General features: G+C 41.6%; 1 long non-coding RNA gene across 1 annotated transcript; it reads left to right on the forward strand.

Moving 5' to 3' along the window:
- The first annotated feature begins 20,086 nt into the window (after positions 1 to 20,086).
- Positions 20,087 to 37,559, forward strand: 9530026F06Rik (RIKEN cDNA 9530026F06 gene). The gene is made up of 5 exons (NR_040483.1): positions 20,087 to 20,211; positions 20,665 to 20,823; positions 21,651 to 21,884; positions 35,763 to 35,862; positions 37,286 to 37,559. It is a non-coding gene; the product is annotated as an RIKEN cDNA 9530026F06 gene (long non-coding RNA).
- Positions 37,560 to 72,089: the final 34,530 nt, after the last annotated feature.

Consider the following 72,089-nt stretch of genomic DNA (forward strand, 5'->3'; position numbering starts at 1 on the left):
CCTGCCTCAGCATTCTGGTCCTCACACAGGGATGCTCAATTACTCACTATTGATCAGCAATCGCATTGCAGGGACTAGAATGGCAGCATCAATTCATTCCATCCTATTGAGTTTCGGCCAATAACAATTGATATCTGGCATGTGTTTCCCAGAGACATTTGTCTGCCATCAGGGAGTTGATTAACAGGTTGGCAGTTTGCATGTTTGTAGAAAGAGGAGGGAAAGTGTAAATTCCACTTAAGAATCTGTTCTTATACCTGATGTGGAAGAAAGGGCAGCTGTCACCCCTCTGATATGAGTCTTGTAGCCACAATCAGCTGTTTGCCCCACTAACCTGTTCACATCCAACACTGTTCTGCCCTTATTTTTTATTGATAGTCATGTGAATAATTAAAGTCCGACTACATGAAACACACATAAATCATCTTCAGTGGGCTCGTAATAGACCTGGGCTCAGCTATTGCTCACAGCATAAATTAAGGCCAAAATATGCACGATATAAACTAGGCATGGCATTGCCCCCTGCAGAATTCATAGTGACCTCCTTGTCACTCAAAAACCTGCCACTTTCAAGGCAAGCAAGCAAAGAATGCTCCCCCGCCCCCACCCCAGCTGCCCCCACCCCCTGCCCCCGCCCCAGGCCCCAGGCCCCAGGTCCCAGCCATGATAAGGATCACTATATCTGCCTTCACTTCACCTCTACCATTGACGTTCCATAGGCAGATGACATGCTATTTGTTTTGAAAATCCCACTTGCTTCATTTGGCCATTCCTGCTGCGGCCTTAGCATTTGTTCTGTGCGTACTTTTCAGAAGCTCGGGCAGCACAGTCCAGAGCTATTAACCTCTCTTGCTAATGTCATCCATCATGCGCTTGGCACGTGGGCTTTTGCTAGACAAACCTAACAACATCTGCCACACACTCTGCAACTTCCCTTTGATGCCTCACACTTTATTTTCACCTTCATCTCCGTGTGCTGGTGAGGTGGATGGCTGATCTCATTCACGTGCCAGAGAACTGGGAATATGCCATTTTCCCACAGGGCAGTGTGCCTGGCGAGAAATCGGGGCAAGCGCTAGTTGGGAGCTGGCGGGGATTCCTGTTGCCAGCATCCAATGGCCACTGAAGCGTTCTGCCAGCAAATCTCCTTGATTCAGTGGACACTGCACCTGAGAAACTACTCACTCGTGTACTCATGAGCAGCTGGCACATTAAAGGCATCTATCTTTGGGGAAAAAAATCATTTTATTTAGAAAATAAGCGACACATTTTGTGCTGGGATGCAGGGGTTATTATACAGCAGCTCAACAATACCTGAAGCTCTGCTCTTTGTTCGGCTAAACGTCCTTCTTCTACACTCCCCCAGGAAGCCCTACCTTATTTCCGCATCACTGTATTCCTGAATCCCAGCCCTGGCCTGGCTTCAGTGCTGTTCAATAGTGACTTCCAGACACATGAGTCACATCACACAACCACTCTGATGACATGTTCAGGGGCTTGGTCCTTCTGTGGGTGTTAGAGGCTGCATCTGTTTCCTTAAGGGCAAACCTTTCTTTCTGCCAATGCCGTTAGGGCTTTTAGAGCCACAATCTAAGAGAAAAATTGAAGGTGCTGGAATAGCCGTCAGAACTGTTATTCTGTTAGTCACCTTGTAAAAACTTAAACTTGTCCTCAGGCTTTTGTTGTGGGAAGTGAAGACTACTCAGAGGAGATAAATAAAATATGTCCACTTTCATGAAAGTTTCCCGAATAATGAAGAATGCATTTAAAAACTACAAGGCATCCAGAGCTACTTAAATGATCAAGGAAAATGAGCCTTTAGACCTCAAAGTAACTCCACTCTTATTTTTTCAATGAGCATCATAACCTGTGAGTTTTTCTTTTAAAGGAAAGCAATGTCTGTGTTGCTCATAAGCTCCTGTATCCGTATTGCAATTTGCTTGGGACATACATATACTACATATTTGGTTGGGACATATAGTAAAGTTTCCTTAGGGCACTCTCCATCTTAAAGAGTCCTTGGATTCCTGGTGGTGGTGTAAAAGGGGAACCCGAGGTAGCTGATTGAGTCAACATGAATATGATCCTAATTTGGAATAGCTTCCAAATATTTGTTAATAAAGAGAGACCCACAGTAGGCATACGAGACATAGGCAGCAAAACATACATGGCGTGAGGCTGCGGTGAGGAGGTTTGGTTCGTAAGTGAGGTGGGGAGAAGACAGCACTGACCTCCAAGACGTCAGTACAGTCGTTTCTCTTCTGTTGTGATTCCTTCCTCACATATACTAATCCACGGATTTGAAGGGGAGCAATCCACTGACATCCAACCTTTTGGGAGAATCCACCACCACCACCACTCCTCCCCCCCAATTCCTGAATGAGGCATTTCGTTTGTGAAGTAAGGTAAGTACCAGGTCTTTCTCAGCAAAACGATTCTCACAAAAGGACAATTAATTGCGGCAATGTAGATTAAGGTCACTGATCACAAATCTAGTCAGGTGCCCTCAGTGTTTAGCCATGTCCCTTCCCATCGAGAAAAACAACAGGAGAGGAGTCTAAGATTTCCAGGACAGCAGAAGCATTCAGAACATTTCAGTACTGAACCCACTAAACTATTATGAATGAAATGAAGTAGTGGTTTCATAGGGCTCTGCATCAAAGACACAAAAAGAGCAGTATTAATTAATTTATTAATTTACTAATTCATGTATTTATTTATATAGTCTCATGTATCTAGTCAAGGATCATGACAAGGATTCCTGTCTCCATCTCTGTCTGTACTTCTAAGTTCTAGAAATACAATCAAGCACCTCTTTCCCCTGGTTTATGTGGTAGTGGGGATCAAGGCCAGGGTTCTGTGCATGCTAGGCAAGTGAGCCATGGAGCTACATCACCCAACCATTCACTTTTTAAAATAAAGTTCACCATTCTACAAACATTTGTTGAGTGTATTCTATGGGGCTCTTGACGTCTCACTCCATTCTGGGAAAATGGAATCGGAACCCGTGTTGTTCAGAGTGTGACAGAGTGACACAGACAAGCCAGTTGTAGAAAGCCATGGGAATATGTTTAAAAGGTGCCTGTGCAGTACATGAGGGGATTTTCAGACTCTACTTGGTATACATCGCAGAAGATTTTTTTTTGATAAAGCAAATTCAAATTTTAATAGTATTCACTATGAAAAATATTTATATAAACATAGTAATCACAAAATGGCAGTATTTCAAATATTTAAAATTTTAGAATAGAAAAGTTTTAAAGACAGTATCACATTTAAATGAAATCAAATACTATGATGAAGATATTAAAATTCATGTTTTTAAGAATATTTAAAAGTAAGTGCTACTATAGAGAATGAACATAAGACCTCTTTGGTCAAATAAATGAATAAGTAGTATGAAATTAACTAATTTTCTTTTTTCTTGAGTCTTTTATTTTATAAATAATCTATGATGAGATACTGCCTAGATCTAGATTTCCTTTTTTTTTTAGGTATTTATTTCATTTACATTTCCAATGCTATCCCAAAAGTCCCCCACATTCTCCCCACCCACTCCCCCACCCACCCACTCCCCCACCCACCCACTCCCCCACCCACCCACTCCCCCACCCACCCACTCCAATTTCTTGGCCCTGGCATTCCCCTGTACTGAGGCATATAAAGTTTGCACCACCAATGGGCCTCTCTTGCCACTGATGGCCGACTAGACCATCTTCTGCTACATATGCAGCTAGAGACACGAGCTCCCGGGGATACTGGTTAGTTCATATTGTTGTTCCACCTATAGGGTTGCAGATCCCTCCAGCTCCTTGGGTACTTTCTCTAGCTCCTCCATTTGGGGGCCCTGTTAGATCTAGATTTCTTTTTTTTTTTTCCATTTTTTATTAGGTATTTAGCTCATTTACATTTCCAATGCTATATCAAAAGTCCCCCATATCCACCCACCCCCACTCCCCTGCCCACCCACGCCCCCTTTTTGGCCCTGGTGTTCCCCTGTACTGGGTCATATAAAGTTTGCAAGTCCAATGGGCCTCTCTTTCTAGTGATGGCCGACTAGGCCATCTTTTGATATATATGCAGCTAGAGTCAAGAGCTCCGGGGTACTGGTTAGTTCATAATGTTGTTCCACCTATAGGGTTGCAGATCCCTTTAGCTCCTTGGCTACTTTCTCTAGCTCCTCTATTGGGAGCCCTATGATCCATCCATTAGCTGACTGTGAGCATCCACTTCTGTGTTTGCTAGGCCCCGGCATAGTCTCACAAGAGACAGCTACATCTGGGTCCTTTCAATAAAATCTTGCTAGTGTATGCAATGGTGTCAGCGTTTGGATGCTGATTATGGGGTGGATCCCTGGATATGGCAGTCTCTACATGGTCCAACCTTTCATCTCAGCTCCAAACTTTGTCTCTGTAACTCCTTCCATGGGTGTTTTGTTCCCAAATCTAAGGAGGGGCATAGTGTCCACACTTCAGTCTTCATTCTTCTTGAGTTTCATGTGTTTAGCAAATTATATCTTATATCTTGGGTATCCTAGGTTTGGGGCTAATATCCACTTATCAGTGAGTACATATTGTGTGAGTTTCTTTGTGAATGTGTTACCTCACTCAGGATGATGCCCTCCAGGTCCATCCATTTGGCTAGGAATTTCATAAATTCATTCTTTTTAATAGCTGAGTAGTACTCCATTGTGTAGATGTACCACATTTTCTGTATCCATTCCTCTGTTGAGGGACATCTGGGTTCTTTCCAGCTTCTCACTATTATAAATAAGGCTGCTATGAACATAGTGGAGCATGTGTCCTTCTTACCAGTTGGGGCATCTCCTGGATATATGCCCAGGAGAGGTATTGCTGGATCCTCCGGTAGTACTATGTCCAATTTTCTGAGGAACCGCCAGACTGATTTCCAGAGTGGTTGTACAAGCCTGCACTCCCACCAACAATGGAGGAGTGTTCCTCTTTCTCCACATCCACGCCAGCATCTGCTGTCACCTGAATTTTTGATCTTAGCCATTCTGACTGGTGTGAGGTGGAATCTCAGGGTTGTTTTGATTTGCATTTCCCTGATGATTAAGGATGTTGAACATTTTTTCAGGTGTTTCTCTGCCATTCGGTATTTCTCAGGTGAGAATTCTTTGTTCAGTTCTGAGACCCATTTTTTAACGGGGTTATTTGATTTTCTGAAGTCCACCTTCTTGAGTTCTTTATATATGTTGGATATTAGTCCCCTATCTGATTTAGGATAGGTAAAGATCCTTTCCCAATCTGTTGGTGGTCTTTTTGTCTTATTGACGGTGTCTTTTGCCTTGCAGAAACTTTGGAGTTTCATTAGGTCCCATTTGTCAATCCTCGATCTTACAGCACAAGCCATTGCTGTTCTGTTCAGGAATTTTTCCCCTGTGCCCATATCTTCAAGGCTTTTCCCCACTTTCTCCTCTATAAGTTTCAGTGTCTCTGGTTTTATGTGAAGTTCCTTGATCCACTTAGATTTGACCTTAGTACAAGGAGATAAGTATGGATCGATTCACATTCTTCTACACGATAACAACCAGTTGTGCCAGCACCAATTGTTGAAAATGCTGTCTTTCTTCCACTGGATGGTTTTAGCTCCCTTGTCGAAGATCAAATGACCATACGTGTGTGGGTTCATTTCTGGGTCTTCAATTCTATTCCATTGGTCTACTTGTCTGTCTCTATACCAGTACCATGCAGTTTTTATCACAATTGCTCTGTAGTAAAGCTTTAGGTCTGGCATGGTGATTCCGCCAGAAGTTCTTTTATCCTTGAGAAGACTTTTTGCTATCCTAGGTTTTTTGTTATTCCAGACAAATTTGCAAATTGCTCGTTCCAATTCGTTGAAGAATTGAGTTGGAATTTTGATGGGGATTGCATTGAATCTGTAGATTGCTTTTGGCAAGATAGCCATTTTTACAATGTTGATCCTGCCAATCCATGAGCATGGGAGATCTTTCCATCTTCTGAGATCTTCCTTAATTTCTTTCTTCAGAGATTTGAAGTTTTTATCATACAGATCTTTCACTTCCTTAGTTAGAGTCACGCCAAGATATTTTATATTATTTGTGACTATTGAGAAGGGTGTTGTTTCCCTAATTTCTTTCTCAGCCTGTTTATTCTTTGTATAGAGAAAGGCCATTGACTTGTTTGAGTTAATTTTATATCCAGCTACTTCACTGAAGCTGTTTATCAGGTTTAGGAGTTCTCTGGTGGAATTTTTAGGGTCACTTATATATACTATCATATCATCTGCAAAAAGTGATATTTTGACTTCCTCTTTTCCAATTTGTATCCCCTTGATCTCCTTTTGTTGTCGAATTGCTCTGGCTAATACTTCAAGTACTATGTTGAAAAGGTAGGGAGAAAGTGGGCAGCCTTGTCTAGTCCCTGATGTTAGTGGGATTGCTTCCAGCTTCTCTCCATTTACTTTGATGTTGGCTACTGGTTTGCTGTAGATTGCTTTTATCATGTTTAGGTATGGGCCTTGAATTCCTGATCTTTCCAAAACTTTTATCATGAATGGGTGTTGGATCTTGTCAAATGCTTTTTCTGCATCTAACGAGATGATCATGTGGTTTTTGTCTTTGAGTTTGTTTATATAATGGATTACATTGATGGATTTTCGTATATTAAACCATCCCTGCATCCCTGGAATAAAACCTACTTGGTCAGGATGGATGATTGCTTTAATGTGTTCTTGGATTCGGTTAGCAAGAATTTTATTGAGGATTTTTGCATCGATATTCATAAGAGAAATTGGTCTGAAGTTCTCTATCTTTGTTGGGTCTTTCTGTGGTTTAGGTATCAGAGTAATAGTGGCTTCATAAAATGAGTTGGGTAGAGTACCTTCTACTTCTATTTTGTGAAATAGTTTGTGCAGAACTGGAATTAGATCTTCTTTGAAGGTCTGATAGAACTCTGCACTAAACCCATCTGGTCCTGGGCTTTTTTTGGTTGGGAGACTATTAATAACTGCTTCTATTTCTTTAGGTGATATGGGACTGTTTAGATGGTCAACTTGATCCTGATTCAACTTTGGTACCTGGTATCTGTCCAGAAATTTGTCCATTTCGTCCAGGTTTTCCAGTTTTGTTGAGTATAGCCTTTTGTAGAAGGATCTGATGGTGTTTTGGATTTCTTCAGGATCTGTTGTTATGTCTCCCTTTTCATTTCTGATTTTGTTAATTAGGATTTTGTCCCTGTGCCCTTTAGTGAGTCTAGCTAAGGGTTTATCTATCTTGTTGATTTTCTCAAAGAACCAACTCCTCGTTTGGTTAATTCTTTGAATAGTTCTTCTTGTTTCCACTTGGTTGATTTCACCCCTGAGTTTGATTATTTCCTGCCGTCTACTCCTCTTGGGTGAATTTGCTTCCTTTTTTTCTAGGGCTTTTAGATGTGTTGTCAAGCTGCTAGTATGTGCTGTCTCCCGTTTCTTCTTGGAGGCACTCAGAGCTATGAGTTTCCCTCTTAGAAATGCTTTCATTGTGTCCCATAGGTTTGGGTACGTTGTGGCTTCATTTTCATTAAACTCTAAAAAGTCTTTAATTTCTTTCTTTATTCCTTCCTTGACCAAGGTATCATTGAGAAGAGTGTTATTCAGTTTCCACGTGAATGTTGGCTTTCCATTATTTATGTTGTTATTGAAGATCAGTCTTAGGCCATGGTGGTCTGATAGGATACATGGGACAATTTCAATATTTTTGTATCTATTGAGGCCTGTTTTGTGACCAATTATATGGTCAATTTTGGAGAAGGTCCCGTGAGGTGCTGAGAAGAAGGTATATCCTTTTGTTTTAGGATAAAATGTTCTGTAGATATCTGTCAGGTCCATTTGTTTCATAACTTCTGTTAGTTTCACTGTGTCCCTGTTTAGTTTCTGTTTCCACGATCTGTCCTTTGAAGAAAGTGGTGTGTTGAAGTCTCCCACTATTATTGTGTGAGGTGCAATGTATGCTTTGAGCTTTACTAAAGTGTCTCTAATGAATGTGGCTGCCCTTGCATTTGGTGCGTAGATATTCAGAATTGAAAGTTCCTCTTGGAGGATTTTACCTTTGATGAGTATGAAGTGTCCCTCCTTGTCTTTTTTGATAACTTTGGGTTGGAAGTCGATTTTATCCGATATTAAAATGGCTACTCCAGCTTGTTTCTTCAGTCCATTTGCTTGGAAAATTGTTTTCCAGCCTTTCACTCTGAGGTAGTGTCTGTCTTTTTCCCTGAGATGGGTTTCCTGTAAGCAGCAGAATGTTGGGTCCTGTTTGTGTAGCCAGTCTGTTAGTCTATGTCTTTTTATTGGGGAATTGAGTCCATTGATATTAAGAGATATTAAGGAAAAGTAATTGTTGCTTCCTTTTATTTTTGTTGTTAGAGTTGGCATTCTGTTCTTGTGGCTGTCTTCTTTTAGGTTTGTTGAATGATTACTTTCTTGGTTGTTCTAGGGCGTGATTTCCGTCCTTGTATTGCTTCTTTTCTGTTATTATCCTTTGAAGGGCTGGATTCTTGGGAAGATATTGTGTGAATTTGTTTTTGTAGTGGAATACTTTGGTTTCTCCATCTACGGAAATTGAGAGTTTGGCCGGGTATAGTAGCCTGGGCTGGCATTTGTGTTCTCTTAGTGTCTGTATAACATCTGTCCAGGCTCTTCTGGCTTTCATAGTCTCTGGTGAAAAGTCTGGTGTAATTCTGATAGGCCTTCCTTTATATGTTACTTGACCTTTCTCCCTTACTGCTTTTAATATTCTATCTTTATTTAGTGCATTTGTTGTTCTGATTATTATGTGTCGGGAGGAATTTCTTTTCTGGTCTAGTCTATTTGGAGTTCTGTAGGCTTCTTGTATGATCATGGGCATCTCTTTTTTTATGTTTGGGAAGTTTTCTTCTATTATTTTGTTGAAGATATTAGCTGGCCCTTTAAGTTGAAAATCTTCATTCTCATCAATTCCTATTATCCGTAGGTTTGGTCTTCTCATTGTGTCCTGGATTACTTGGATGTTTTGAGTTAGGATCCCTTTTGCATTTTGTATTTTCTTTGACTGTTGTGTCGATATTCTCTATGGAATCTTCTGCACCTGAGATTCTCTCTTCCATTTCTTGTATTCTGTTGCTGATGCTCGCATCTATGGTTCCAGATCTCTTTCCTAGGGTTTCTATCTCCAGCGTTGCCTCGCTTTGGGTTTTCTTTATTGTGTATACTTCCCCTTTTAGTTCTAGTATGGTTTTGTTCATTTCCATCACCTGTTTGGATGTGTTTTCCTGTTTTTCTTTAATGATTTCTACCTGTTTGGCTGTGTTTTCCTGCTTTTCTTTAAGGGCCTGTAACTCTTTAGCAGTGCTCTCCTGTAATTCTTTAAGTGACTTATGAAAGTCCTTCTTGATGTCCTCTATCATCATCATGAGAAATGTTTTTAAATCTGGGTCTAGATTTTCGGTTGTGTTGGGGTGCCCAGGACTAGGTGGGGTGGGAGTGCTGCGTTCTGATGATGGTGAGTGGTCTTGATTTCTGTTAGTAGGATTCTTACGTTTGCCTTTCGCCATCTGGTAATCTCTGAAGCTAGCTGTTTTAGTTGTCACTGTTAAGAGCTTGTTCTTCAGGTGACTCTGTTAGCCTCTATAAGCAGACCTGGAGGGTAGCACTCTCCTTAGTTTCAGTGGGCAGAGTATTCTCTGCAGGCAAGCTCTCTTCTTGCAGGGCAGGTACCCAGATATCTGGTGTTCGAACCAGACTCCTGGCAGAAGTTGTGTTCCACTCACTAGAGGTCTTAGGATCTCGTGTGGAATCCTGTGTGGGCCCTTGCGGGTGTCAGGCGACTCCGCTGGCAAGGTAGCCCGGGGCTCGAGTGGAGCGGAAGGGGTTTGTGCCCCAGATCAAGCCCAGGTAGCCTGCTTCCCTATGTACCGCAGTCTCAGGTTCCCCATGATTGGATTGGGGCAGGCGCTATGTTCCACTCACCAGAGGTCTTAGGATCCCGTGAGGAGTCCCGTGTGGGCCCTTGCGGGTGTTGGGCAAGGCTCTGCTGGCAAGGTAGCCCGGGGCTCGAGTCGAGTGGAAGGGACTTGTGCCCCAGATCAGGCCCGGGTAGCCTGCTTCCCTATGTACCGCAGTCTCAGGTTCCGCGCGATTGGATTGGGGCAGGTGCTGTGTTCCACTCACCAGAGGTCTTAGGATCCCGTGGGGAGTCCCGTGTGGGCCCTTGTGGGTGTTGGGCAAGACTCTGCTGGCAAGGTAGCCCGGGGCTGGAGTCGAGCGGAAGGGACTTGTGCCCCAGATCAGGCCCGGGTAGCCTGCTTCCCAGAAGATGTTTTTAAAGAGAGAGCAGTGTGTTGTGACCTGCCATTAAAGCTCATGTATGATGGTAAAATGGTCCATGAGGTCTGTCTCTCATCTGTCAATGCAGACTGCTGGTCTTTCTGAATTCGTTCCCCATCTCCTGCGATCCATCCGAGCATAGGCCCATGAGAAAGGCATTGAGTTATCATGTGACTCTTGCTCTCCTCTCCACCCAAGCCCTCTCCAGCCTTGAGACCACTATGTCTGTGGGCCTCCCTGCTGGTTCTGCTATGTCCTGTACATCCGTCTGCCAACTAAGCACATCTCATTCTTCTGTGGCTTCCTACTGTATGCTCCTATCCCTCCATGGGCCATGTCTCCTCACTTCTACTCTAGTGTTCTCCAACTTTGGTGACACTTAAGTGACATTCTTGTGCCATAGGTTATTAACTGGAAAGGACTTTTCAAAAAAAAAAATCTAACACATAGTTTCCTTTATTAAAGAGCTCCAACACTAGGCACAACCCCAGACTAGAATTGCCTCCACCTCAGCAGGGGCAAACTTCTAAGCCTGCCTCTGTCACTCTTCAGGCAGACCTCTCTACAAAGACTTAACCTGGTCTTTTGGCAAATGTTTCTAGGGAAGGCTTCCCACACCTGCTCACCAACGCTTCACGGTTTTTTCAGTCTGATGAAGGAAGATTGTGTTCAAGCTGAGATACCTCACCATGAATGATAATTGGGAAATTATATCACATTGGGAATTCTTTGAGAAGCACGATTAAATCATTACACCTAGAAAGAAAAGGCCTCGTGTGTTAAGATTTTTAGTCGCAAGAGATAGGAAAGCCAATCTAAAATAGTTTATGGGCTTTTTCACCCACTTTTTTGTTTTTGTGATTGTTGAGACAGGTTCTTTACTATCTCACTACTAATTCAAGCATGCTTCTAACTCAAATTTCTCAGTGCTGGGATTAGTGGCACACACAACCACATCTGTCCTCAAAATAGATTGTTTTTTAATAGGAAAATTCCTGGTTTGTTTAGTTAAATAGACAAAAGATTCATGTCATACCAAGTTTGTTCCATCACTTAGACACTGAGTCCAGTTTCATCTGCTATCTCTCTCTTCCTCTTTTTTTTATTTGATATTTTTATTAGTGCATATTAATTATACAAAGTCATGGGTTTCTTCTGGTACTTCATATACTTTGATCAAAATTTTTTCTTTTGTTTCATTAGTGTATTTTCTTGGATCTAGTAACTTGTCGATTGATGCCAGGGTGACTGGTAGCATATCTTGGTAATGAAATAATGTTTGTTTAGAGCCACTTGGAAGGAGAAAGGGAAAATTAACAACTCTTCCCCAAAAGCCTCTGCATCTCAGTTGGCCCTGGTCACTTCACTGAGTACTTCACTGAGTACACTGTACTACACTGAGTACTTCACTGAGTCGTCCTGATGGGGAAAGAAGATTTTAGGATGAACTTTTGATTCCACTCTTTAGATGAGGGCACACAACCAACTAACTCTACCAGAATCTCAGAGCTGAAAGTGGATAAAAGAGCTTTTCTGGGGTAAATTAGGACATTGATTTTATGGAAAAGGAGGAAAAGCTAGAAGCTAAGTGATCAAATTTCACACACACACAAAAATACTCCAGAGTATAGGGTTATAACATGTGCTTAGCATTCTTGAGACTATGGTGGTCCAATCTCTGCACCCCAAACTAATACATAATATCATGCACAGTGCATGTTTCTAAAATATTACAGGTTTATCAGTGCAAAGGCAATCTAACAATGTAGAATAGAGTTATCTTCACTACTGGGAGAGTTGGATAGGTCTTAGCCTTTAGATTCCGTACTCAATGAAAGGTACATGTGCTTGTGAAAATAGGGGAGGCCAGATGTGCAGATCTGCCCGGGTTTCTAGATATCTAGAAAGAGGCCCAACAATTACCTATCCTACAATGAATGTAGGAAGTCTAATGTCACTTAGTTCAATCAGATAACAGCTTAGATAAGAACCAGCTATAAATCAATCAAATTCTACCAGACAAAAGTTAGAAAAAATGCATGCATATATATTGTATATTTTGCATTGTATATTGTGCATTGTGTATTTTATATTTTATATTTATTATATATTCTATATTGCATTATATATTACACATTATTCATCATATATTATACAATACATCACAATTATGTAATATATATAATCACAGGAGATTGTTTATATGATCTGCAAGATAACCAAGGTGGGGAAATAAAGAATTGGATAAGAAAGGACAAGGATATTTTAATATATAAAAACAAAGACTATGCATAGCAAAAGAACTAAGAAATAAAACCACAGGAAAACATTTGAAACATATTCAAAAGATATCCCTATAGCATGTAAACAATTCTTAAAAATAGTTGAGATTAGTCAAAGAATCCATCAGGGGGGAAATTGATAAGGTTTAATTCCCAGCTCTGCAAAAGGGTAAAATTGAATTATCTAAAGAATTTTTAAAAAGAAAACTCTAGATAAGAGATAACAAATAAAGAAATAATTTAAGAACAAATCTAGACTGGCAATTGTTTAAATGCTCAAAAAAAAAAAATGTGCCTTAGTTAGGGTTTCATTGCTGTGAAGAGATACCATGACCAAAGCAACTCTTATGAAAAAAACCATTTATTTGGGGCTGACTTACAGGTTCAAAGGTTCATTCTATTATTATCAAGGTGGGAAGCATGGCAGCATCCAGGCAGGCATGGTGCTGGGGAAGTTGAGACTTCTACATCTTATTCCAAAGGCAGATAGGAAAAGACTGGCTCTCACATAATTAGGAAGAGGGTCTCATTTCCCACCCCCACAGTGACACATTTCCTCCTACCAGGTCACACCTACTCCGACAAGGCCATCCCTCCTAATAGTGCCACTCCCTGGGACAAGCATATTCAAACCACCACAGAATAATACCGATGGGCGGGTGAGGCAGCTGAGTGGGTGAAGTGCTTGTTACACAAGTATGAAGACCTGAGTGCCAACCCCATTATCCACCTCAAAAAAGCCAAACCCAGCAGATCTATCCAGTCTAGCTCCATATTTACTAAGAGACCTGGTCTCAAGAAAGACAAGGAACAACTGAAGAAGACATCTGAAGTTGACCTCTGGCCTCTACATGCACTCCCACACACTTGCGCACCCCTCCATCCACGCACACACACAGTAACATGAGATGCTGTTTTATTATCACTAGAAATGCAAATTGTAAGAGTGGATCACACTCAGTGGTGGTGACAGAGAGAAAAAGTACTCACACACTCCATGGGAGAAGTGCTTGTTTGTTTGTTTCAAAGGAAGGTTGGGGGAGGGGGAGAAGGGAAAAATTGGAAGAAAAGAGAAATTAAACATACTTCACTTTTCAATTTAGCCATTCTACTCTTGAAGTGTTGTCTCATAAAAATAAAGACATTATCTATGAAGATATTTATGTATGCATCTGTCTCACTGGTCACAGTGATGACAATAACAGTGAACTTGGGAAACAAAGTAAGTGGCATGGGCCAGACAGAGGTTTCAGAGGATAAAAGTGTTAGACACCCAGTCTGATGGCCTGAGTTTGATCCCTAGAACCCAAGTAGTGGAAAGAGAGACCTAGTCCCTGCACATTTTCTTCTTACCACCACGTATATGTTATAGTGTTTGCATACACACATACACTAAAATGAGTGTCTATCAATAAGAAATTAGCCAAAATCACATGGCTAATTTCAAATACTCATAACACACAGCTTTATCCAACCAATAAAAAGAATGTCTGAGAGCTCTATCTCCTGGAGTGACCCTTACCATTTATTCGCTCAATCAATAATGCTCGTTATTATTGTCATATAATACACACCCCATCTGTGTATTAATTTACCTATTAGTAACACAGCACTCACTGTGAGGGTAAAAGTGTATAGGGTTCATGAATAAATTCATAACCAAATTATAACAATATAATTATGCAAATGATTGCAATATGTCATGGCATGTATGCTGCATAGTAATGCATGCTTTGTTGTCTGTTTGTTTTTGAGATGTGACTGAGTTGGCTTGGAGTGCATAACCCTTCTTATTTTGCCTCAGAGGGCTGGAATTATAGATAGGGCCGCCACACCTAACAGTACATGCTTAGTGGAGACAAGAGAAGGAATCTATGCAAACATCTGGACAGGGAAATAATTCTGTCCGTGAAACTGTGGAAACAGAACAGAAAGGGCTGTGAGGGTTTCAAACGATGAAGGAAAGTTTGCAGATGTAACACGAAGAAGGAGGAGGAAGAGAAGGAGGGGGAGGGGGAGGGGGAGGAAGAAGAGAAAGCAAGAACAGTCTGTGCAGAGTGAAGAGTCACAGGATATCAGGAGCATTTGGAAAAGAGGAAAACGCCCACAAAATGCTGTTTGCAGGGAAAAGCATGGAGGGAGAAGTCAGACTGTTGACAGATCCAGTCACCTGCTGGGAGTTTGGAAACCACTTTGAAGGTATCAACGTGACAGAAAATCTCTCATTGGCAAAGAAATACAGTCAGATGTAGTTTTTAGGGAAAGAACATGGGCACCAAGATGCAGATCGACTTTATGTCAAATGTCAGTTCCAATTGATTGGTCATGAGAACTGACGGGCAGCGTGGAGGAAGACTGTGTGGTCACCTACTTGTAGGTTTGGCAGTTAAGGTGTCATGGTCAATTAACAGTGTCTACTATGAAAAAGGAAGAGAGGAAATCGTGCTAACTTGGCCCTGTGTCTCCTACGACCGCAGCTACTTCAGATCTGTAGAGGACGGACCACACAGGTAAGCCCACAATCAGGCACACAGGCACAGAACAGGACAGTCTTCACTGGCATCCCAGAGGGAGAGGGAGGTACCAGAGTCACAGCACAATGCGGAGGAGATCAGTGAGATGGGCCCAGTGGATGTGATCCAGGCACTAAGGGCATCTCTGGCAGGCAAGTGGGTTTCAGATGAGGATTACAGTATTATAACACTGGAACCGACCTGACTTGGCTTCTCTTCTGGAAGCACCTTGAAGAGGGAGAGATGACTCAGCTGTTCTGGAGGCTGCCAGGGCACAGTCAGCATTTCTTGCCACCAAAGCACTGTCTGGTGTCTGTAGCTACGCGTGCTTACTCGGACATTTCTTATGATTTATTCTCCAGAGTCGGTCCCGGAAGTGGAAAGAGCCAAAAACAGGAAGCACAACCCCTCTAACCGGGGTCCAAAGGCCAGGAAGGAATGTGGGCCCTGACACACAGCAGCAGTCCAGTCTGTGTTCCCATTATGTCAGCAGTGTTTACCCTCCTAGGCGCTTCCTGCAACCTGGAGCGCCTCTAGATCTCTTTCCCAGCAGAGGAAATGACTATCTCTAGGAAGTCATCTCTTTCCCCTCCACACACCCAAAAATGGAAAAGCTGTTGAACTTTCACTAAAAATACCAGTACGATCTAAAAATAATATCCATCAGCTCTGTCTTTGCTCCAGGAAATCCTCACTAGAACACCTCTTACATCATCAGTGGCCCTTGTCAAAGGAGCCTCTTGGAGCCACTCCCCGCGGCTGTCATCCTAGTTAAAGTCCACTCTGAAATGAATCCCCATGTTCCTTCCCCACTAATGAGATTGAGAGTAACTGTTGATCAGGACTGAATCAAATAAGCGCTTTCCCAAGGGACAGATGGTCCCCCAAAGTCTTCCGCAAGCACCCACACCCAAGAGCTTGTTTCTTTCCTGTCTGTCTGGCTTCCTCTAAGCTCATTACCGTTTCGGTGTCATTTTCCAGAACAGGAAAGAGAGTGCAGGAGGTGTCCTTTAGAAGCTCGGGTGGACGGACACAGCGGCTGACCTGTAGCTATTTGTTAGGGAACCACTGACAGACACTTCAAGTGTTTGTTTCTGCCCCTTTCTCTACTGCTGGCTCATGGGGGCACTCATTGGTCTGGCTGGCTAGGGTCAAAAATTCAAAGCTAAAAGTTGGCCTTTGGCTAGGTGGTAGAGGTAATTGGGGGAGGGAGGATCCTGTGGGCTAGCCTATGTAATACGGCCTCAGAGAGAAAATGTCTACACTCCAGCCTTAATGAGAGCGATGGAGAAAATACAAACAATAATGAACCCAGTTTCTAACCTGTGTGTTAGAGAATGTTTCCCTAACCATTGGGATGAGTTATCAGTTTTACTCTCCAAATAAGGGTGCAGATGGGTCTCAAATAAGGACCCTTATCCAAGGAAAATTAGTATAGTGTAGGTTTAAATTCTGCTGTTATTGTGTTGAGCTATCTAATGCTGAAGGACTCACATGGACTCTCTAATAAGATTCCTGTCTCTCATCTGTGAAACCACTATCAGTATGGTTATTAAAGATTTTAAAATGCACAACGCCTGTAAACAGGCCATTCTCCATATATGTCTCTGCCAATTATTTTTCAGTGCCAGTGATTGAACCAGGGCCTCATGAGATGAATAAGCACTCTACAGCTGAACTACATCCACAGTCCTTGTTTGTTTGTTTGTTTGTTTGTTTGTTTGTTTAAAACAATATCTTAGTTGTGTAGACAAGGCTGGCCTACCATCATGATTCTTCTGCCTCCACAACTTGAATGCTGGGACTGTAAGCATGTACCACTATGACCAGCTCTGTCTCCTTTACCAAGAGCCTGTCCATGTCTCTAGCATTCCTCTAGTATCAGAAAGTCCACAGACAAGATGTCAACAAGATGTAAAGTAGAGGAGCAGGGCTGGAGAGATGGCTCAGCGGTTAAGAGCACTGACTGCTCTTCCAAAGGTCCTGAGTTCAAGCCCCAGCAACCACATGGTGGCTCACAACCATCTGTAATGGGATCTGATGCCCCTCTTCTGGTGTGTCTGAAGACAGCTGCAGTGTAGTCATAGACATGAAATAAATTTTAAAAAGAAAAAGAAAAGTATGGAGGGGCATAAATCGAATACCAAGAATGGATTTTTAGTGGTTTGAGGGACAGCCATGGAAGGTTCATAGATGACACTGACTAAGAAATGTGTGGTCTAAAGTGACCTATCTGTGCTACCCTTCAGTCTCATCTCTGGAGAGCCCTGAAAAAGAAGGAATCCTGTACACAGGATCACCTAGAATTCAGGCACATGAGCCATGCTGGGTTAGATAGTTTCTAGCCTCACCGTCTGCTCCATCACCATCTCAGCTAGGACCCCAGGAAGGGATCAAAGATTAGGAAGGTCACAAGTTGACTCTATCAACAACTTCCCAGGCAAAGGAATTCTGACACCAAGAGACCAAGAACAGTGGGGTTTGGTGGTGTTCTTTCTAAAGGAGTGACAGAAGGAAATTAGAAGTAGCAGGAAGGATGCTTAGGAGACTAGCAGATGGAGTCAGAATGAGCATGGGGACAGAGGCATTGCTTTCTCTTTACTCCAGAGCCAAGACAAAGATCCCATGACAGACAGCAACACACCTACACACACACACACTCACTCACACACACACACACACACACACACGCACACACGCACGCACGCACGCACGCAGACAGACAGACAGACAGACAGACAGACAGATAGAGATATAATGACAAAACATTATATTTCCTGGCACATATGTATAGCAACATTGCAACCTGTATATTATTGAATGTTTATTTCTCACACGGAGCAGCTGAGGTTTTCATCTAAGTCAAAGAGATGGGAAATTAGATCTGTACCTATGGGAGTGCTGACAGGAGCCCAAAGTGACACAGAGCAAAGCAAGGCTGAGGTCGTGCTGGGGTTAGTTTTCGGTATTGGCTTTGTGTACAGTTGGTAATGCTCCAAGGAGGCTTAGAGTGAGGCCAGGAACACACAGACAAAGTCAACAAAACCACTAAACTTTAAAATGATTCGATAAGGAGCAAAACAGAAAGGAAGAAAAAGTCAAAGCAGCCCATTGGATGACATGAAAAATAGGGCGGGGCGTGGGGGGCATGAGGGGTGGAGCATGAGGGAGTGGTATATCATAGGGTGAGGATTGGGAGTCACCAAGACACAAATACCCTTAGTTTCTGCTCCAAGGCAAGTTCACACCTCCTGGGAGCCAAAAGAAACTCCCAGGAAGCCCTGAGGGACATCTGAGAGATGATGATAGATGGTCACAGATATTAATTGGAATGTCACTCCCTTAAGAGCAGGGGTTTGGGTGTGAAAACTCTGTTCAGTACAAAGTAGCCTCTCAAACTCCATTTGTTGAACAAATCCCCTCAGCTGATAACGTCACCCAGTCATCCCTTAGCAGAGTAAGCTTTGGACACACTGTGAGACACGGATGTGTACTGTTCAAATTAATCTTCATTCTAGACTCACTGTTAATATCTTCATTTCTAACATTTGAGGGAATTAAACCCAAGTATTAGATATTAGATTCTGCCTCACAGATTCTAGTAAATTCCAACAATACTGCAAATTATTATTGCTTCATGCACACAGTGGCTTGGTGCTAGTTTTAAAGCTGGGCAGGCAGTCAGAGCTTTTATGTTGAGCCAGGGGCAAGCCGAGGGATTGCTCTCGGTTTTTTGTTTTGGTCTGTTTTTTTATTTTTTTTTTTTGGTTTGGCTTTCAGCGTGATGACAGAAAGGACCCGCTAGGGGGCAGTGTGTGCACAGGTTTCAGCCAAGCAAGCCCAGCGGTTTATGGCCGCTCAGGTAATCCTGAAGGCAACAGGGAGATCCAAGAGTCTTGAGAAACAAAATTCACTATATGAAGTTATTCTTTAGGTGGAGCAGAATAAAGCAGCCCGAAAAGACTGCACAGGAGAAGAAAAGCTAGTGACACAGCAAAAAACTGGGGGATGGTTATTTTAAAGGTTTCACCGCACCGGAGCGCTTACGGCTTGATACAGGAATTATTCGGTATTCTCCTTAATGATTGCTAAAGGGCTTTTAATATTTTTATTTATTACCTTTGACATTTCATGTTTCTGAAATCCATGCAGAGCCGTGATTCATTTTTCTTGTCTATTGTAGGTAGCAGTTAGAATTCAATTAAAGTTAACCACTTTTAATTGGGCAATGATAGCTGATGTTGCATTATTGAGTGCTTCAATGTTCTGAGGGGTTTACTTACATTTTCTTTTCTTCGCTAATGCTCCTGGATAAGGAGACTTTTATTAGTTGTATTTATTCCCACTGGAGATGTGGAGAGATGGTGTTGATACTCACTCCAACATCCCAAGCCTCAAGGTCTAGACCAGAAGCCATTTCTCTTAACTATTTTGCCGTTTTCCCCTAGAGTGCACAGCTTCTCACACCTCTTGTTAAAATGTAGATGCTGATTCATGGATGTGGGTGGAGACTGAGAGTCTGCAACGTAGGCCAGTTTGCAGGTGACTGCAGTGCTGCTGCGTTTTCCATGGGCCTCATTTTTAAAAAGTGAGCACCTGTGTCGAGGTGAAAGGTGCAGGCGTATACAGATGTGCATGATCTAATCCCTACACTCAGATACAGATGTGCATGATCTAATCCCTACACTCAGACAGCCTGTGAGTAGGAGAGATGAAGAAGGCACATGTCCAGGACCACAGAGTAACAAACAGAACAATTCCATTGATATGAGAACAGGACTTGCTGACAGGGGGTGAAATGGACCCCAAAGCTTTGAAGGGTGCCTGCGGAATGAGCAAGACCTAACTCACAAAGCATGACCAGCAAGCCTAGTGCAGACACGGGTCTTGCAAGGGTTGTTCAAAAGGACAGGGAACTGAAGGAGGGAGGGGCGAGGAAGGGAGGTCGGAATGCAAGTCACTCCTGGAATTAAGAAACACTGTCTAGAGGACGCTCAGAATGGACAGCACCCAGCTGCTCAGGAAACCTCAGTGCGGGGTGAGATGAACCAGGAAATAGATGGCGGTAGAGGCGGTGTTGACAGAGCACAGAGGAGGTAATCTGAATAAAAAGAACCTGTTTAACCCAAGTTCTGGGATAGGACAGTACCATGCACACTAGAGGAAGAGTGCCTAGACCTGTTTTCCCATCTGTCCATAGAGAAGCTATGCTGCAGCCATGGTTCAGAGCAATGCGGCTCTCTCTCCATCGTAACATATCATGAGTGCCGCAGCAGAGGAGACTCCAACTCCGAATTCTGTTTTCATTAGGGCTGGGCTGGAGCTAGGAATTTATGTCTATCTTCTCATGTTTATTTGGTTGATAGGTATGCGCAGGCAACACTGAGATCTATCACTCGGGAGCCACGGTTCTCAAGTGAGCAGCCTCGACCGACCGGGAGGCAGCTTTAGCATCGGTGGGAACTGATGGGAAATGCAAATCTTGGTCGGGTTCCCAGACTCATAGAGTCAGAAACTCAGGGTGAGGCTCAGAATCTCTGTTTTAACAGACCCTTTGGTGATTCTCAGGCAAGTCCAAGTTTGAGCACTGGTGTATTCTCAGGCCTTCCAACTCCAAGTGTGGTCTAGCTTGGGACTTATTACATTAGCAGAGTCTGGGACCCGGCACCTCGCAGCTACTGAATCAGAAGCGCGGGTCAAGAGACCAGGTGAGGAACGTGTGTGTTAAGGTAGGGAAGCACACTGAATCCCAGGGAGGACAATTTAAGGTTCTAGAGTGGGAATATAACATCATGGCAAGAAAACGTGGAAGACAGAGTTTGAGCCGGAGAGAAGGACATGGACCCAAACGCATATAAATCATCTTGGTCCTGCAGGACTTACTAAAAGAAACCCCACAGAGGAAGTCTGCTTGTTAGCATCACTCCCCAGACCTTCCTCCCGAATGCTTCCCTTCTAGACCCCAACAGAGAGCTGCCAGGCCTGGGGTGGAAGTCTGCATTGCAGAGCGCAGGGCTCCCTTAGTAGTGGACTTCTGCCAGCCATCGATCCAAGATTAAGATCTCCCTCTGCAATACAACTGCACTCAGGCCCCGGCTCCAGCTTGTAGAATATTTTTGATAATAAGAAAGCCTAAATGAAGCATCCCTTCAAAGGCCTTCACCATTAATTTGGCACAAGGAAAAAAGCCAGCACATTAGAGCAGGTTTTCCAGTCACCCTGCCTGTGTTGTAGAACCTCTGAATAGACATCCATAATGAAATTACTCAGAATGGAATTCATTACCTGACTTAAGATTTATTGCTTTTTAACTAGAAATATAAGGCTCCGCACACTCTGCTCCCGGAGTTGGCTGTGCGAACGGTCCATTCCTTCTCTCCAGTTTGAGTTCGGGGGAAACCCAGCAGAGGAAATGCTAATCGGGTGCAGGGGTTGTGGGCAGAAGAATGGGCTGAACAATGCGGCTTCATTAGGACTGGCACATTGGAACCCCAGGACTCTGGTGCTCAGTTCTGCTTCCACAATCTCACCACAGGGACCACGGGCCAGTCACCTCCCAACTAGCATAATTGGAAAGACTCTAAGAGGCCCCGAAGTGCTGAAGTGCTGTAAATTGGCAGCGTTCGGTTCTGATGAACATTAAAGGGAGTGCGTGGTTAATTCCTCCGCTCATGCTGATCCCACAGTCTTCCCACTGGGGGCTTTTGGCTTGGAGCATCGTGGCGCCATTTGTTCTGCCTGGATTCTCCACCAGGCCTGAGACCTCAAGGTGAGTTAATAGGCTCGGCTTCTCCACACTTTATTTTAATCTGTATTTACCATCATCATAGTTATTTTAACAAACCCCGGGTGCAAGGCACGCCATAGAGCACTGCACAATGCAGATAAGAGCAGCCCGGCCCAGGCCCCGTGGCGGAGGCCAGCAGCTATGGTTGAAAGGTGCTTGACAGCATCCTGTCTTACAATCCAACCCAAGATGCTCCTGGTCCCCTAAGGCCTGACCTTCTGCTAGATGTCTTTTTGGGTCTTCACCTCTCTGCAGTTCCTGGGCCATCTCCTCTGGATTGGCAGGAGAGTGATGTCAACCGCTGGAGCCACTGCCCATGGTGCTCAATCCCGTCCCCGTTTTCTCCTCAGTGACTCTCCTTCTGGCACTCGGGCACACAGTGTAAAAATATGGCTGATGGTGGCTCTCTACGAGATAATAATCTTAAACAGACGTTGCTTGCATGGATAATAGGATAAAGTAAAACAGGATGGGCAAATTGATAATTGCAGATTAGGAGGAAGTATAATTAGCAAACCATACAAAAGCCAAAATCAGGGGGTAATAAGCACGATGCATCAGGACTGTGAGGAATGAGTTTTAAGTCTTTAGTCCCCCGAACCTAATCACTCCTTTACTTGTGACAGACATGTATCTGAAGTGGCAGATGCATATCTGAAATGGCGTACTGTGTTTGCTTGTGACCAAAGATTCTACATTGTCAAGCCAAAGGAACTATTGTGACAGATATTTTTTGTTGTTGTTCCATAACTTTAGGAACTAACAGGGGGGAATGCCATCATGGCTATAATATCACCCTGGACAATTGTGGGACACGCCACCAGCCAGAATCTTGTGATTATTTTAATTTGTATGTAAAACTTGTCAGATAGCCAGACATGTTTTCAAAAATGCAAACTAATGGCCATCATTGTCTGATGCTCCCAGGACAAGTATGACAATGACAGTGTGTTATGAAAGGCCACATTGGCACTATCAGAATAATGAGACAGTCGCTCGGGCTGCCTGGGAATTTCAGCTATAGCTTTGGAAATTTGGGTTGTCACTTGGATAACACTACAAGAGATCTGAAGTCAGCTGTTCATATGACTAGAAAAGGCTTCCTTTCCCTCCCTTTGTCAGTACAAAATGGCACAACTTTCTTTGTCCCACAGCTTTAGTGTTGCCTGCTTGCTTTAACAAATCTCTCAACAAAGGTAACGTAAGGAAAGGGAGGTCGGAGACTCCATCCTAGTGAGGACAGCAGTGCAGTGGGAGGATGAGTTGTCTGCTCCTTCCTAATGGATCCACCACCGCAAGGGAGCAGAGAGCAATAGATGTGAGCATTTGACTCATTTTCTACCCTATTTGTCCAGTTCAAGACCCCAGCCTATGAAATAGTACCACCGATGGATAGGGTAGCTCCTCCTGCCTCAATTATCCCAATCTTGAAACTTCCTGATAGATATACCCAGACGTTTGTCTCTTAGGTAATTGTAGATGCTGTCAAGTTGGCATCTAACACAGATTGTACCTCTAACTCTGGCCCTGCCTCCTTACTGGAGCGACGGGAACTAGCTAAATGAGGGTAAATCTTTCCTGGCCAGAAGACAAATCCAGAGTCCAAATCTCTACCAGCAGATTGAGTGTCCATTAAGATGGATTCTAAACATCCAGGTGGGTATAGTCTAGTGCATGTCATTTCTTCTGGAAAAATCAATCTACCTGTTCCTTCTTCTTAACTTTGAGAACAGAGAGGTGCCTTGGGAATCACGGTGAACTCTGGATATTCTTTCTGGCTGATGTCTCAGAGTCTCTGTCATTGCACATCTTGCTTGCTCTTACCTCACTAGAAGTATCATCAAGATGTCCCAAGTGACATGTTTACTTTGTGGAGACCTCAGATTGCTGACTTCTGTTGCTTGATGCTTCTCTTCCATTACAAGACATTTATCTGAAATCGTTATCAATATAAACTACCTGGGGTTGAGATACACTCAAAGGATAGTCACTGGCTAACAGTTGCAAGGGGGGGGGGGGGAGAAGGTTGAAAAGAGTCCAGCAAACTCCTAAAAAAGAAGATAATTTGTATAATTAAATCTTAAAAATTTAATGAACATATAAGCACATTTTGCCAGATGACTACAGTGGCCAAAAACTAAAATCTTCTGTCACATAAGAGCATAATGACTATGAAGATTTTGAATATTTATAGGAATTTATTCTTTAATCATAGAGCAAAATTTCAGTCTCTCTCTCTTTCTCTCTCTGTCTCTCTCTCTTTCTCTCTCCCTCTCTCTCTCTCTCTTTTCTTCCCGAGAAAGGATTTCTCTGTGTAGCCCTGGCTGCCCTGGAACACATTCTGTAGACCAGGCTGTCCTCAGAGATCTGCCTGCCTCTGCTTCCCAAATGAACCCACACACCTATGGTCACTTAATCTTTGACAAAGGAGCTAAAACCATCCAGTGGAAAAAAGACAGCATTTTCAACAAATGGTGCTGGCTCAACTGGCAGTTAGGAGGTAGAAGAATGCAAATTGATCCATTCTTATCTCCTTGTACAAAGCTCAAGTCCAAGTGGATCAAGGAACTCCACATAAAACCAGAGACACTGTCTCTAGCTGCATATATAGCAGAAGATGACCTAGTCAGCCATCAATGGGAAGAGAGGTCCCTTGGTTTTGCAAACTTTATATGCCCCAGTACAGGGGGACACCAGGGCCAAGAAGTGGGAGTGGGTGAGTAGGGGAACAGGGTGGGGGGAGGGGATAGGGGATAATGTTTGAAATATAAATGAGGAAAATATCTGATAAAAATTGAAAAAAAATCAGAAACATTGAAACTTATAGAGGAGAAAGTAGGGAAGAGCCTCAAAGATATGAGAACAGAGGGAAAAATTCCTGAACCAACGGCTTGTGCTGTAAGATCAAGAATCAACAAATGAGACCTCATAAAATTGCAAAGCTTCTGTAAGGCAAAGGACACTGTTAATAAGACAAAAGGGCAACAAACAGATTGGGAAAAGATCTTTACCAACCCTAAATATGATAGGGGGTTAATATCTAATATATATAAAGAACTCAAGAAGTTGGACTCCAGAGAACCAAATAACCCTATTAAAAATGGGGTACAGAGCTAAACAAAGAGTTCTCAATTGAGGAATACCAAATGGCTTAGCAGCACCAAAAAAAAAAAAAAAAAAAAGTGTTCAACATCCTTAATCATCAGGGAAATGCAAGTCAAAACAACCCTGAGATTCTACCTCACACCAGTCAGAATGGCTAAGATCAAAAATTCAGGTGACAGTAGATGCTGGCGAGGATGTGGAGAAAGAGGAACACTCCTCCATTGTTGGTGGGATTGCAAGCTGGTACAACCACTCTGAAAATCAGTTTGGTGGTTCCTCAGAAAATTGGACATAGTTCTACAGGAAGATCCAGCAATACCACTCCTGGGCATATATGCAGAAGATGTTCCAACTGGTAAGAAGGACACATGCTCCACTATGTTCATAGCAGCCTTATTTATAATAGCCAGAAGCTGGAAAGAACCCAGATGTCCCTCAACAGAGGAATGGATACAGAAAATGTGGTACATTTACACAATGGAGTTCTACTCAGCTATTAAAAACAATGAATTTATGAATTTCTTAGGCAAATGGATGAATCTGAAGGATATCATCCTGAGTGAGGTAACCCAATCACAAAAGAACACGCATGATATGCACTCACTGATAAGTGGATATTAGCCCAGAATACCCAAGATACAATTTGCAAAAGATATGAAACTCAAGAAGAAGGAAGACCAAAGTGTGGATACTTTGGTCCTTCTGAGAAGGGGGAACAAAATACCCATGGAAGGAGCTACGGAGACAAAGTTTGGAACAGAGCCTGAAGGAATGGCTATCCAGAGACTGCCCCACCTGGGGATCCATTCCATAAACAACCACCAAACCCAGACACTATGGCAGATGCCAACAAGATTTTCCTGACAGGCGCCCGATATAGCTGTCTCCTGAGAGGCTATGCCAGTGCCTGGCAAAAGCAGAAGTGGATGCTCACAGTCATCCATTGGATGGAGCACAGGGTCCCCAAAGAAGGAGCTAGAGAAAGTACCCAAGGAGCCGAAGGGGTTTGCAGCCCCATAGGAGGAACAACAATCTGAACTAACCAGTACCCCCAGAGCTCCCTGGGACTAAATCACCAATCAAAGAAAACACATGGTGGGACTCCTGTCTCTAGCTGCATATGTAGCAGGGAATGGCCTACTTGGCCATCAATGGGAGGAGAGGACCTTGGTCTTGTGAAGGTTCTATGCCCCAGTGTAGTGGAATGCCAGGGCCAGGAAGCAGTAGTGGATGGGTTGGGGAGCAGGTGAGGGGGGAGTGTATAGGGGATTTTCTGAAAGGAAACTAGGAAAGGGGATAACATTTGTAATGTAAATAAAGAAAATATCCAATTTAGAAAAAAAAAAGTCATGTGCCACCACTGCCCGGCCCATTTCCCTCATTCTTACTTCTCTCTCTATCCCCAGTTTTTCTAAGCATCCTCTTCTCCATCATTTCTTATGATTTTATAGTATACATATGTTTGTGTATAGATCTTTAAAGACACAAATGTTACTGTATCATAATACTGGTTTGCAACTGGCTATGTCCATTAAGTACAGTTTTGTGGTTTTTTGTTTTTTTTTTTATTTTTTTGTTTTAAATCAGTTCATATACCCCTGCTCTTCTGAGAGCTGCCCAATGCTCTTTGTTACAGATCAATCACGGTGTGCTTAAGTATTAGTCTACAGCAGTTTCATGAACTCGCCATCACTCTGAACCCTCTGGTACTCACGTGCAAGCTGAGCTCTGCGAAGCGTGTGGGGCTCCACAATGAGAGGGTTGAATCCTCCGTACTTTCGCTCACGCAGAGACAGGGCATTCTTCTGAAAAAATCCTCCCACAGATGGCAAGCTTAGGACTTTGGCACCAAGCAAACTTGAGTTCCTGCCTCAGGTTGTTCTGACACTTAGCTCTTGGTACACTAAGTTTCAGTTTCTTCCATTAAATCAGGAAAGTACTGTGTTCTTTGTGGGCTGCTGGAAAGATAGTGTGGCATCTTAAAGACACTTGTTGGGTAGTTGGTTCCTGATAAGGCATAATTATTATTGGGTCTGAATAATTTCTGTAACTTGATAGAATGCAACAATGGTCTCTAGAAAGAGAAGTGATACTTCCAGATGAATGTATGAATATCTATATGTGTATATATTTATCATGACACTTGTCTATGTATACATACCCAAGTTGCATTTCCTTGGTTGCAATCTCACCAGCATTTCTGCTTTATTTAATTACATTAGCTTCTTCAGCCTTTGGTCTACATATGCACTTTCTCTTGAGAAGCAAGCAGCACAGAGTATGTAGACCTTGCTTACTGTGGACTGATTTGCATGATGAGGGGGCTCATACAAGGAGTTATGCCTTACTAGTTCTATCCTTCCAGGTTACTACTAAGATGAAATGGCATTCCCGGACACACTCTGATGTCAGTGTCCAGTCTCATTTATCACGTACTCTCTGCCTTCCTCTGTCCCTTCTCCTACAGCCTCTCTATCTGTACAGTTGGTTCTTTGTCAGTTTCTTAGCTTTACATGTGGTATGACTTCTGGCACCCATTGACCTTCTGGGGGCCCTTCTGAGACCATAGTTATTTTTAAATTAATTCGCCTTATTCGATTTCCTAGCTTTCTCATGTTATAGCAACCCTGTTCATACACCTGATCACCCGGACTCAGATAGAAATATCTGTCATATCGGCCTAAGTAATAGCTAAGGCAGGACCATTCATTTATTGCCAAGAAACCACCTGGGACTTATAAATGAGAATAGTTTCCAAATCTCTATGTCCAGTAATATCCCCCATTGCCCTAAGCCTATCTTACCTATTTAATTCTTTCAGCTACCAGCTGCCAGCCGCCAGCCACAAAAGAGAAGCAGAGTCAGATATAAAAGAATACATTTGGGAAGCTTCCTTGTTTTCTTTTCTAAGTAGATTTTTGTGGTTTTAATAAGAAAGATATAAAAACAATGCCGAATTCGAAGCCTAACAAAGAACTGCCTGGGTAGACTTACTGCAGAGGTATTGAAAGCCTTGCTACATGTTTGGGGTGGTGTTGTGTAGAGAGAGGAGGGCACTCTAGTGAGGACAGTCCCTGGCTTCACTCCGCCCTCCTGTTTAACTAATCGGTGACCCTGGGAATGCCAGAAGCCCTGATCGAGTCTACCTCACCTGTGATAAAGGTTAATTACAGTATCAACCCAAGGAAGGAAATGTGAAGACAGAAAGCCACAGGGCACTGAATGTTACACCCAGAGTGAGTCTTATATCCATGCTGACTCTCTGTATTGGTATTAAAAGCCCAGAGTCTGGAATAGGCAGCCTGAGGTCAAGTCCTTACTGCCACTGTTACCTTCATGACTCTGGGACAACTTATGGGACTCTTCTGAAGGTGCTTCCTCTGTGCAGTGTGCGGAGGTAATGTTGCATCCAGAATGTGGTGGGTAATGAAACCACTTGGCGTTTAGCATTTTAAAAGAGCTATCACTGTAAGCAAACAAGTGTAATATCAATTTTTGGTATATCACAATGTGTGTCCATAACAAATCCTTTCTGATCTGAGTTGACCATGAACATCTGCATATTTTTTTTGCCTTTTGATTTCTTACAGAATTTGGTTTTTGAATGCAATCAGGATCACACAGAACTATTCAAAGAGAAGGAGTGCCAACTTCTGTTAATAGGATTCTATTGACAAACAATAGGTTACTGGTGAACTTTGGGCCTCAGCCAGATTGGTCATTTCTGAAATAACAAATGAACCTGATCATAAGATGATTTTATCTAAAAGGTCAGACTGCCATGTAACTGGAGGCTAGCATTATAGGAAACTTCTGGTGTGTTAGAGTGCACATTGATACTAACATGTTGTTACTGTTATGTGAATGTTATTCAGAGGCCTTCTATAAGCTGCACACACACACACACACACACACACACACATCATTCACATGTGCCCATATGCTTTAAGTGGATGGTGTGACCAACAGTCACACCAATACCCAAAATTCCAATGTTAGCTTTGTTGCCTAGGGACTCTGATTTTGCAGGCTATGTGTGCTGTTGAAATGAGTCCTTTCTGTTTCTAAGTCTTGTTCCAGAATCTCCATTTGGCTGAGGCAGGAGAGAAGTACTTCATTTTAATTAGAATTTCAAGCAAACTGCGTTATGTTGTTATGTGTTATTCCAAAAGAATATGCCACATCAAGGGCAGCTGTTACTCTGCCTAAGAAATAGAAATCTTCACTCACTTCATAGCTCCTCTTCCCCTAGCATATCCCAAAGAGGAAAAGGATGTGCCTAGAGACCCTCTAAGACAGTAAACACATTCAGCAAAATGTCAGGTAATAATCTTGGGGCCCATGAAAAATATGACATCACCCTATCATTAAAGGGAACACTGCAGGTTCCAGCCTGCTCTCCTTCTCCCATGACTTACTGTAAACCACAGCGCCCTCTGAGGGAATCCAGTTCCCACCAATTTCCCCGAGAAAGGTCCCAGCTTGTACTGAAGAAAAACGTTGGTTGTGCTGCCTTAGACCTGCAATTAAGTCCCCACTGCTTTTCAAACCAATGAGTCCTTCCAAGTAGTAATCAAATTTATTTTTCCCATTTTCTGAGTAATGCCAGGGTAAGCACGTTCATCATTTGAAACTCACTGATTCTAATTCCTAATTCAAACGTGTTTGTTCAGTAGAAGGTAAACAACCCCCTAGCTATCACCCACCCCCATTTATTTAGAAAGAGAGAGTTTCAGTGGGAGAAGATAAATAGCATGTCAGACATGGTTTGGAGGGGCTGTAACTGAGTAATTTCTAGTTTCCTACGTCTGTCTCCAGCTGTTGTGGCCCAGTGTGACTCTGGCAGCTGTGTCTGGCTTGGCTGAGCTTCTATTTAGTCAAATAAAATCAATGCTTTTAAGTATTTGCTTAATATAATACTTTCAGGCTAGTCTGAGAATTCACATATTCAACCACAAGACTAGTCATGACTGGTTTCCTATTATCTATCTGTTTATATATAGCCAGTTGGTTGATACCTGTATTCCTAAAATGCCTTAGAAAATCGAAAAGACCACATTCAGAGAATCACTGACATGAAACAGCCCAAGGGATGAATCAGTTTCAATTCCAAGAACACTTCTGGGTGCTCCTGCATACATGGAAACACTCAGGATCTATAAAGACTGACAAGACAGAGTCTCTACCCTTAAGTTTAATGTAGTACAAGGGTATAAAAACATAAGTACCTTATTAATTCGTTTCTGGACTTGGCCTTATTTCAAAAGGGCTAAAGATGGATGATTCGTTGCAAAAAAATACAAATAACATGTCAAAATGAAATAAAATAAAATTTTGTAAGAAGAATTTAGAGAAAAAATTAAGTGTGAAAATTTTCAGTGGATTTTGAAGTAAAGAAGTTCAAGAAAATGCAGATCACGAGCTTACCTAATGGTAGGCCAGATATGTGCCTCAGTTTCCTGTGTTACTACAGAAATCCAGTTTGGTTTGAGTGAGGGCAGAGAGTATAGAGGGTCTGAAAGAGGGAGTTTTAGGCGCAGCCTGTGGCAATCCTTGATGAAGGAGATGGTCCTTGCTTGTCCAGACTGCTTTATTTTATGGTGGGTGTGAATGTATCCATCTTCTTCAGGGTGAACCAGGAATTGAATACCTTTTATGAGAAGGAATGCCTAAGAAAGGAAGCTCATTGGCTAAAATACTCAGGGCCTATCTAGATATCTAGATACCTGATTAACATGGAGAACTCCAAGATTTTTGTTTGTTTGTTTTGTTTTGTTTTGTTTTGTTTTTTTGAGACAGGGTTTCTCTGTGTAGCCCTGGCTGTCCTGGAACTCACTTTGTAGATCAGGCTGGCCTCGAACTCAGAAATCTGCCTGCTTCTGCCTCCTGAGTGCTGGGATTAGAGGCTTGCACCACCACGCCCTTCGAACTCCAGGATTTAATGCTATGCGACTGACTGTCATATTCCTCTCGGTGGAGTGTCATAGTTACGTGCTCTGAGACGTGTGGACCTTGGCAAGGAACTGGTTCCACACCTGCTGTTCTTAATTCTGGGATTGCCCGGGGTTTTTGAACCTGCTTCAACATTACCAGTTCTTCTGTCTGGTGGCAAGGCCCACTTGCCCCCCAGGGATAGGTATCACAGGTTTGTTCAATCTTTGATGTGTGACAGGACCATATGATGTTATCATATAGAAAGTTTGGGTTTTAGAACTATAAGATCCAACCCAAGTAATGAACTAATGAACTCCTTTAATTCAGCACTAGGGAGGCAGAGGCAGGCAGATCACTGAGTTCTTGGTTAGCTTGATATACAGAGTGAGTTCTAGGGCAGCAAGATCTATACAGAGAAACCTTGTCTTGAAAAGCCAAATAAATATACAACAAACAAATAGAAGGACTATATAGGATGGAATTACCCCCACCAAAAAATTGCAAACTATTTCATAATGTTTTAAGAAAGTTTATTACCTTGATTTGCATCCAGCCAGCTAGCTATCACTTGGATATGACTGAACAACTATAAGCTAGGTTGGGAAGGAATGATAGACTTTAAATTCCATCCTCAAACATATTTCTGGTGACTAACTAGGAATGGACAGTAAAGTCCGGGCAGGAAGTGGAAAAATGTGATGCAGTATTTGTTGTGTTGGTTGTTTTCTTTTTGAGGTTCTAGAAATTAAACCTAGAGTCTTACACACAATAAAGGTAAGTGCTCTACCCATAAGCTTTGCCCCAACCCTTGGTGCAAATTAACAGGGGAACTGAATGATAACTCCCTACCCAGCTTTCAGACAAGGTCTTACCAAGAGAAAGATGTTTGCATGACTTAATTAGAAAAGATATTCATCTCCCTCTCTTTTGATATAAAGTCTCGCTGTATAGTCCAGGCTAGCCCAAAAGCAGTGAGATTATAGACAGATGAAAGAAACTAACATCTAGGTAGTTTGATTAGTGCTGTGTATATCACCCTTCCATTCATCTTGACATCTAAGGAGAGAATTCAACCATCAGAGAACTTTGTGTATTTATGTGCATCCTGTAGGGAGTCTGGACACTATAAATGTATGAAGAAGTATAAACTCAAAAGAGGAACTCATCTCCAAAATCTGACTTAGAACAAGATTCAGAGATAAGATTAGGAAACCATTGGGAAGCTCTGGACAAATGTGAGAAGACAGGCCATTACAAAACAGGAGCCGAGGGAGGAAAAACAAAACAAAACAAAACTGGGCAAAAGGTGAGGTTATACATAGTCAACAAAGAATCTAAGAGACTAAAAGGTGAGGTTAAAACAGAATCTAAACCATAACTGAATGGGACATTTTGGAAACAAGGAAGCCTAAAATAAGCATGTCTAATTTGTTTAGATATTCCCTGCATTCTTAAGGGAAATAGAAGGAAAAAAAAAAAAAAAAAAAAACAAATGAAGCAAAACTTTGAAGCTGAAAATCAGATAAATGGTGTCTTGGGGTTATTGTTGTGGTGACAAAATACCATGACCAAAGGCAAATCAGAGAGAAAAGGGATCATTAGGCTTACATTTCCATATCATAGATGGTCACTGAAGGAAGTCAGGACTGGAACTCAAGCAGGGCAGGGACCAGGAGGCAAGAGCTGATGCAGAGGCCATGGAGGGGTGCTCAGCCTGATTTCCTATAGAATCTAGGACCACCAAACCAGGGATGTCACCATCCACAATGGGATGGGCCTGCCCACATCAATAATTAAGTTAACAAAACAACAACAAAAAAAAAAAAAAACAAAACAAAACACTACAGGCTTGCCTAGAGGCTGATCTTGTGGAGCCATTTTATCAAGATGGCTTCCCATCTTTCAAATGACTCTAGCCTGAGGCAAGTTGTCATAAAATGAGCCAGCACAGATAAATACATGAAAGATGATAGATAGATAGATAGATAGATAGATAGACAGATAGATAGATAGAACATGATAGACTATATATATATACGTGTATATATTACATATTATAACGTATATATACACACACACATACACAAATATAGACAGATACATACACATACATGGAGAAAGATATTTAATAGATATGTATGAAAAAAGCAAAATCCTGAAGGAGACAAGGAGAAAGATATTTCTGAAACAGAGTCAAGGGTTAATACCAGTGTTTCTAAAAGAAAGAGAAGAAAAGCAAGATAAAATGTTAAGAGGTTTCATAAAACTAAGATGTGACAGGTCTCTGTCTGCGTCTACCCTACTTCCAGTATTGCCACTGTGCAGTCTTCTCCCCGAAGGAGCTGGGAGGCTTGCTCCTGTTGCAGATAGGTGACTTTCTCAGCCTGGGTACAATGGGACCCCCTCAGGCTCTGAATCACACATGAGACTTAAACCCCTGTTTGCATCCTGACTGCCAAGCTTAGATTCCTTTTCCCACTGGTTCCTCAAATGTAGACTTTTACTATCCAGGAAAGAGAACCCAGCATCTTCTCTCAAGAGACTATGATCATTCCGTGGTACTGAAAACACCATCTGTCCGGTGGGGGTGCTCAAAGCTCTTCAGAGAAGCGCAGATACATCCAAGCACCTGGGGTCCCCAGCCACTTCAATATGAGCAAACACTCAAGAAGTTCCGTAAATCCAAGAAAAGTGCTTAGTATGAAAGAAATGGGGTTAAAAAAAAAAAGGATAAACGGGAAGTGGAAGAAAATAGCAATGTGCAAGAAGGAGACATCAGGCAGTAAACCGTGAGTCGAATCTTCCAAAATCTAAGGGACTTACATATGTGAATCAAGCCTTTGGCATAAAATGCAAGGGGAGAATGGAATTTCCAAATGTTGTGGCAAAACTCTAAATGAGGCTGTGAAGCTTGGAGTGGGTCGGACGACATGAAGTGAAAAGCTTCCCCGGATTGCACACCAAGCCTGGAGAGATTGAAATGGCAGGCTTAAGAGAGACTGGGATGGTGCACATGACTGCGCACAAAGCAGATTCTTGGTGTTCAGGTTGAATGGGAGGGGGAACCTTGAACCTAGGAAGAAATCGCCTTGCTCAGCCCAAAAAGAACGTGCTTTTGTAGATCAAAAGTGCATGCTGCACTGAAGAAGACACAACATAACTTGAAACCCATCCTGGCCAACTCTGAGAACTGAAGGAACAAAGGATTAATTTATGAGCTCCCTGGTCATGAGTGGTTGCATGAGAATGTATATCTGTATATTCATATGCACATATGCATATATTGGTATACTTACAGAGTGTGTAAGTGCAAAGGAATACAAATAAGACTACCTCATCCTTTTTGAAACATAATATTATAGAAGACACGTAGTTAGAAATAGAAATAATCGTCATAGAAGACTTTTGTTCCTGGACAAATTTTGTGTGTGAAGCAACAAGGGTGTCCTTCCGAAGTATGTCATTTGTATGAACTTCTTGAAAAAAAAAATTCTTGGAAACTCAAACCGTAATGCCTAAGAGGGGCAGAAAAGTTCTAGAAGTTTTAAAATGTGGAGATGATTGAATAAAAGAATTGGCTGCAAGCACCAAACCATTTAGAATTGAAAGATAGCCAAACTAATTTTTGTAAATGTGGTTACAAAAGTGGATGCCAACTTCAAAACCTATTTTCAAGTTAGAAGATATAGGAAAGAAGGAGGGAGGGGGAGAAAGAGAGAGAGAGAGAGAGAGAGAGAGAGAGAGAGAGAGAATGAGAGAGGCGAGAAGGATGGGGAGGGGAGAGGAGTAGTGGAGGAAGAAGGAAGAGGGAGGGAGGGAGGGAGAGAAGAAAGAAGGAGGGAGGGAAGGAAGAAGGGAGGGAGAATCCCGGAAGGAGCCAAGGAGGAGGAGAAAGAATGGAGGTCATTTTCTTGGACCCAGGGTGACGTGGGATCTGAGCCATGGCTGCTCAGCTCACTCCTGCCTTTAAGTGGAACTCACTCTGCTGTTTTCAGTGTACAGAAACTTTTAGGAGGCACTCGCTTTATCAGCTCAGGAGGAAAGGTTGAGGGCAGCAGGAGCATCCGCTTGGGTTTCAAGCCTTGTTAGTCAATAACAACTGCCCAGGATCTTTACTGAGCTCACAACAAGACTCAGGGGGAAACTGAGTGGATTTATCACTGTCTTCAAGGAAAAAGAGGGAAAGCCATCTCATATCAGCCCTCCAGTTGATCAAGAGTAATAATTAGTGGATTATAAAACAGGATAAATCCCCTCTAAAGTTTTAGGATTGAGGATATAAAAAAAGGTGCTGCCTTAAGCAGAGAGGGAGGGGAAAAGAGGGGAGAGAAGAGAAAGAGAAGAAAGAGAGGAAGAAGGGCATACAGGAGTTTAAAAAATCACTAAATAGGATACCATACATAATATGGACAGATCTGTTAATTAAGATCATAAGCACATTTTGAGAGAAAGTTCTTCATTAAAAGACAATATACTTAATAGATTTATACTGAATAGGAGGAGAAGTCTATGTGAATTCTCCAAAGACTATACTGGGGAAAAAAAAAAACACCAAAAACAAAGCCATGTTAAATGATTAAAAGGTTGTGAAATGCATAAAGACATGAAGAGTAATCCCCCAAAGAATAATAAACATGGTAAAACTTAAAAACATTAAACGGGAAAATATATTTCACTGTGAATATAGAATTGACATTAAATGTTATACATCAGCTAACATCCCATCGAAATACAAAAAGTGAAGCCTTCTCTAACTAGGAGAAATGGGTAGAAATATAAGATTAAATGGAAGCCTTAACACACCTCTTTCTTTTTTGACAGGGTGATTGTACTGGCTGGTTTTGTGTGTTCACTTGACACAGCTGGAGTTATCACAGAGAAAGGAGCTTCAGTTGAGGAAATGCCTCCCTGAGATCCAGCTGTAAGGCATTTTCTCAATTAATGATCAAGGGGGGAGGGTCCCTTGTGGGTGGTACCATCTCTGGGCTGGTAGTCTTGGGTTCTATAAGAAAGCAAGCTGAGCAAGGCAGAAGCAATCCAGTAAATGACATTCCTTTTTCATCAACTCCTGCTTCCTGCCATGCTTGAGTTCCAGTCCTGACTTCCTTTGGTGAACAGCTATGTGCAAAGTGTAAGCTGAATAAACCCTTTCCTCCCCAACTTGCTTCTTGGTCATGATGCTTTGTGCAGAATAGAAACCCTGACTAAGACAGTGATAGAAAATATAAATCACAGTTCATACCATTCAGTTGTATGACATGCTTATTATCAACACCAATAAAACACCAATCCAAAACTAAGAAGACCATGCAGATAGTCAGTTAGGAAAAGGCACACTGTTCTTTGATTACAAAGAACTCATTATTAGCTTAAGGAGAAAATTACCACTGCAATTATTTAAAAATTAGAAATCAGAAGGAATAATACGTATCAACATTTACACTGTTATTAAGGTAGTGTTCTTCCAAGAATGAATGAAATTAAATCACTCTTTGACCAATGAGGAGAAGGAAATAAGTAATCTGCAACTTGTCTCACTTGGAGAGAACTGAGGTCCTTACAGTGATACTAGCTTGACCTCAAGGACCACGAGAGTTTAATGACATGAAAGTTGCCTGCATCCTCTACACTCCACTTCTCTCCAACCATGCAATTTCCATGACATTTCTCCCCAGTCTTCCATCCATCCAAGCGGAAGTGAAAACTGTCGGAACTGTATATGGCTTTGATGCCTATCAATGTATGTAATGTGTGAGGACTGCAAGGAGCAGACTGGTGAATTACTGAGCTACCGCTCTTAAAGCCATATTAGGAAAAAGCCCTTTCTGAGCTCATCAAAGCATTTGTAGGGAGATAATCATTTGTTTTCTGTTCAGATCCATTCTTGAGGGAGATGAGGCTCTGAATTTTCCAAATGGTATAGTAATCTTGGAGATCATTAAGGACTGGTATCAGGGTTTTGTTGAGGCCCATTAGAAGAAAACTATTTCCTTCTAGTCAAATGAATGAACTCTACCTCAGACTCTGGATGGAGTCATACATGACATTTTGATTGGCTTCAAAGATTAGAACATCATATACTATTGGTTCCTCTTTTAAGAGTTAATCCAGCTGAGCCTGTCAATCATCTGACCTAGAGACCACCAATCAAGAAGGCTGATTCTTTAAAAGCCATGCTAAGACAATGGGAGGAATAATTATCTTTTTATCTAGATAATTATTATACTTATCTTACCCAAGTACCTCTTCTCCATGCAGTCACTCAGCACTGTGCCCTGCCTGATGTTTGGAGCTACTCAGAAAATGGGGATTTTTCCCCCTTTTCTTTTATCTTTTTCTTTCAGATACTGGTCAAAGCCCGAGACCGCCAGAGTCTGGATGTGCTTTCCAGGAGACCTCGGCTTTTCTCACTCTTGGTGAAGTTTCCCTTCCCCTTCTGCCATGCGTTACTTGCCTGCCATGTGACTCTTGGCTGACCTCTGTTACAAACCTGCCTGTTTTCTTAAAGCCACGATTTACTGTCTCTCTCCTCTCCATCTCTGTCTCTTAGCAATTGCTGAGATTTACAGCTGGCCTGCCCAGTTTTTCTTTCCTACTGTAATAAAATTGTCTTCAAGCTTCTTTCTGAATTTGTCTCTAAATTCTTCCAGTTAATGAGACCAGAGAGAGAGAACACCAATTTCATTGGTAACACAAAGATACAGGAAGAAAAATATGCCTGCTTAAGTAAATTTCCACTTTACAAAAATCTTGCAAGTTTATACATTTTAATGAGATGGTAAGAGATGAAGTTCAAACCAGAAACTCCTGCCTCAATGATCAAGGCCATGGGTTCCTTCCCTAGTACCACAAGCAACTAAGGACACCCTTGACTAAGACTAAATATGAAACATAAACCTAACCAACTGCTAGCAGAAAAGATGGGAGCTCTACATGACATTGGTTCAATTAAGTTTCTGAATAAAAAAAAAAGATTCATTGTTCATGAAAGAAAAAATAAATTTTACTTTGTATTTTATGAAAATTGGGCCTTGTTAAAATTTGACTTTTTTAATAAGTTGAATTGTATTAAAATTTAAAATCTGTTCTGTGAGGATATTGTTAACAGAATGGAAAACTAAAGCCATAGACTGGGAGGAAAATATGTGCAAATCACATATCTGATAAAAGACTTGTAACCAAAATATAAGAAAACCTCTTCAAACTCAGGATTAAGAAAGCAAACAGCACAATTAAAAAATGGACAAAAGATGTGCACAGACACTTCACTGTAAAAAAAATACACAAATGGCCAATAAGCATATAAAAAGATGCCCCAAGTTGTTTGTCATTGGGGACACGCAAATCAAACAGCAAAGCAACACAAGTACATACCTATAGCTAAATGATTAAAAATCCCAAGCATTAACAGTACCAATGATCACTGAAGATGCTGCATCCTCATCGATTGTTGATGCAAATCCAAAATGGGCAACCATCTTGGACGATGTCTTGACTGTGTCTTACAAGGCTAATGCAGTTTTACCTTACCAAATAGCAATTGCACTCCAAGAAGACTCATACCAACTGATTTGAAAAAATATATCTGCATGAAAACTATGTGCACATTTTGATGGCAGCTTTATTTATAATTATGCCAAACAAGAAGCCTTCAGTAGGTTAATGGCTAAATGGTGAAACACTCAGAATATGGAATACTATACAGTAATGAAAGGAACGAGATATCAAGTTCACAAAAAACATACGTGAACTTTAAACACACATTCCAAGTGAAGGATGCCAGCCTACAAAGGGAATGATACAACTCTACTTATGCAACATTTTTGGAAAAGAGAAAACTACTAAGAAACTAAGATCAGTGGTTGTCAAAGTTGTGGGATGTGGGAATGAGGGGCAGGGAAGACTGAATAGGTAAAACACAGCGAACATTTAGGATAGTGAACCTATTTGACATGGCACTTTTATCATACACATTAAGATGCATGTGTTCGGTTTATAGACCTTCCTAAGAGAAACACAGAGCCTCAACGTCTTAGTTAGGGTTTTACTGCTATGAACAGACACCATGACCAAGGCAACTTTTATAAGGACAGCATTTAATTGGGGCTTGTTCACAGGTTCAGAGGTTCAGTCCGTTATCATCAAGCTAGGGGTACGGCAGCATCCAGGCAGACATGGTGTAGGAAGAGATGAGAGTACTACATCTTGTTCCAGCTCTGGAGGCAAACAAGACAGGCTTCCAGGGAGCTAGGGTGAGGTCTTAAAGCCCAAGCCCATGATGACACACTTCCTCCAACAAGGCCACACCTCCTGATAGTGCCACTCCCTGGGTCAAACCTATTCAAACCATCACACTCAGTAAATTTAAAAGTCACTGTTTAGTCACTGGGGTACCCAGGAAGGAAAACCAGAAGGGGATTCGAACCACTGCACTGAAAACCTCCGGATTCCATGTTGCCAGCATCGCCTTGCCAGCGTCTGGCTTCTATAGTGCCACTTAGCTTCCGGCCAGAACGAACCAGTGCAGAACCTGGCCGGATGCACCAGGTCCTGTCTCTGAAACCCTCACTCTACACCTGGTCACTGTTGCCAAAATCCGGTTCCTCCCAGCTGCTTCTTCATAAACTCAACCTAAAGCCAAGAGCAGCTGCTGCCCCAGGGCTCCCCCAACTGCTCCTTGTGGTCCCCTCTCCAATCAGGGCCTCAGCCATGGACAGCCGCTCAGATCAAACTCAATGAGACGTGAGACTCAGTTAATTACCCCCATGCTAGCTCCCTCCTTCTTCCCTGCTGGGAGCTTGCAGAGGGCTGTGTTGCCAGGGCCATACTACTCAGGATAGAGTTGATTAACCAAATTAGCCATGCACTTTGCCTGTGCACATTTACTTCCCACTGTTTGCTCTCTCGTCGTTTTAGGGCTTGTAAACATATACCAAAGACAGCCGCCTTTGACATGGTTCTACACCTCAAGGACACAAGTACATCATGTGTTTATATATCAGGAAAGGTCTGCAAGATATCACATTAACCCATGGATACAGCTACCTCCAGGAGAAAAATAAAAAAGGGGTAAAAATAAAAATTTTGCTTTCATTTAATTAAAAAAAAACTATATCTGTAAGGATTTAAAAGAAAACATACTGATTTTTAAAATTCAAACAGATTGTTTCTTTGTAATTAAAATACATGTGGATGGGGAAAACATTGTTAGTTTATGCATTAATGTAGATTTTAAAGAAAAATGTTTCTACTGTATAGTAGGTGGAATTGAAGAATATTGTTGTGATATCTTATATTATTATATACTAAAGTTAAAGTCAATGGAAAACTGGTATAAAGTGCAAATTGAATCTCTGAGGCTCAGAACTGTTTCAAACAAAAAACTAAGCAGCATAAGGTTTTGGCTAATGGTAAGATGATGATGGACAGATAATGGAGAAGGAAATGCGTCAACTGCAGAAGTTTTCATGATGTAAAGGACCATAGCTCACACCTATGAGCCTTTGCTGCATGGGCTTAGTAATCACATCCTGACTTCAATCCAGATTTTTGGGTTAGTGGTCCTTATGCTTTATATCTTCTTCCTTCTCCTTCTCCTCCTCCTCCTTCTTCTTCTTCTTCATCATCATCATCTTCTTCTTCTTCTTCTTCTTCTTTTTCTTCCCCCTCCTACTCCTTCATCTTCTCTTTCTCCACCTCCTCCTTCTCTCCCTCCTCTTCCTTCCCTTCCTCTTTCTTTCTCCCCTTCTCACTCCTCCTCCTCTTCCTCCCCTCCTCATCCTCTTCCTTCTTCCTCCTCCTTCCTCCACTGCTGTTTACCACTGTATATCCAGTATGTTGGCTTCATTCACTCTTTTGCTACAGAAGCACAGGCGAGTAACAGTGAATGGCCCAGAGCCATGCAAGTCTCAACTTTCAGAAAGCAGGATCTCATTGATATTCTCTCTCTCTCTCCCTCTCCCTCTCCCTCTCCCTCTCCCTCTCCCTCTCCCTCTCCCTCTCCCTCTCCCTCTCCCTCTCCCTCTGTGTCCCTCCCTCCCTCCCTCCCTCCCTCCCTCCCTCCCTCCCTCCCTCTCACTTGACCTCCCTGTCTTTCCCTTCTTTCCTGTGTTCTTGATGCAATCTTGAGGGATAGTTTAGATAGTGTCTCTTTAGAAATGCAAAAACTAACATAAATATGTGTATCCTGAATCATTAAAGAGAAAATAGCAGATAGGGGTTTTGTCTTTTCCTTCCTAGACAAGTATAAAACTCTAGAAAAGTCATCTGTTAAAAGGCCAAAGAATTCACACAGCTTCTGAAAGAAATGTCCTCTGCCATAGGACAGGGCTTCTCAACATCCTGAGTTCTGCTCTGAGTGAGAGCTTGTTATTCCACTTCTAATTGGCTGAAACAACTCTAAGCAATACCCTGAGGCAGGATTAGGATTAAGTTATAAGTATTTTAGTAAAATGGTCTGTATTTAATATATATGGTAAGATCAATATGAAATTATCTTCTTTAAAAATCAAAACAACAAATACAGCAGCAAAGTGATGATGATTTAAAGTTTTCCTCCAAAGATCCAGATTAATGTATACACATGTAAGATATATATATAATGTGTGTGTGTATCTATATATATAATGACTCAATAGATGCATCAACTATTTATGAAAGAACCAATTTCAGACCGGAATCGAATAAATCAGAAATGCATTTGGAAGGAAACAAATATACAAAGATTATATTTTTGAATTTTGACTTCAGTGGAAGATAACTTACATACAACAGAATGTGTATATCTTAACCACCATGATTGATGAGTTGAAGATTCTTGAGATAGGGCCTCCTTCTATAGCTCAGGCTAGTTTGGAATTTTCTATGTAGCCCAGGCTGGGCTCTAATTCTTGTCCATCCACCAGCCTCAGCCTCCTGAATCTTGGGAATTCTAAGTGTCCTTTACATACTGTGGTTACAAGTCCTTTGTTATGTACACATATTTCAAATATTAGCAATCAGTCTTGGCCTTCCATTTTGGCAATGCTTACTCATAAACATAAAAGCCTTAGGATCATGTTTTTTCTTAAAGTTTGTTATTTTTAGATTTACTATTTAAAAACATCTTTACATTTCAGTATATATTTTAGAATTTATTGATTGATTCTACATAAAGTTTACTTAGCAGATTTCAAAGACCTGCCTAGAATTACCAGGTTCAATGCAGGTGTCAGGGGATTTGATTCCTTTGGGATTTTCCAGTTTCTTGTTCTCAGTTATTAGTCCAAATGGTTTTCTTGTCTTTATTGGATTGGGGTATCTTTGTCAGAAACCATGTGTCCATATTAGCTGTCTCTGCTCTGAATTAGTCATCTATATTTATTCTCTTAACAATGTTGCTGTCTCTTTATTGCTTTAGCTTCATAGTAAGTCTTGAAACCTAAAAGTGAAAGTTTTCCAAATTTGTTCCTTTTCCCAAAAATGTTGTTTTCCTGGATCTTTGCTTCTCAACATAAATTTTAGAATTAATTTGTCAACTCTCTATAAAACCCTGCTAAGACTGACCTAGACAGCACTGGATGTGTGTATTAATTTAGGGACATATTTAATCTGGCCTTTGATGTTTTACTGATGTCTTCCTCAATCTTCTCAAAACTTCTTTATAGTTTTTAGTGTCCCAACCTTACACATAATTTGTTAATCATGCATATTTCTATTTCGTGGTCTTTGATTTATTTATTTATCTAGCTGCTTTTGAACTCATTATCATCTTGTCTCAGGCTGCTCAGTGCTAAAATTACAGGCATGTACCACCATGCCCTGTCTCTTTAATGTGTGTGTGTGTGTGTGTGTGTGTGTACATGTACAGGTACTCTTGGAGGCCAAAAGAGGGCATCATATCCTCTAGATACATCTTGCTCTTAGTATTACATCTAGCTATGAGTACCCTCATGTAGATCTTAGGAACTAAACTCAGATCCTCTGCAAGAACAGCCAGTGCTTTGACCCACTGAGTCTTGTCTATAATCCCATCTTCAATATTTTCAATTGTTTTTGAGTTGTTTGTTGATAATATGTGGAAATATGGTTTTATGATTGACCTCGTACAAAATGACATGTAATTGGCCTTGATGGCTGATTTATTAGTTCTACTTTCTTTTTATTCCCACTACTTTGTAATTTTCTCAATATATGGTGAGCAAATGAAGATTGGGTTCATATGCCTTTCAAAAATGTCTATTTATTATTCTTGTTTTATTGCATTGGCTAGAAGAGAATGATCTTAAATATAGTATGTTGACTGCCTTTCCTTCTTCCCAATAAATGAGGCTCATTTTATCACTAAGAATATTTGCTTCTTTTTTCCCTTCCCTTTTTTATTTGCCAAAGAATGTTTATTCTTCCTTATTCCTGATTTGCTGTGAGACTATCAAGAAGTAATTTTAACTTTTGTTAGAATTCTTTTCTATTTCTACAGAGTCTTACACTTCCCTTCCCTTTATTCCGTTAATGGAGAACTGTATCAATGATTTTGCTCTTGCTGTTTTGTTTGGTATCGACATGGTCTTACATTGGAACCCAGGAGGGCATTGAATTTGCTAGAAGTCTAGGCTTCCCTGGAGCTTATGATCCCCTGACCTCTACTAGAATGCTAGAATTAGAAGCCTGGATGAGCATACACAGTCTTAGACTAGCAAACGTTACATCAACATTGCTTCCTGAAAGGGCTCTAATTGTCATGAGATATATATATATATATATATATATATATATATATATATATATATATATACTGTTTTGTTCTGGATCAGCAGCATTAGGGTATATTATAAGCCTTAGAGCAAACACACACACAAGACACACAAGACACACACATATGAGAAAGAATAACAGGCATAGAGAATAAGGTAGCAATGAAAAGTGAATTGATTACTAGATCTCTCTCTCGTCATAGCTTTCTCTTCTCTGGTACTTTCTCTTACAAGACTAATCCCAGCTGTCTCCTTCAGCCCCAGATCCAATCTCTGTCTTCTTAATTTAGCAAACGCACCATGCTCCGCTGGGGTTACCCCTCCCCCCACCACAATGCAAACTGCTTTCATGTAGAAAGCTGTGTGGTCCTAGGGCTCACCTGCTTGTTTGCCTTCTATCATGGACCCTAGTCCTGTGCTGTCTCTTTTCTGGTGTCTGGAGTTCTGTCTCTCTTTCTAGCTGTTCGCAGGGAAGGGCAAGTTGGGTGCTAGTAACCACAAGATTGCCAAAAGGGAAAACCGCATGCTGCTTGTCCTTAGCGCTCCGTCTTGCTACACGTGTTAATGTACACATGGGCAGCATTAGCACCCAGGCAGGCGGAGTTCCTTTCACCTTATCTGTTCTACGCACTTGCTTAAAAAACAATTACCTGAAGCCTAGCTATACAAATAGCACTTGGTGCGATGAGAGCTTGGTTTAAAAATGAAACAAAACCCAAAACCCTCAAGCTTGTGCAGCTACCCTTTACAAATCTCTAAGAGGGAGCATCCGATTGAGAGAGGGGACGCGGAGCAAGCCAATTAGAGGTGCATATGCTAATTTAGACAAGCGGTGACAAAAGCAGTTTCTTAAAGATAAAAGTGAGAACAACAACAACAACAAAAATTCACCACTTTGAAGTGAGCGCAGAGGGACAGAACGACATCATTAGCTAGGAGCATTTGGGGACAAGCAGAGGACTCCAGCCTTGGATTCCCAGTGAACTAACTTGTCTGGTTAAGGATTCTATGATTAAAAACAAAAACTTTAAAAGCTGTTCCACTAGTAGGCTTCATTTATAAACTGTCAGCTAACGGGTCACTTTATCCACAGCCTGTTCGTAGTTTTTAGGAAAGGGCAAGTCCTCTCCCTATGTTGTAGTAAGTGTGTATTGGGGACATATGCTAATTGGGGGCTATAAATTCAGATGGAAATGAAGATGTTTTTCATAAGACATTATAAAGCCACATGATGATTATAAATAGTGCTGTGGTTATTTTCATATTTTGGATCTTATTATTCTTCCCTACTTTCCTGTATTTGAAGAAAAATGAGGAAGGAACTTTTCCTGTAATTCTCCATGTCTTTAATTTTTTTACTTCCTATTTCTAAGCAGCACCCATAGCTCTCAGCAGAGGCAATGATACTTGTTCTAGCTTCAGAAGAGCAAAGACTTAAATTAAAAGTTACTTGACAGTCACGCATTAGTTTATTGTTTTCAACTTTTTTCCTCTGAAGTCAGGCATGGCAAGTGGATTCCATATTTGATTGGTGGTAAGCAAAATGAAAGTTGCCTGAATTCTAAGTGGTCCTTCCCAACATAAAGATGGAAGCTCCTGCAAGGGACATTGGCATCTCTACAAAGCACCATACTTGACTCAAGAACTAGTGTGATGTATATGACAGTATGACTGTTCCTAAAACGAGTTGACAGTGATTCCATCAGTACTGATAATGGAGAAAATAATGTTAGCCCATAAATCATGGATTAGTCAGGAAAATACAAATTAGTTTCTGGTATTTCACATAGGAGGGAGTTTAACACAAAAGGTTTGATTGTTTCAAAACCATGGAAAATGCTAAAGGACAGAAAACCAGAAGAAGCCACTCCCATGTCAGCTTCGCCATTAGAGTGACAAAGTTCTAAGACCTGAGAAAAGCTGATGCTGGCCCCAGACGCCTGACACACTGAAGCACCCACACTTCATGCAGTCAGTCTGCCAGTCAGCCCTGGCTAACAGACTCAGGAGTAGACTCAGGTTACTCTCAGTTTGCTTGTCTTTCTACAATACAGCCTCATTTCCTTTCCCTTAAACTCATGTTCTTGTTGTTCTGACACACAAATCCGTGCTTTTCGTAGACTTTTGCTGTATCATTTCCTCTTGTTTTTGAATCTGAGATTTGATTAAAAAGAATCAAGCAGGCTTCTCTGTGCTTTTCCACCCTATGCTAAATCAAATGCATTAGTATGCATCTACTTTTAGGGTTAAAAATGTGATTTTTTTTTTGCTCTTGAGTAATTTGGCTAAAAGTAACTAACTTAATGTGAGGTTGGCTATGATTTCTTGGCAAATGCTTTACATAGTTGAAAACTCCTGCGTGGTGAGAAAAAAAAATGTATGCTTCAAATTGTTTTAAGAGTAAAGAAATATTTAAGAGTAGTAAACATAGTAATTAATAAGGTTGGTCCAATGTTACATTTTTAAAATGCTTAAATATTTATGGAGTTCAGTTTTCTTTTTGGAACCATTACTAGTTTTATTTATTTAGTTTTAGGTCTAAACACTAAACTTTGGCTTTCAAGTCCTAGATGGCAAAACCAACCGGAGCCCTGTATAGTCAAGTAATAGCTCACTTGCCTGAGTGTGGGCATGACCAAAGTGAGCTTCCTAATGGGTGCAACTAACGGGTGTGGAGACACATGCTGTTCCCACCATATGGACAGCCCACTGTTATATAAGCCCCTCCCCTTCCCCCACTGCCATGCTGTTTAAAGTTTACCAGATCCCATGCATGCAGAGGGCATTGCTAAAACTCTGTGCACTGATATAAACTCTTTAAATACATTCAAGCACCTTCTATACACTAGACATTATAGGGGTCTCAAAGAGATATTTAATATCATTGTACCCTTCCCATTTGCCCTTCCTTCCTTCCTTCTTTCCTTTCTTTCTTTCCTTCTCTCTTTCTTACTTTCTTTCTGAGACAGGACCTGATCTAGCTTTCCAGACACATGTCACCTCACTTTGCTGTGTCACCTTTATCTTTAAGACACATCTGAAGCTTCCTTGAGAGGTTAGTGTAAGGGCAGATGTCATTCCTTATTGAAGTTCATTTACCCGACCCAAAGTTCTATAGGTAGCTTTTTAAGTGTAAATATTTCAAGCTTGTTTCCACAGGTTTTTTTTTTTTTTTTTAAATTTAATGCTCAATGAATCTATGAAGGAAGGAATCTGAGGTGATGATAATTTAGTGCTATGCTACAGCATGTTTCAGGAGGGCAAATGTCTGGATACACCATCTTACGTCACCCATACAACTGCGGGGCAAGAACAGAGCTAGTAATAATGTCTCCACTTTAAAGATAAAGATGTAAGACTACAAGAGTCTCCAGAGAGGCAGTTGTCAGACCTTACTTGGGCATCCGAGCTTAACAAGTCACCCTCACATTTCTGCCCCAGGTCTCAGAATTTTAAACTGGAGACAGACAGAATGGTTACAATTAGCAAGTTGGCTAATTCGGCAGTGAGTGTAAATGAGAGTTATAGATAAATGACATTTAGTGACATTAATTAACTGATTAAATTAAACCTGATATTTTAATCAGAATTTGTTTGTGCAAAGTGTTAGATAAAATGAAATGTGTTTTAACCTAGTTACTTAAAAAAAAAATTCCAGTTACCATAACAACTTCATGTGATTTCAATTAAAGGTGGTCTTTCCTTCATATTATTTTTAGAACTTGAGTTGCCATAACAACCAGATGCAGGGTATTTGATCAGTTAAATCATTCCCAAAGAGTTAAGAAAATATGGTGTCTTTTAGAAACAATCACAATATGATAAGTGGAGCATCAGGAGTAAATGCCCAAATGGTGAGGCAGACTCTATTTTTCAAGGAGCCCACATGTGAAGTAAAAGGCCAATGAATCTTCCTTTGTATGCTAGGCTCATGATGTTTCTCAGTTTCAGAAATCAAAATGAGATTATTTATCAATTGGAGGAAAGTGGAGATGTCAGTTTCTGGGGTAATATGAATTGTCAGGGCCACAAAGAGAAATGATGTAAATGATAAATTCACTTTCACAGTATTTGGGGGAATTTTCTAAAAACAATGTTTCTAAGCTGGGGGTCAGGGTGGAGAAGGGGATTTGGTTTTATACAATTTATAACACAGGAAAATGGTTGGTAATTTCTTCCCTGTTCCCCTCCCCATGGAGAATTATTAAAGGGGTCTGCTCCTGTCAAAAAAGAATCTGATTCCAACAACCTCAAGAGCCAGCAGATCCCAAACACACTGTATTAGAAAACTGAGCCACAGGCCTGGGACGACTGGTCAGTGGGTAAAGTGTTTGCTGCTCATCTAGAAGACCATCCATCCCTAGTACCACCTAGGAGCCAGCTTGCCACATCTCTCATCCCAGACCTAGGGGTACTGGTCAGAGGTGAATCCACAGGTTTGCTGGACAGCCAGGCTAGCCCCAAGAGAAGCTCTGGTTGAATGAGAGGCCCTGTCTCTAAAAATAAGATGGAAAGTGATAGAGGAACACACTCAAGGTAGATCTTGGGCCTCTACATTTCCCAGAACACGCATGCACATGCATGTACTTTTTAGGAGAGGACGGAAGAGTGACAGTATACACACACCACACACACATACACACATACACACTGCACACCACACACACACACACACACACACACACACACACACACACACATGTATACACTCTTTAGGAGAGGATAGAAGGGTAAAGGTATACATACACCACACATGTGCACATACACACACATGTTAACATACAAACTCACACATGTACAAGCATGTACTTTTTAGGATAGAATGGAAGGGCAAAGACATATGGAAAGAAGAGGTGGGAGATGGGTAGGAAAAACCTTCTCCTAGGTACCCATGCTTCTCTGGTAAGTTGGTAAGAAGGAAGTAGGTATAAGTTAAAAGTGCTCATGGCTATCTGCTTCCAATCACGTGACAATATTTCAGACATGCTGATTCCAAATGAGCAAGAACGTATGGTCCAGAAAAAAATCCTCCATTTTTGGAATCCAAGTCCTCACCTGTCTGAGGTCAATTGGCCCTTCTAGGCAGAAGTCTCACATTAGTTCATGGGCTACTGTCTACAGTGAACAGGAGATACATCTGGCTGCTCTGAAGGGTGGGTCAGGCTGCCCACTAAGTGACAAATAAAGATGGCCTCTGCCTGGGATCGCTGTCAGCCCATAAAATGCAACAGAGAGCCATGATCTTGCCCACAGCCTGGCCGCAGAAGCAGGAGATGAATTGTAGGAGTGTCTGCCGTCGATTCTGGGTTTAATTATAGACCGCTCGCTTAATGAGGTTTGCAGGAGGAGGAGGAGGTGGGGGATCGGTGTGTGCTGGTGTGGCTGGGGGTTATTTAATTAAAAAACAATAAAGCTGCCAGCTGCCACTGGTTAACGATCTGGAACCCACCTTTTCTTCCTCCTAGAAGAGAGCCCAGCACAGAGAGTCCTGGCTAACTGATCGGTACTATGCTAAGGTTTCCTTAGTGCCCTGACTTAAGGCACCTTTTTCCAGCCCAGGCTCTCTGTGACTGCTCTACACAGGGTGAACAGTTGATCCTAGAATTAAAGAAGAACCACAAGGCCCATTACAAAAGGCGAACCAACCTTCCCATTTGCCCCTTCCTCCAGCGGCTTGTTTGGGGATTGAAAACAAAACAAATCAACGACCTTTCTTTGGAAATGGTCGGAGGCAAGAGCTGGATTGGATTGACAGATTTGTAAAAGGTGGCTTTCCATCTCCCTTCCACACCCTGCCAGCCTAGGGACATAAAGAAGGAGGACCTCCTAGGCTGCATAGAGCAGGGTGGGCGTCTGGTGTCAGAATGGCTGCCAGCCCTGAGTTTTCAAGGCCTGCTTGCTTTCAATAATCACCTAGATAAATTGTTTTGTTTTGTATTTAAAAAAAAAAAAACATATAGCTTCTTTGGGGATTATAAATAAATTAGCTTTTGTATCTATGATTTTAAAATGTCTATGAGGAGATTGTTAAGATTAGAGAAAGGCCATCTCCATGAGGAACTCTTGCCTTTTGACATAGTTCCACATTGTCTACCAAGGACCAAAGCAGGCCTAGGACCCCCTTTTCAAACACCTGAGACGCAGCAAGGGGACACAGACTCAGAGTGTCTGGAGGGCACTGATGAGTTGTGGTATTAGCCGCTGTTGACCCATAGTCATGGGTCTTGAACCAAGAAGTCTTCCCTTGCTGCTTAATAAGGTTCACATACAATCTTCAAGAGAAGCTTTAGCCTGGGCCTGTCTGAGGCTTATGAAAATTGCTATTCTGGGAAACTCCTCAGGCAAGACAGGACATTGGTCACCCCATCTGAAGTACTTGGTTTATACTCTTTGTACCTCTCTTGGACAGTTCAGCGAAAACCACCCCTATCTAGACTTACCATTAATTAGTTAGGAGTAACACATCTTGGGATTCTCTGAATACAGCTTAGCACTGTGTCCTCAATTTACCCTTCCAGAGCACCTAAGAACCAGCTGAACAGTAGGCTATTCTCTCTCAGCCTCCAGTCATTTTGTGCCCTGCGTAATAGTATCAGATGTCTGAAAGCCCCTGTTCTGCAAATTAAGATTCTCCCTTGACTTTCGCAGGCCCTTTTAAGTCCACCAATTGGACTGGCCTGTGATTAAATCATCTTTGTAATTACATCTTATTTGCATTTCTAATGTACAATTTGCATGTCAATGGCTTATGCCTAAATCAGATTGGCTCATTTTGTCCATATTATCTGGAGGTGGGGGTGAGGCAGGAGTGGGGGACTGACTTCTTGTTCTGACCTTGTCATTTATGTGTGTGGTTTTCTTTTCTGAAGGATGGAGATGGTGTGCTGGGTTTGAATTGTGTCCTTTGAAAATTATTCAGTGAGGCCTTAACCTCCAGTACCCCAGAATACCTTCCAAATAAGGTAGCCTTCTTTGGAAATAAGTTAATTGAAAACACAATTGGTTAAGTTAGGATCAGGCTATGCTCTTCCGACTCAAATTCATCATCTTGAATGAAGGTGCATACCTAGCTCAAAGTGGCAGCGTCCTTATGAAAAAGGAACTCTGAAGATGGATACACGTACAGAGGGAATGCCTGGGAAGACTTGGGTCAATAAGTCAAAAACCTATCAAAAGATTGTCCCCAGTGGCAGTGAGAAAGAAATCACAATGGAAGATCATTCTCTAATACCCACAAAGGCAGTATGGCTGTCCTGAAACCTTGAACTTGGATTTTCAGTTTTCACATTGAGACTTCTATAAATAATAGAAATAATTTCCGTTAGCAATTCTGTTTGCAATATTATTATATAATAACATTATATATTAACTATATATTAATTACATAGTAACATTAATTACATAATAATAACAGCACTTGTTGGGAGCATGAAGGTCCTTGTGCCCACAGATCTCCAGGAAACCCAGGAATATTAAGCACATAGGAATCTTCTTTCAAAGGGAAAATATATAACCTGTTTTTCCAGAAAGCTGGGAGTCAGATGTGATTAATAGCCTGGTGATCTGTGTTATCTGTTGGGCCAGGCCATATCAAGCTCCTACAACCAGGACCAGAGGTGGTGGCTAGTAATCTTAATGACCCTTACAGCCAGGGTCTCCCCCAAATTCCCACCACCAAGACTGGAGATACATAACTGTTGAAATGACTCTTATATTATCTGTATAGCCAGAGATTTCTCTAATCTCCCAAAACCAGGAGCACAAATGGCTAATAGCCCAAATGACATCTATGCTACCTATATGGTCAGATCCTTCCCTGGACCCTTAGGCTAGTACAGGAAGCATATTTCTAGAACCCATCTTCATGGAAGAAATGACATGGACCGTGAGTTGGGCTTGAGTAATCCCACCTCCTTGGGCCCAGAGGATTGTATTACACCAGGAAACTTTTTTTTTTCCAAAATTGTACTGTGTCTTAAATATGCTTACAATAAACCACCTGATATCAGACTCCTTAGAAGTCTCCATCCAGGCTGAGGAAGTACCTGACCTGAGTTTTCATTCTCTTCATTCATCTCTTCTTTACAGTTTGCTTCCCTGCCTGACATCTGCAAAGACCCTCTCAAACACTGACTTCAGAAGACTTTCCTGATGAATAAACAAGAAGTTTTTTTTTCCTTCTTCTGTAGATGTGAAAGTATCTGTAGGTACTTAGGAATCATTAATGAATAATAGGAAAAACAGTAGAGGGATCAGTGGGTTGCCAGAAAAGTTTCAAGCCCAGAATAACTGAATATGATGGCTAGTCCTGATTGACAGCTAGACTGGAGACTTCTAAAGCACACTGGATAAGTCTCTGAGGGTGATTTCAGACAGCACTAACCAAAGGACAAAGACATGTCCTATTGTAAGTGGCACAGTCATCTCGTCAGCTAGAACACAAGAAGAAATGAAAACGCTCTCAGCCATCCCTGCTTCCCCCTCGCCCATCTCCTGTTTCTCCTTTCTTTAGACGCCAAGTTTTAAACTCCTCTTTTCAGCATACCCTCCCAACCAAAATGGTCCAGAGAGCATGAGCTCAGATAAAGCTTTCCTCTTTCAAACTGTTTCTCTTGGGTATTTGTCACAGCAATGAAAACTGTAATACCCAGCCAGACAGTGGTGGCGAATGACGTTAATTCCAGTGCTTGGGAGGCAGAGAGAGATGGATTTCTGAGTTTGAGGTCAGCTTGGTCTACAGATTGAGTTCCAGGATAGCCATGGCAACACAGGCTAAACCCGGTCTCAACCTTCCATACCACCCCCCCCCCAAAAAAAAATGAAAGGAAAAAAAAAGTCTAATACCCAGAGTAAGGAGTCAGACTCTTTTCTGCTATAATTTATATGACAACTTCAAATCACATCAAAGTTTCATCTCTTTGATCCTCATTGCATCCCAAATAAATGGACTTAGTAGTAAAACTCAGTAAGATGACTTAGTAGTAAAACTCAGTAAGATGACCTTGCATCATAGAAGGCATGGAATGCAATCCCTGTTTCTGTTTCTCCACCTTTCCTCCTGGCTGTCATCTGAGACTAAGAGCTGAGAGAGCTGACAAATGGATGGGGCTTGAGGTCTTGCCAACTGTTTGCTGGGGAAGAGGGACCATTTAGACCACTCCCTTCCTTCATTGCTCACAGACACTCCCAATCAGAGCAAGTTCCTTGTTGTTTTTCCTGAAGATTAACAGAGCTATGACTCTAGTGGTTCTTAGTTTAAAGACTCATTCTTTTGTTTTGCATAAGAAACAATTGATAGCTATAATTATTCCTGCAAACCCAATTGTTTTCACAGAAATTAAATATGTCTGTAGTTGTACTTCAGTGGGTCAATGTATTTGCTACACTATCAAAGCCACTTATCCCCCTTGCCATGTTGAAGAAACGAACAATGGAGTGCCAGATTGCAGAGCTGAGGTTTTGGTTAAAATTCACTGTGAGCAGGCAAATTTGGTTTTGAGAAAGCATAGGGTTGAACCAATTACACCCAGGAAGACTCTCAATTTCAATTACCACTCAACCATCTTCCAAGATTGAGCATATGCTCATTGAAATATTTGCTTGAAAATGAGAATCTACAGCCTTAAACTATGAATGCCCTTTTACCCAATGACTCTATTTATAGACATTCATCTTAAGGAAATACTCAAGTGTACAGTAATGCAATGATTTGCATAGCAAGCGTATTCTGTGGAGATTATTTATAGTTATCCTTTTTAGCAAAATCCTAAATTTCGATAATAGACAATTAATTCAGTGAAATATGGCTCATCTCTATAATTACACAGGGCCGGTGACCATTTAGCTGAGGCTTCCCTGCCACATTATGAAAGCCCAGTGAGTTATGGCAGCAGATCCGTGAGTAATTTGCCATCTCTCCATCTCTTCCCATCTTCCTTTGTTTTCTACTATGTCCTGCATTACAATGGACTTTACAGCATGGAATTACCTGGAAGGAGCAACAGTCTAACAGAAAGTGAAGGCTTCCAAGGGGTACTCCCTGTCTTGGCTTAGCTTCTCTCTCTCTTTCTCTCTCTCTCGCTTGTATCTCATCAATCCATGCCTCTACTGTGGCTAGTTCATCACCAGGAAGAACTTTCTGAGATTTTAGTTGGAAATATTAGTGATAGAATTCCAACCCTTCTTTTCTTAAAACTGCGATACTCTCCTAAAACACAAATCTGCATTATCCCTGTAAAGCACACCTCAAAAGGCCCAGGAACCATCTGCTAATCATTACGGATGCTGTGTACGCAGAAGTGCGCTGCCCTTGCATATATGATCTTAGAATGAAGACTAAATGCAGTTGTTAACAATTGGTCATCATCCCAGAACAGGATTTTTCAACCTTGGCTCGTTGGACCAAATAATTCTATGTTGTGATCAGCTGATCTCTACAATTGAAGATGTTATTCACTGTCCCTGATTTCTATCTATAAATGCCAGTTTCTCCCTTATAGTTGAGGAAGCTAAAATATGTCATGGCCAAATGCTGCCTAGGAGATGAAATTGTCCCAGGGGAATCATTCTAATAGGTTTTTCTTATGGCAGTTGCATTGTGCTTTCTCAACTTAGAAAAGCTAAGGCTAATTCTCCCCAGAACCTTCTCCCTTGGGTGGCACTAGGTTACAAACGGGCATGAGATGGGATTTTGGATGAAGCTCCCATTGGTTGTGCTCGGAGTTTGTTCAGTGCAGAATACAAAGTACCATGACAAACCATGCTCATTGTCATTGGTTATGGGCTTACCTTATGGACATGGATGGAACCCAAAGCAAGCTCCTGATATCTACCGCTTATTCAAGAGCTGAGTCATGGGTAAAGTGCACCATATTTATTTCTCAATCACTGGTCTCTTCATGCTCAGCAGAAGATGCAGAGTGCACAGCTTGCATGGGTGGCCTAGTGAGCCCCCATGACTGAATAAATTCTGGTCATAATCTAAATGAGTCCTTTAGTCTGTGCCACTCATGTCAGTATTCCTTCGAGTTTGGCCACAGGTGGGGATTTCAGGTTACAGCAACATTTTGGAGGAATACCAGGAGACGTTCCAATATTTATCCACCTGTAGATAATCTAGGACAAACTTGGTGTCTCCTCTCTTGTCAAAGGCTGCTTTGGAGCTGGGTAGAACGAAGTCAGCCTAAGCCGATGAGATGTAAGAAGAGGCTTGCTTACTATTCTTGAAAATAAGGAATCAGTCCGTCTCTATGCCACTCGATAAATACAAACTTGTGGCATATCAGTTCGTGCTGGTAGGTGTCTTGTGACAATGTGAGGAAATAGCATTAGGATAAAACAAGGTCAAAAGAAGACAGTCCAACCCTGGAAATATCTGCATTGTAGAAGCTTTTCCTATTGCTTGAGATAGTCAAATTTCCTTTTGCATAAGATAACAAATGCCCCTTGATTTAAGCCAGTCTAGCTGAAATTATTATATTTTTTAATTAATTTATTATTTTTATTTGTTTTGGGGCATGTGAGTGTGGATATATGCATGCCATGATGCACATATGGAAGTCAGAGGACACTTCTTGAAAACTGCTCTCCTACGACTGATCTTACAGAACCTGGAGGCTGTATTCAGGTTGTCAGACCCATGCACAAGTGCCTTTACCCACTCAGCCATCTTTCTGGTCCTTGTTATAGTTTTGAAATAACTTTAGAGTGTGATTTAGACCCTAGAAACAAATTGTAATTACATATTAAATGTGCCTATATGCATATACATATTAAAGATGATTTGTCTTGATTATTCTGAGATGAATCTATTCATTTTTCAACTGTACTAGAGGGTTTCTACTCACCCCAGAATTATAAGGTTGATTGGTCTTACTTTGCTATCTGCAAAGTAAGAAAGAGCGGGCAGCCAGGTCTGCCTGAGCTCATTCTGTTCCTAACTTGAAATGCTTCTGAATTAAAAGTGAAAGCCACAGAAAACTATGACTATCCATAGTCCTGGGCCACACCATGGAAACAAGCATTCAGTAACAGAAGTAGCCAGTGAAAAACCCTCTCTGGAAATTCAGGGAATTCTCCTGTGTCTATGCTTTTGGCTAGTCTACATTCTTGGATACAGAGTGGGTATACCTGTGTTTGGCTTCTCAGGGTAGGAGAAGGAAGATTGAAATGGCAAAGACATGGAGGGGGGCTGCTGTTGACAAAGCAAGCTTGTCTCCAAGGTGAGTGAGGTGGTGAGGAGATGGAGTCCTGGCTGGGTTTTATCTTCATTTGCTCTGTCTGCCCAGAACATTTATTTACACTGGGACACAACGGTCACGGTCCTCAACATTGGCCTGATGAAGGATCACAGAGTCAGACAAAGCCTTGCACTTCAGTAGAAAGTAGGTGTGGTATACACAGTCTTATTGTCTTCTCAATGAAATGAAAATAAAAGCTCTCACCATGCATTGTCCAGAAACTAAGTAAGGACTTTTTTTTTCTTTTCTGTCTTCTCTTCTACTTCCTTCCTGGCTTCAGCTGACCCGTCCAGCCCATTACTTCTTCCTTACGGCCATTGATCAGATCCTTTAGTTTAGCTAGAAGGCCAATGCTATTTGAAACTGCACACACTCTGGGAAAAAAATAGATACACTCATATCAAGAAAGGCCTGTGGCCCAGGTTCTGGGGAAACTAAGAATATTTCATAATTCTCTAGGTAGAGGGAGAGACATAGGTTGCCATTCCAGAATACCTAATTTTCAAGGAAGAAACAGAACAACAGGGAAAGCTTCCATCCCATAGATCTCTTGTGCCTTTCCCATGGTTTCATGCCATGCCTGACTCAGACACCTAAGCCTTATGTTTCAACCCTGGTCACACCAATGATTGTCAAGTTCACTCACAGACTAATGGCTTTAAAGAAGTATAATATACACATGGCTGTGATCCAGCAGCCCTGAGCTTAATCTTGCTCTTGTGTTGATTAACTGTGTGACTTCAGATAAACCATTTCAGCTCAGTTTCCTTCAGCACCTAATTGGGGGGATTATCTCGCACTGTCTCAGATCCAATATCATCTGTGGGCAGAGGTAAAATGAGAACATTATGGTAAGTGCCCCTCTCTGGCCCGTTTTAAGGATTCAACATCTTTTAGACCAGATAATCCCATGAAAGCCTCAGTTTCCTCCAGAGCCAGATGAGTGTGCTAACCCACATGGCTGAGGTGGAGATTATATTTAGCTAATTGAATAGCATTATGTGCTTTGAAACTGTCCCTGCATTTCAATAAACCTGTTTCTTATAAAGAAAGAAATGTATATAATCATTCAAAAATGCACTGTATGAAAGCAGCTGCCTTTAGAATATTTCTGCAGAGACACCAATTGTTTGGGAGTTGGGATAAATTTTGCCACTTGTGAAAAAAAAAAAAGCAAAAACGAGAAAGAGAGAGAGAGAGATGAGAAGCACAAATATATTGACAGATGAAAAGAACAAATGTTTTTGTTGCGTGCGCCTCGCAGAGGTGTCACGCACACCAAATGATGACATAACTGCTAGGGAAATAGCTGCAGCTGTTGCCTTTGTAAAGTGATCCACAACAGCACACTTAATGGCCACAGTAACATGTCCACGTCACTTCATACAACGAGGATGGCTTAGTCCTGTGCTGCATGTGCTCTGAGCCAAACGTGGCCGTGTCACAGCAGCAGGATCAGGCTCAAATAAACAAGGGGGGGAAAATTCCTGTGCAACATACCAAAATCCCTCTTAAACAAAGCAAGCATGTGACTCTGCCGATGAACAGGGAAACCCCTCGATGCATTGCCAAGCGAGGGCACAAGGTAAACCCTCCACGTGCTGTCCAAGTTTCCATGGGTTCATAAACCATTAGAGGGAAAATTGAATTTTGGTGAACAAGGAAGATGCAGCTGGGCTTTATGCATTCACCCACGTCCTCATTCATTTGTCTCACAAATAGTTCTTGTGTGCCAGACATGGGATATGTGCAGAAATATAGTAGAGAGCTCAGCGAGGCAGGCAGACACTGAACAAATAAAAGAACAACGAGACTTCATTGCAACTGTAAAAACTTCTTTGACAAAGAACTGGCTGCTACGAACGTACGTTACATATTATATTTTCTCTTTGAAAGCAAGCTGAAACATACAAGCTCGTAACCACTATATGCTTACTTTGAATAATAACAAGAGACATGGGAGCTAGTACCCAGAAAGCTAGGAGTTCCATCGAGGGTTTCTAAGACTCATTTTTTTAATGATGTATTTGATAACATGTTCCTGTCATTGAGTATTAAGAATGTGTCAAGGGAAGTGCCAAAACCGTCTTCTTCGTTCAGCAAGCCGTAAAAGCTAAAGGTAATTGTAGATAAGGGTAGGAAATCCCTTTCAATATAGACGAGTGCACACACCTCTGTAGTAGAGAAGGTTCATGGCTAAGACCACGAGCTCCAAGACCATCCCATGTGGGTTCAAGTCAGCTTTTTCCACTCCCTAGCTACAGAAGACAACTTTCCCAAACTCTCTGAGCTACCATTATAAGGTGGAAATGACTCTATTACTTTCCTAGCAGGCCATTGCAAAGATGCAGTAATCAAGTACAGATGAAGCTGCAGACAGCATCAAAGTCATACCAAATGCTATGGGAATACTCTGTCCTTGCTATCCTTATGAGTGGTCCCTACATCTTCTTATTCCTACAGCTAAAATAGTATGACCTTTCTAACTATCCTTTTTTTTTTTTTTAATTATCTGGAACACACACACACATCCTTGCCTTCAACTTCAGATTTCCTCTGCTTCTAGATAAGAAAATCTCTTGACTCTTGTCCTTTTGACTGGTCAAAGCTTCTAGGACAAAGGCACCTTGGGATATTGTGTAAGTGTGGTTTACATGTTTGAAGAGATAAACTCAAGCAGGAGACTACTCCAGCTAGGCCTTGCCCCATTTCTTAGCCTTGCGGGGTGGGGGGTGGGGGTGGGTGGGGAGGGGGACCTTCAAAGAATGAAACCAGTGGAAAGGTCAAGTATGAACATAAGCATCCTTTGTCCCCGAGGACTGAGCTGTGGTGCACTAAGCATCCAAGCTGGAGAGATAACCTTCAGAAAGTCTGATAGGTGGTCAGGTATTTGGCCCTTAGCTTTCCCCGTTTGTGGATGCTCAAGGGCATCTTTGGCGTCTTGAAGGCTTTTAAAAGAGCAAGCAAGGAGATTTCCGGGATGAGGGTAGAGTTGGTTTTGCTGAGCTTGCTGATTTGTGTATTCTTCAGATCCTCTAAACAAGCAGGCTGTGAATGAAAACAACTCTAAAGATGGTTAATTGTGTATGCAGTAAATACAGTTTATTCCTGAAGAAACAGTTTACCACTTATGCACTGAGGGAACCGAACAGGGAGAGTGAGGGTTAGGTCCAAGGAAACGTCAATCGAGCGCTGAAAGGGCAAATAGAAGCAACTTTAGTTTGGCTTTCCATAAATCCACACTCTCCCCCAACCTGTCCTTCTGCACGTTTGCAATGAACTCTTCCCTAAGAGAACCGTCTCGTAGTTTGTCAGCCATTTAGTTATTTTTCAACATTATTTTTAAAGCTGACCTCTGACCTCCTGGCAGCCCTACAAAATAAGTGGGTAGATTCATCACCCGTTCAAGGAAAATTCCAGGAAGAAGTGATTAGCTGAAAAATGGGCGATAACTATGCTGCAGACTCAAGTTCTCCAGTACCTCGCACTTTCCCTTCCAAGTGCAGGAGCCCTGGGAGAGTCTGCTATATCTTGTGACTCAGGAGGAAGCCTCCAGTGGGAAAAGACAGCAAGCAAAAAAAGGTTTCCCACCCATGTGCTGCATGCTAATTCCACCTTTCTCTTTCATCGCTTTTGCTCTTGGCTGCTTAAGACAAAGGTATGCATGCCGGGCAGCCTCCTACTTCCCTGTGGCTGAGATGCCTGGCGATGCTTCTTGCCTATCTATCAGTGATGGCATACATTACCTCTAACTGCTGTTCTGGAGATGGTGCCAGCTGCTTTCTACTGGGGATCCGGGACTTGTCTTACAAAACACTGCCTTCACCCTTTTCCTGCACTTATTTAGAAAATATTTGTGCGATTGGCTGCGCTCCCTCTGTTTTAGAATACTGTAAGCTGGATGCTTTCCTAGCGTCCCTTTGATAATACAATTGACTTGGGATAGCTGCTACTCAGATTAAGGGACGGTTGATAATTTCCTTTACAAGAATGAAAAAGAAAACCAAAAAAAAAACAAACAAACAAAACAAAACAAAACAAAACAAAAAAAAAAAAAACCCTTACAGGAAGTGGTGTCTTTTTCCAGTAAAACAAACTCCCTGAGCACTGGGGATAAAGAGACCACCTGAGAGAGCAAAGCAAGACAGGTCACGCTGCCCTCTGCATTTGCCTTCCAGGACCACATTCTGTTGTAGAGGTAATGTTCCTTGCTGTGACTTTGTGCCATGACTCAAATTCATCCCAGCGTTAGGAAACCGGAGTCTAGTTTGCTGTGAGTCAAATTCTACAGCAAGGGTTTCTCCTGCAGATCCAGCCTAAGAGGCTCTACACCTGCCCAATTGGCCCAGAATATCCTGGGCTGGGCACAAACACAGCTCTCAGCATAACAACAGGCTGAAGCATCAGAGGGAGCAGGCGGGGCACCCTTCCACATAATCTCATGTCCACTCAAAGCAGGGTGTTTCTCATTACAGTATTATGAAATGGGAATCTTTTCTTTCTTATGAATAATAAATAGACGCCTGGAAACTAAAAGAATATGATAGGATTCTGCCAGTGGAGCTGACATTTAGAGAGCAGAAGTAGCAGAAGCAAAATTATTTTTTAAAAAATCAGTATGCTTTGTGAAACTTTCCATATTTTTAATTCACTTGCAACAGATAATTAGCTCATATATTTAAATTGGCCTGCTGAATTTTATTCAGCGATTTTTTTTTAAAGAGATCGCAGGCTATTTTATTTGTGCATTAGTTAAGCTGCTATACAGTATACAGAGACAACCCCAACCCCCACAACTCTGGTGTCTCCTTAAGAGATTGCTTAGGGCTCCATTGCTTGGCAAATGATCCAGATAGCGTTCTCTCAATGCAGACGCATCATTTTTCCAGCAAATTTTAAACTTATTTGAAGGAAGAGAGGGGGCGGGGAGGTTGTGGTTGAAAGATATGGGGGTCAAGGGAACGCGCTGCGGAACGTAGAATTTTCCTTGGCCGAGCTCAGGTACAAAGTGGGTGGTGGCTTGAGTTGCCTGGGCAGGAGAGTGCTATGGGTGACAGAGGGGACCTTCTGGGCAGGAACTCTATTAGGAATAGAGGCATCCTGAACGAGGGGCCACTGGAAGCAGCATTTCGCCCTTACTATCCGGTTTCAAACTCTGCTTTATTTAACTTAAAACAGCATCTTTGCGACGGTGGTGGCTCACGCCTTTAATCCCAGCACTTGGGAGGCAGAGGCAGGCGGATTTCTGAGTTCCTGGCCAGCCTGGTCTACAGAGTGAGTTCCAGGACAGCCAGGGCTATACAGAGAAACCATGTCTCGAAAAACCAAAAACAAACAAACAAAAACCCAGGATCTTTGTAGGAGAAGGGAGAAAGGTAAATTTCTTCAACTTGATTTGTTTATCTGAGCTCTTCAGGTGGTAAAGGGCCCTTCTCCCTGTGTAGCGAGGCTTGCTTTTCATTGTTGCCTTTGGTTAAGAGGTGCAGAGAACCAATCCTGAGGGATTACAGACACCGTGTATCATTTTATTCATATGCAGACCCTTTTCTTTCTCATTTCCGCCCCTTCCTTTCCCTCATTAACTATGTATCTGTCCCGTATTTTCTGCCGCCCTAGGCTGGCTGGATGGCGGGATTTGCTTTTCACTTTTGGGTCAGTGTTTCCGGAGTCCCTCCCCTTCCGGAGCCCTTCTTTCCTCTCAGAGGAGAAAGCCCTGCCTGACACATTTCAGCAGGCCGGGCACATCATGAGGTTGTCTGTATTAAGGGAGGGCAGGCAAGATTGTTTACTTTCTCAGAAGGCTAAACATCTCAGCTGGGAGTCCTTGACTGTGTGCTAAGGACACAGACAGAAAGTTCAAAGGGCATCAGAGAGTGCTCCTGCCACTGTGATTTGCATCTGAGTTCAATTCAACTCTGCTTTAAAGAGTCTCATTTGAATACACAGTACATTAGCTCCATCCCTGCTTCCTCTCCAATATGGGAAATACATTCGTAGCTCAGTAACCTTTCCACTGTCTAGTCCAGACAGCTGGGGAGAGGGTGGGCAGAGGGATCCAACAACTGCAGAGAAATTGTATTTCAAATGAATGTCTTGTCATCAGCTGCCTATGTATCCCTCAGCTGCACTCCAGGAAGAGATTTGCATATTTTTTTCTCCCTAATGGAAATACATATAGGATGAAGATTTTGTTTTGTCCATTTAAAAATATTGCTTTGCCCCGTTTGCTTGAGGGATTTCTAAATTCGTGATTGGGAGAAATGACTTGTTAGACTTAGGAAACTCAGAAGAATTTAGATGGCATGTCTGCCATTATCATCCGTGTGAAGAATTCCGCGTAGAAATTGCCTCCAGAATAGTTGCCTGCAAAAATTAATAAGTAGATTTATAATGTAAGGACATATGAATGTAGCTATGTGAAGGACCACCGATCTAAACCAAATCAGCCTGCAGAGAGCCCTAAATTATGCAGAAGGCTGAAATGACATTACTCAAATTGTCTATTCCCTTTCTTTCCATCTTCATGGGGATTCATATATACTTGAGGATCACTGTATGTTTTCTTAACTCCTTGTTTCCGTTTAGTCTGGGAGAGGTTTGCCGATGACTAGTGTATATAAGAAGCATAATATAGATGCTTAAAACCTACATAGTCTTTTCCAAATTAATGACTATATGGTTAATAAGAACAATTAATGATACTAACAATATCAGTACACTAACACTACTAATCCTCTAAGAACAAACAGGGCAGATCTTGCATATGTAATCTAGCCTTTTAGATATTAGTGAATTAACAGTGGGCACCTTAAGAAACTAAAGTCATCTTTTGTCTTTTAATTTGTTTTTGTTTGTTTTCAACAGTGGTATATATTCTTAATTCTGTTTCATTATAACACTTTGGTAGTATAGCAGTTGCTACTAAAACCTGTAGCATCTCCTACTGACAATTGCCAAGTGTAATCTTTATCATCTGAAGGAAGATTTGACTTTTGTAAATAGTGAGCTATCTGAAACCAAGATAATTAGTCAAGAGCAGCTAAGGTTTAGTAGGGTCTCCCACAAGCATAGCTATGGCAATGCGAAATGTGTTCTGAACTTAGTTGATTTCCTGCTGTAAGCCACTAAATATGTAGAACTTCATACTGTCTCTCATAACAATCCGTACAATCTTCTTTGTCTTTAAAGAAAAATTTTTATAAGTTACAAAATCTAATCACTCAGTTGTGGGAAATAAAAAGGCCATAATATAATAATGAAATTTTATTTACTATTCTTGACTACAGAAGTTTAAGTAATTCAGTTTTTATTTTAACTACTACTGCTGCTGCTGCTGCTGCTGGGATTGTATGGGTAGTGTGTGTGGGGGGGGGAGTGAGAGATCACACAATCATGTGGGTACCTCGGTGTATATGGCAGGCGGTATGATTATGTATATGTCACAGGATTTACTTACAGCATTTCTTCTTAGCTCTCAGCTAGTTCCCTTACTTTGAGACCAACTCTTCTACCTGATATGAAGCCACTGAACTCATAGGTGCGAAGCCCTAGAGCCATGTTGAGAGGCTGACATCTTCCTTTGGAGAAGTCAACAGTACAATAGTGACATCTGAGCCAAGGTGTAACAATGCAGTTGTCTCCTGGGAGTTTGCAAGTGGCACCTAAGCAATCTTTCAATATTAATCTGTAACACAAGAAGTTGAAAGCTAACGCTTCTGCGGGCATTCTGCATGAACTGGGGTGCCAAGAAACCTTGCCTATAAAGAAAAACTAATAATAATACAGAAGACATGAACACCCATAAAGATGAAATAAGGGAATTCCCCTCGTGGCTAACGGCTCCATTTCCCAGTTAGTGAGTGATCACTTCTGTGATGTTGCATCACTGTACTTATTTTACTTGAGTTACTATTGCATCCTTAAATAACATGTGACCATTTTCAGGCTTATTTATTAAGATAGGTTGAGTTTATTTTATTACTTTCAACTCTCCAGATGGCACTTAACAGTTGATGCATGCAGTGACCCCAAGAGAAAGCTGTGTCTTTGCTCTTGAAACCCAGTTTTCCTCTCATGGGGATTTAATGAGAAAGTGATGCCTTGCCTCAGCCTCGGCCCTATGGATTGTGTTATCCGCCAACTTCAGATTTTCAGAGGATGCTAGCAGGACGCTGGACTTCCTCTGAGGGTGGACAAGTGCGAGTAGTGGCCTCTGGATCACAGTCCATAATGGACCATTGTGGGGAGTGGACAGATGACTGTGGTCTTCATGGCCCTATACAAAGGAATTTGCCTGATGTTGCCCCAGGATGCCTAGGAAGAGGAGGTAGAACACTATCAGTATCCTACATTCAACTCAGCAGTAGCTCTCTCATTACCTAGGCTACAAGATGAAAGTGCTAGCTGTGAGTGGAGACACTAGGCTCAGTACCACATCTTCAGGCTCACCCTCTCCCTCCAGCTCATCCAGTGTCACACTCTATGGCCTCTCCCACCACAGACACATGACTTTTGCAAGTCCTTTCTCCTGTGTGGAAGTCACTTCACATGCTACCTCTCCCCCCACTCCATCTTAGACTCCTAACCACTGGATCTAAAAATAGTCTGATTTTTGAAATCAGCTTCCAGAGCACTCTTTTGAAGGGCCCTTGCCTGGCTTTTTCTCTATCCAGAATGGTGCTGTTCTTTTGTTTTCTCTGCACAGTCCCACACTTTATATATATTTGCATCTTACTGTCTCCACTGTCCTTGTTTTTCCCAACATAATACTTTTATTGATTATTTGGGAATCTCATGTAATATACCCCAATCATACTCACTTCCAGTCTTCCCAGGTCTTCCCTCCACTCTTGTTATCCCCTCCCCAAATAAAACAGAAAAAGAAAGAAAAATGAAAAGAAAACAAACAAACAAACAAACAAACATACTAGGAAACACAAGTTCAATTTGTGTTGCCCATATACTCACTGAGCAAATTCCTACTGGTCAGCCCTGTAAAAAACAAAACAACAACAAAAAGATCTGAGTCCTTTCCCACCCACACTCAGCTAGGAGCCATCAATTGCAGAGAGCTACACTTCATATATATCACATTTTTTAAGAGTTTTCTTAGATGGCTTCCTGTCTAGGTTGTTACTTTTTTGGGTGGGGTTCTTTCTTATAATGAGTCATGTATGTGAATCATGGGAAGACAAGAACCACATCTGTCATCTATGAATGTCTAGCTGCCCAATTACTGATCTGTAGCAGATGCTGTTGGGGGTAGACCATGGATGGATGTGTTCATACATATAGAAAGAAGTGAACTGAATCTAGAAGGTCATTTTGTTTACTTGCATTTTAACTATATGGTTTCTGCCTCCCTAGAAGGCTAAGCAGATGTCACAACCTGGAGAGTACCTTAAAACTGTTGTTCGGCCAGGACATTTATGCTTGAGCAGTGAGTTCTTTCTGGTCCTGAGGACCTTAATAGTAAATGAAAATGTTATCTCCCTCCACCCCCTTTGTTGATTTTTTTTTTCTTCTAAATATGACTGAGAGAGGTTTTGCATTGGGTTAAAAACTCACAAACTGAGATGGGGCAAACATCAGCTTTGTTGTTGTTGTTGTTGACTAGTATACACACAGCATCTGCCAACAGCCAGCAACATGTGTGATGACAGAGAAAAGGAAGGAGGGAGCAAAAACAGAGGGAAGGAAGACTAGTAACATGTTTTAAAAGGTCTTTTCCATATATTTAACAACTGTGTGTGTCTGTCTGTCTGTATGACTGTGTGTTTGTATGTGCATGTGAATGCCATAAATGCATATGCCCACTGAGACTGGGCCTCTAGAACTGAATTTATAGGCTATTGTGAGCTGCCTGACTTGGGTGCTGAGAACCAAACCCGGGTTCTATACAAGAGCAGAACATACTCTTAACTTCTGAGATGTTTCTTCAGCCTCAAAGGCAATTTTTAAATTACTTGAGAAAAACTTTTTATCCTCTTAAGTAAATTACACACAGCAAAACCACAGGTAAGTGTGAACACACCCAGTGAAATACCAGTGGGATCAAGTGTGGTTCATGGCTCACTATCTATCATCCCTTACCAATGTGTTGGTGAAGGTTATGGCTTAGATGTTGGTATTAGGCCATAATAATATAACCACTATGGATGTTGGCTCTCTGCTTCCAACCCAGCTCTTATTCTTGAAGACACTGCCCTGCAATTGATGCTTTGATGGTGATTTCAAATGCTTTTTTAGTTACACGTCTGAGTAACAGTCAACTCTGAAGGTTGCCTTTCTTTTTGGAGGGTATAGAGTTCAATAATGTTACTTCTGTTACTCTGACAATAGCTGGCTTATTCATAGCTGTTTTTATACACAGCCTTGTAACGCAGGAGCAGTGGGATTCCAACAGAGCTATGTATTTGTGAGAGAGCTTTCTTCTCTCAAAATATCTTCCACTTTTGTACCAGGCTGGTATGACACTCTTTGGAACATATACCTACAAAGGGTATCTTTGAGGTTGAGACCATCCTCTTCCCTGATACTCTCTTTAATCTATAATTGTTTCCTACTTCACTTTTCAATTCTATATTGGCTTTGGAGCAATGATTTGAAAGTGGAAACTGTTCAATAAAATGTCACCACTAGACTTTTTTTCAATTAAGATGTTTGTGGCAACTACAGATGCATTAAATCGTGAAAAAGAATAATGTAAGTCTTAATCTATGAAGGCAATATGGAAGAAAATCTATTCTAAAGCCTTAATTTCGCAATCAACTCTGTCCTTGAGAAGCAAAGGGACTTGTGTAAAATCACATTTGAAAGCCAGTGGCAAAGCTAAGAAAACAAAACAATAAACAATAAACAAAAAACAAAAAGCTGTCAGTCATTTTCTACCCCAAGTGTCTTACTACACACTATGTAGGGAAAACATGGGTAGGGGTAAATAGTATATGGCATAGTCATGGATGAGTCTAAGGTCACATTCTTCTTATTCCTTAGACTGAAGACACTTAAGGCAAGAGCTGAACATACCTTTAAGTGGTAAAGAGTCAAGCTTTTGAATCCACTTGGCTTTCCATTCTAGGATTTGTTTACAACCTTTGGAAAATGGATTTCTGATCTTAGATGTTCTTCCCCCCCCCCCCCAAAAAAATGTTGTCTATGTCAGACAGCAAGTTTGGAAATAATCCTATATACCATTCACATGTATATGTGCATAGTAAGTACCCAAGAGAATATACTTAAACACCATTAACATGGGTGAATTCATCTCAGTATATGTCTCCAACAGATCAGGAGAGCAAAAAAAGAACTAACTGCAGTAAATGAATGCATGAGTTAGTGTGAGCATGGGAAAAAGTGCTATGAATTTGGGGGTCCCTTGGTCAGCCCCAGCTCCCACGTGCCTTTCATTCTGTGAGCATCTCCTAGGCCCCAGGAGAGCTACAAAGTATGTGCATGTTATACACCATGTCCTTTAAATAGAAGCCAGCTAGTTCATCTGGCACACACATGAAGAAACACCAATCTCCTCTAACGTTAAAAAAGAGAGAGAGAGAGATGTTCAGCTTATGAAAAGCTGCGGGTTTCTTTCTCTGCTGTATTTTCGCTTGAGGCTTTGTTCGTTTTTGTTTCCAGCATGAATTTCTAAGATATTAAGGAAAATTTTGATGAAAATCACTTTCACCTCAAGCTCTGGCTTAATATTTTAATTCCTTCATAAGATACCATGACACTTTAAATACCATGTTTGTCAACACCATCATCATTAACATCATCTGCTCTAATGGCTTGTCACAAATGCCTTCCTCTGGCATTGTGTTCAGATTTCCTCTTAAAGATGGAACTTAGGAAATCTGTCTTCTTTACACACTATGTGGTTAGAACCATCCTCAGAACATCTTCTGGGGAAATACAGCAGGTCTCCCAGGCTCTCAGAGGGTCCCTCACCACACACTTAGTGTTTTATTTCATGGTCCTAAGTCATTCTCCCAGGGCTAAATAGAGGGAGGAACTTTCTTTAGGTAAAGAATTTAAGAGAGAAAAGAAACAAATGCTTAGTAATTGCTTAATGTCAGGACTTCAGAAATCTGCAAAAATCGATAGTAAATCAAAATAAAAAATATTAACTCGGCTTCAGTACTGTCTGTGTAACGTGATTGGCCAGTCCGTCCTGCGTGCGACCGTGCTTCCTGCAGTGATAGATTGTATCGCTTCCTGCAGTGATAGATTGTATCGCTTCCTGCAGTGATAGATTGTATCCACTCTGCAACTGTTCCATTGTCAATTCAGGGAAGCCATTGCAATTCCTAATTATGTGCTAGCTCTCTGAGGTCACCAGGGATTCCAAGGTGAATAGGACAGGTTCTGATTGAAGAAGCCAACCTTTCAGATTATAAGCCAAAGTCTACAGACCAGTAAACCTGAAAAATATGAGGCATACTGTGTGAATAAGTCACTCATGTAATTGTCATGTGGCATCTGCTCTGAGGATGGAGAGTGTAGCCACATTATTTGGCAATTAAAAATATGTATTTCTGCCGGACAGTGATGGTGCATGCCTTTAATCCCAGCACTCGGGAGGCAGAGACAGGCAGATTTCTGAGTTCGAGGCCAGTCTGATGTACAAAGTGAGTTCCAGGACAGCTAGGGCTATACAGAGAAACCCTCTCTCGACAAAAAACAACAAAAAAATGTATTTCTAACATTTATATATTATAAATATATGTGTATATATTTATATGTTTATACATACACATATACATCATATACATGCACATATACACATACATAGTCATACATATACACCATATACATCATATACATCTACCACATATACCAATACCTATACATAAATACATATATATTTATATTTAAAATAAATAATGATTCAGAAGATAAAAGCACTTGCTTTATAAACCTGGTGACGTGAGTCATCAATTTCCAAAACTTGTTCCCTGTGGGACTGTGATAGGCAGCCTATTTTGGTTGAATGGGGCTTGCTTCAGTGACCCAACAGAGAAATCTACAAGGGACGGAAAGGAGAGCCACATTCCCAGAATCAGGTGCCTTTCCATAATTCTGTGACTATCAGTCACACAGACAATGTGCCAAGCTTCTGGCATTCTGGCTAGACTCTACCCAACAGTACCTGACTATAGCCAGGTATGCTTCTCCCCACAGTTACCTGGCAACAGCAAGATCGCCCAGCCCACTATAAAAGGGGTTACTTGGCCCCTCCTCCCTCTCTTAAGCTCTCACCCTTCTCGCTCTCTAGCCCTTCTTTTCTCTCTTCCTTTCCCCCCTCTCTCCACATGGCCATGACCAGCCTCTCTCTTTCTACCCTCTCTCTTTCTCTTTGCCTTTCTACAATAAAGCTCTAAAACCATAGACTGTCTCTGATCATCAAGACCCGCCGTGCTTGAATGATGGGAAAGGTTTTCTCCTAACAAGCTGCGTTCTAACTTCCTGCCAGAAGGCCATCCTGTGCTCCAGCCACAGACCTGACCAAGGACTCTCACTCTCGTGGGAACCATCCAGCACCCCCTCTCCCTAAGTCCCCTCCTCCCTTCATCCCCAGGCTGCCCCAGACCTGCTATTCTGTTCTTAGCAACTCCACTGTATCCAGCGTAGGATGATGGAGGCTGAGAAACTGATACCTGGGGCTGCTCCTTGTCCACCACCCGCCCTGTGAGGGCAGTGGCTTAACACAGCCAGATACCTACCCAGGGCCATGTAAAATAGTGGACAGTCCTCCCACATCTGCCGGCCCAGAGCATTGGAACTCTGGCAGGATGTGAGTTCTCTCCCACTCCCTTCTTTCCCCCACACCCACAGCCCCACAGTTTTACATCTTGCCTGTGCTTGGAAATATGGCACCTCCTGCAAATAATACATAATTAAAAATATATATAAATGCTCAATAAAAGTAAGATGAGTTGTGCTGATCTCTGTTGCATCAGCTCCCATATAGCTTGTTGTGGCATTGGCTTTGCATTCTTCAAAATGGATCTCACATACACCCAACCCCTCGGAGCCCCTCATGAGACAGTAGGAACAAAGCTCATCTTGAATTTCCACTCATTCTACAAATGGAATTACATATGCCAAGCACAACGTTATGCACAAGATGTGTCACAGTGAATAATCAGACAAACACTGCGCCTCCGTGAAGATTGCATTTAAGTGTGAGAAACAGGCAACAAGTAAGAGATTAAAAAACAAACAAACAGAGTTTTAGACCTGTTAACGAAGGAAAACACAGGCCTCAAAGGGTAAGTTGTAAGTAGGGTAGTCAGGCAGTGGTGGTCTCCTCAAGAATGTGACCATTGAACAGACTTGAAAGATCAGACTTGAAGCAATGGATTATCTGGAGGGAAACAGCATGCATAGATCAGCTAGGGAAGGGACCAGATGATGATTCCCCCCCCCCCCCAAGACAGGCCACAAAAGCCAGCATTTTCACAGACAGGGTGGATGAGTTCTTGAGGTTGAATGTGTAGGTCCACACTTGACAACATCAGCAGTAAAAACAGAAACCCCAATAAAGAGGGAAGGCCTGGGTTTGGGTGGATGGTTCCATAGCTGGAAAGAGAAAGGAAAGTTTGGTGGGTGGCCAAAAGTGTCAGCATTAGAAATTCATTCTTAGGAAGAGCACGGGGTGGATTCTTGGAAGAAAAGGTTTCCATATGGAAGTGATAACAGTGACAGAAATTGGGAAAGAGTGCAAGGCACCACTGAGTTTGGAGAAAACAGGAACTTATTTTTTTTTCTTCTCTTCTTGGTGACTAGAAAGCAGATGTCAGGCCAAAGGATAAAACAGATAACTCCTGATTTACACTTGGGTTTCATTACAAGAAAACCATTCATTGGTCCAGCACTAAGAGTACTTTTTCTTGTCCTATAACACTGGCCACAAGATCATGGTATAGAGTAATGGGGCATGTAATCCAATATGAACATCTCAAGCCTTATAGAAACAAACTGGCAAACATAGGCATAGCTGTGTCTGTCGCTCAAGATTAGAAAGTTGGCAAATGCTGAGTTCTGAACATACGGATGGTAACAGTGCAACAGATACACAGCCATTGTTTCAGACTTTATGGTATGATGAGACTGTAGCATCCTTCCAATAATTTGTTTTTCTTCCTCTGCTTGCCAGTCAAGAAATACCCAGGCAACATGCTACCCAAAACAGTAATATAGGTACATGAAGGGTGTTGGGTTCTACCACATGTCCACGCAAACAAAGTTTACTCCATATCATTTCATAAGAAAAACTTCAACCTTCCAGATACAAGTGCTGGTCTCTAGCTTGGTCAAAGATTTGAAAGATATTTACAGTTTAATGACTCCTACATGGTTTGCTTTTTGCTGGGCATAATCAAGTCTTTTTTTCTGACTCAGAAGATGAAAGAACATTGCTAACATTTTTTTTCCTTGAATGAATTCCTGGATTTGTACATCAGAAGAGAGACAACTACAAGCATGAAGACAAACTGTGGGGAGGCATAAGGATAAGCCTAACGGAATGACAAGACCAATACCTCAACAATGGGCCTATCTAACCGTTTCAAAATAACTTCCCTTCAAGAATTGTCTAGAAACAGACCTTTGAGTATAATGTTCAGTCTATATAAAATGTCATATAAAAAACATTAAATCCCAGCACTTGGTAGGCAGAGGCAGGCGGATTTCTGTGTTCCAGGCCAGCCTGGTCTGCAGAGTGAGTTCCAGGACAGCCAGGGCTACACAGAAAAATCCTGTCTCGAAAAACCAAAAAAAAAAAAAAAAAAAACCAAACCAAACCAAAAAATTAAATCTTATTAGATTTTATAGATAATTTCTACTGTAGAAGGAAACAATAAATCTCCTATCTTCACCTCCAATTTGTTTAAGGTCGCCTGACTGTCACTCCAACTTCTTGTAGAGGCAGAAATACTTCAAAACCATTTACTTCCTTAGCTCTGACAATTCACTAAAAATGCATCGTATTGCTGAGGAGAAGGCATTGGTAAAGATAGTGTAAGTTATGATGTGATTAAAAATAAACTCTAAAATCTCAATGGCTTAACTTCATGACTATTTCTGGCACATGACTTCCAACGTGCGGCCTCCAAGGTCATTGTGACAGAAAAGAAGATGATAAAAAAATTCATGGAGTGATTTTGTGTCTATACCCA

Source organism: Mus musculus, chromosome 1, assembly GCF_000001635.26.
Source record: "Mus musculus strain C57BL/6J chromosome 1, GRCm38.p6 C57BL/6J".
Lineage (NCBI taxonomy): Eukaryota > Metazoa > Chordata > Mammalia > Rodentia > Muridae > Mus > Mus musculus.